At 43.8% G+C, this 72,089-nt stretch overlaps 1 protein-coding gene and 3 long non-coding RNA genes across 5 annotated transcripts; 1 reads left to right on the top strand and 3 right to left on the bottom strand.

Annotated features, from left to right (window-relative positions):
• Nucleotides 1-15,999: 15,999 nt before the first annotated feature.
• On the top strand, nt 16,000-20,391 carry LOC123188676 (uncharacterized). 2 transcript variants are annotated; one of them, XR_006495056.1, is made up of 6 exons: nt 16,000-16,227; nt 17,500-17,643; nt 17,756-17,815; nt 17,950-18,973; nt 19,081-19,156; nt 19,977-20,391. It is a non-coding gene; the product is annotated as an uncharacterized lncRNA (long non-coding RNA). The 2 variants fall into 2 exon arrangements; XR_006495055.1 differs by having other exon boundaries at nt 18,252-18,973; nt 19,977-20,390.
• A 184-nt stretch (nt 20,392-20,575) lies between these two features.
• Nucleotides 20,576-22,935, bottom strand: LOC123188675 (uncharacterized). The gene is made up of 3 exons (XR_006495054.1): nt 22,381-22,935; nt 21,673-21,725; nt 20,576-20,942 (listed from the first exon to the last, which is right to left on the bottom strand). It is a non-coding gene; the product is annotated as an uncharacterized lncRNA (long non-coding RNA).
• Nucleotides 22,936-34,612: 11,677 nt separating this feature from the next.
• On the bottom strand, nt 34,613-35,938 carry LOC123188673 (probable CCR4-associated factor 1 homolog 11). The gene has a single exon (XM_044600884.1). It carries the CDS (start codon nt 35,805-35,807, stop codon nt 34,803-34,805), a length of 1,005 nt encoding a protein of 334 aa, XP_044456819.1. The 5' UTR covers nt 35,808-35,938; the 3' UTR covers nt 34,613-34,802.
• A 562-nt stretch (nt 35,939-36,500) lies between these two features.
• On the bottom strand, nt 36,501-46,236 carry LOC123188674 (uncharacterized). Its single transcript, XR_006495053.1, has 2 exons — nt 44,680-46,236; nt 36,501-44,545 (listed from the first exon to the last, which is right to left on the bottom strand). It is a non-coding gene; the product is annotated as an uncharacterized lncRNA (long non-coding RNA).
• Between the last annotated feature and the right edge of the window lie 25,853 nt (nt 46,237-72,089).

Below are 72,089 nucleotides of genomic sequence, written 5' to 3'. Positions count from 1 at the left end.
CCGTGGGTCTTCCCTGCAGGTGGAGCTTATGCGTCATACTCCGAGACCTTTCATGAGTTTACTAGAGAGAACCCTACTCTCATAGATTGCGACGTTTAACAATCAGACTCATATAGGTGCGTTCTTCAAAAGATGTTCTGCAGGACAACATCTCTGCTTCAAAGAGCCACTTAGAACAAATTAAGATATACATCAACCTGCCATGCAGATTAGGAGAGTATTGCATTTTTATGGAGTGGTATTTTAACAGTAAGGGTACTCTCCTCCCAGTTGACCAACAACTTGTCTTCCACATCTAAATCACGGGATCTCCGATCACAAAGAATAGGTTACCACTGTGAACAACTGATATTGTGTGTCTCATACCCATCTCCCTCGATGCATTATCTATCACATTACGCGATAGACCCTTAGTAAAAGGATCTGCCAGATTTTTAGACGTTTGGATATAATCCAATGCAATAACTCCGGAGCTTCTCATTTTTCTGACAGACTTTAACCTTCTCTGAACGTGTCTTGATGACTTCATATTATCCTTTCAGCTGCTCACTTTCGTGATCACGGTTTGATTGTCGCAGTTCATGAGAATACCCGGTAAAGGTTTCTCAACAACCAGCAAGTCAGTCAAGAGCCGACGAAGCCAATCTGCTTCGACCATAGTTGTATCTAGTGTTGTGAGTTCTGCTTGCACTGTTGACCTCGTTAAGATGGTCTGCTTGCAAGACTTCCAAGAAACAGCGCCACCTCCATGAGTGAATACATATCCGCTCGTGGCCTTTATCTCATCAGCATCTGAGATCTAGTTTGAGTCACTATACCCTTCAAGCACCTTTGGGTGCCCGGTGTAGTGAATTCCATAATTTGCAGTGCCTTTCAAATAACACAAAACTCTCTCTAGAGCTTTCCAATGCACATCTCCTGGTTTTGAAACAAACCGTCAGTTTTCTAGCAGCAAAAGAGATGTCAGGTCTTGTAGCACTGGCTAAGTACATAAGCGAGCCAATAATGTGAGAATACTTCAATTGGTCTCTAGCAATTCTTCGATTCTTTCGAAGCAACACACTAGCATCATATGGTGTTGGAGAGGGCTTGCTATCAGTGTAGCCAAAGCGACTCAAGATCTTTTCCACATAGTGAGATTGAAGCAATGTAATCCCACCATCATCGTCTCTCAACAACTTGATGTTCAGAATGACATTAGCCACTCCTAAATCCTTCATCTCAAAACAACGAGATAGGAAATTTTGACCTCCTTAATAACATTCAGATTTGTTCCGAAAATTAGTATGTCATCAACATACAAGCAAAGGATAACTCCCTCGCCCCCGCCATGGCGATAGTACACACATTTGTCAGCTTCGTTTACAACAAAGCCTGCAGCTGTTAAAGTTCTTTCAAACTTCTCATGCCACTGTTTGGGTGCTTGCTTGAGTCCATACAAAGACTTCAGCAACTTGCACACTTTTCCTTCCTGGCCATCTAGTACAAAACCATCTGGTTGTTCCATATAAATTTCCTCGTCCAACTCTCCATTTAGGAAAGCAGTCTTAACATCCATTTGATGAACGAGAAGACCATGTGAGGCAGCTAGTGAAAGTAGAACTCGAATAGTGGTCAGTCGAGCCACAGGTGAGTAAGTATCAAAGAAGTCTTCACCTTCCTTTTGGGTATAACCCTTAGCCATGAGTCGAGCCTTGTACTTTTCAATAGTACCATCAGGCCTAAGCTTCTTCTTGAATACCCATTTGCATCCTATAGGTTTGCACCCATAAGGACGATCAGTTATCTCCCAAGTTTCATTCGCTAAGATGGAATCCATCTCCCTACGAACCGCTTCCTTCTAGTAGTCAACATCTTCAGATGCATAAGCCTCTGAAATAGAACTGGGAGTGTCATCTATGAGATACACAAGAAAATCATCACCAAAGGACTTTGCAGTCCTCTGTCTCTTGCTCCTAGTAGGAACTTCATTGTTTTCCTCCATAGGACTTTCGAAGTGTTCTATCGAAATAGCAGGTTTGGTAATTGTAACTGGTTCTTGATTCGATGAACTAGGCATCTCGTGATTAGATGAGGTAGCCATATCCTTCATGGGAAAGATATCTTCAAAGAAAGTCGCACCATTCGACTCCATGATCGTACCGACATGCATGTCAGGTACCTCAGATTTTACAACCAAGAATCTATAGCCAATGCTATGAAATGCATATCCCAGGAAAACACAATCCACAGTCTTTGGTCCAAGCTTCCGCTTCTTTGGAATTGGAACATTGACTTTTGCCAAACAACCCCATGTTCGCAAATAAGAGAGTTTTAACCTTTTCTTCTCCCATTCCTCGAATGAAGTTATCACTTTGTTCTTTGTGGGGACTCGGTTCAGGACATGACATGCGGTCAATATCGCCTCCCCCCACCATGCCTTGGAGAGACCCAATGTGTCTAACATGGCGTTAACCAAATCAATTAGAGTACGGTTCTTTCTTTCGGCCACCCCATTTGACAGAGGTGAGTAGGGAGGCGTCCTCTCATGTTTTATACCATGTTCCGCACAAAAGCATCAAATTCATTGGAAAAATACTCTCCACCACGGTCGGACCTAAGCCTCTTGATTTTTCGATCAAGTTGGTTTTCCACTTCAGCTTTATAGATCTTGAAAAAGTTCAAAGCCTCATCCTTAGATTTCAGAAGATACACATGGCAGTATCTAGTGGAGTTGTCAATTAACATCATGAAATATTTCTTTCCACCTTTTGTCAAAACACCATTCATTTCACATAGATCTGAATGTATGAGCTCTAGTGGTGCAAGATTTCTCGTTGCCGCAGTCGTGTGAGACATACGAGGTTGCTTAGCTTGCACACAAACTTGACACTTAGATCCTTGACAGTGGTGAAACTAGGGATTAAGTTCAACTTCTCTAGTCTCGACATGCAACCAAAATTAACATGATAGAGACGTGAATGCCACACATTGGATTCACTATTGTTTCAAATATGATTAACAACTTTATTGCAAACGTCTGATAAGGATAAACGAAACAGACCTCCTGACTCATAGCCTTTACAAACAAAGGTTCCATACTTGGATATTACAAATTTATTCGACTCGAAGACAAGCTTGTAGCCATATCTACACAAAAGAGATCCGCTAACAAGATTTTTATTGATGGAGGGGACATAATGCACGTTCTTCAGCCGCACGATCTTCCCCGAAGTAAACTTCAGATCGACCGTGCCAACACCACGAATAGAAGCACTTGGACCGTTGCCCATCAGCACGGTTGAAGTCCCTGTGGTCTGATAAGACGAAAACATGGACATATCACCGCATACATGCACATTAGCACCCGTGTAAATCAACCAATCAGGAGAATGGCATACTGAAAGAATAGTGGGAAATATACCATACCCATCATCCTTCATGTCAGTGTCTCCAATGACAACATTAGCGGTCTTGCCGCCTTTCCCAGGGTGACGCTTGTCATAGCGATTAGGGCAACTAGGAGCCCAATGATCAGGATCCCCACACACATGACAGACACCTTTCTTCTTGTCATTCTTCTTCTTGAAGTTCGTGTGTTGCACAGCCTTGTTCTTCCCATCAAACTTTGCTTTACCATCAAACTTGCCCTTGTTCTTGAACTTGTGGGGCTGAAAGTTCTTCTTCTGTACCAGATTGGCACTAGATCCTCCCTCAATACCTCGAGCGCGTGTGTCCTTTGCTCTCACCTTTTCTTCCACATCAAGAGTGCCAATGAGATCCGAGACGGAAAACTCTTGTCTCTTATGCTTCAGCAAGGTAGCAAAGTTCCTCCATGAAGGAGGAAACTTAGTGATGATACCTCCGGCAACAAACTTGTCCGGTAGCATACAACCGAAGTGCTCAAGTTCTCTAGCAAATGAGTGTATCTCATGAGCTTGCTCAACCACGAAGCGCTCTTCAGTCATCCTGTAGTCATAGAATTGCTCCATGATGTACAGCTCAGTGCCAGCATCCGAGACCCCAAACTTGGCCTCAAGTGCATCCCACATATCTTTTCCATTATCAATTGACGCATAAGCATCAACTATGTTCTCACCAAGAACACTCAAGAGAGCAGCCTTAAACAGAGTATCCATTTTCTGAAAGGCTTGTGCCTGTTGAGCATCAAGCTCCCCTTCAAGTTTGCCGAGAGTGGCGTCATAGCAACTCATGGTTTGAAACCATAAGACTGCTCTCACACGCCACCTCTTATAGTGGATACCCTCAAACATAGGAGGTCTCATGGAAGCAGCAAAACCACTTGGGGTAAATTGCCTATAATAAGGTTTTTGGATTGTTGGAAATATGAGCAATTTACCAAATGATTTTATTAATAGAAATACTAGATAAAGCATGACTAATATAGTAGAGATAAAACAAGTCATGTGTTCTGACAGAGAGAAGGTAAATAGCTTCTGCATATATGAACCATAGCATATGATATCTATAGCGTGTATGAACCATAGCATATCATATCTATAGCAGACAGTAGAACTAGTTGCATATATGAGGTAGAACCTAACATATTTAGGGCAAGTACTAGTACGAGAAACTGTGGCAAGATATCTAACAGAAAGAATAACACATACGGGATAGCAGCAGCAGTAGCACTGGACTTGGGATCGGTGTCCTCGCCAGCCATGTCATCGAGGAGGTTGTCGACGTCGGGGAAGAAGTCGTCGTCGGGGAAGTAGTCGTCGGAGTCCGGGGCGTCCGTGACGAAGGAGTCAGTTAGTAGTCGCGCAGAGCGCTCCCCAAAAACCTTATCACCCTTCTCCCGTACAGGACTCAAAGAGGTGCGGTTTCGGAGGCCTACTGTCCCGACCTGTGGTGCACGCCGCAAGCCGTGATGAGGAAGACAGCAGCAGCTCAGAGATTGGAACCGGTGGCGAGAGGAAGGAGAAGTTATGGTGCGTCTCTCTGAGAGGAGCGACCTCCCTTTTATAGGTGCAAGAGAAGGAGGCGAGAGGCTGCGCCGGGAGCTGAAGGGAACGCGGGAGACGAAACGAACAAACAGCTGCCGAAGGGTGCAGCGTTCGTATTCAATATCCACTACAGCAAAAACTTTCCAGCTCCCGAGTGACCTTTCGTATACCCGTAGTGTGTGGCAAAAATTTAGACATCAGCTCGGCTCATTCCTCCAACCCGCGGCGCGGCGCGGCGCAGCGTGACGAGGCGTGGCATGGCGTGGCGAGGCGGGCGGCGGAGGAGGAGCGCGCGTGGATGTCCCTCTTGTTCTCATGCTCATATAAGTGGGGAAAGAACCTCCCTTATAAGGAGGTCCAACTCCCACTAAACTAGCAATGTGGGACTAAACTTTAGTAGTATCCCTTGCTTTGCATAAATGGGCTAAGTGGGCCTCTAGGATTTATTAGGAATTTCTGAAATAGTTGTTGGGCTGCCCCCAATATAGAATAAATTCCAGCAATCCCCCACCAGATCCCAGAGGCACAGAGAGATTTGCCTTTGGTTCCAAAATACTGTTTTATATACCGGTACTGCAGTGGAGACTGTTAAGTTGAACTTCCACCTAGAACTCTATGCTACACTAGTAAGCAACTTGAACAGTGGACTGGGCCTTGAACTGCAAGTTTTCTGCGAATCTAGCTTCACATAAAGCCTTGACTGATATGTGGCTACCGTGGGTCTTCCCCGCGGGTGGAGCTTATGAGTCATACTCCGAGACCTTTCATGAGTTTACGAGAGAGAACCCCACTCTCATAGATTGCGACGTTTAACAATCAGACTCATATAGGTGCGTTCTTCAAAAGATGTTCTACAGGACAACATCTCTGCTTCAAAGAGCCACTTAGAACACATTAAGATATACATCAACATGCTATGCAGATTAGGAGAGTATTGCATCTTTATGGAGTGGTATTTTAACAGTAAGGGTACTCTCCTCTCAGTTGACCAACAACTTGTCTTCCACATCTAATTCACGGGATCACCGATCACAAAGAATAGGTTACCACTGTGAACAACTCATATTGTGGGTCTCATACCCATCTTCCTCGATGCATTATCTATCACATTACGCGATAGACCCTTAGTAAAAGGATCTGCCAGATTTTTAGACGTTTCGGATATAATCCAATGCAATAACTCCGGAGCTTCTCATTTTTCTGACAGACTTTAACCTTCTCTGAATGTGTCTTGATGACTTCATGTTATCCTTTGAGCTGCTCACTTTCGTGATCACGGTTTGATTGTCGCAATTCATGAGAATACCTGGTACAGGTTTCTCAACAACCGGCAAGTCATTCAAGAGCCGACGAAGCCAATCTGCTTCGACCGTAGCTGTATCTAGTGATGTGAGTTCTGCTTTCATTGTTGACCTCATTAAGATGGTCTGCTTGCAAGACTTCCAAGAAACAGTGCCACCTCCATGAGTAAATACATATCCGCTCATGGCCTTTATCTCATCAGCATCTGAGATCCAGTTTGAGTCAGTATACCCTTCAAGCACCTTTGGGTGCCCGGTGTAGTGAATTCCATAATTTGTAGTGCCTTTCAAATAACGGAAACTCTCTCTAGAGCTTTCCAATGCACATCTCCTAGTTTTGACACAAACCGACTCAGTTTGCTAACAGCAAAAGAGATGTCAGGTCTTGTAGCACTGGCTAAGTACATAAGCGAGCCAATAATCTGAGAATACTTCAATTGGTCTCTAGCAATTCTTCGATTCTTTTGAAGCAACACACTAGCATCATATGGTGTTGGAGAGGGTTTGCTGTCACTATAGCCAAAGCGACTCAAGATCTTTTCCACAAAGTGAGATTGAAGCAATGTAATCCCACCATCATCGTCTCTCAACAACTTGATGTTCAGAATGACATCAGACACTCCTAAATCCTTCATCTCAAAACAACGAGATAGGAAATATTGACCTCCTTAATAACATTCAGATTTGTTCTAAAAATCAGTATATCATCAACATACAAGCAAAGGATAACTCCCTCGCCCCCACCATGGCGATATTACTCACATTTGTCAGCTTCCCTTAATACAAAGCCTGGAGCTGTTAAAGTTCTTTCAAACTTCTCATGCCACTGTTTGGGTGCTTGCTTGAGTCCATACAAAGACTTCAGCAACTTGCACAATTTTTCTTCCTGACCATCTAGTACAAAACCATCTGGTTGTTCCATATAAATTTCCTCGTCCAACTCTCCATTTAGGAAAACAGTCTTAACATCCATTTGATGAACGAGAAGACCATGTGAAGACGTTAGTGAAAGTAGAACTCGAATAGTGGTCAGTCGAGCCACAAGTGAGTAAGTATCAAAGAAGTCTTCACCTTCCTTTTGGGTATAACCCTTAGCCACGAGCCGAGCCTTGTACTTTTCAATAGTACCATCAGGCCTAAGCTTCTTCTTGAATACCCATTTGCATCCTATAGGTTTGCACCCATAAGGACGATCAGTTATCGCCCAAGTTTCATTCGCTAAGATGGAATCCATCTCCCTATGAACCGCTTCCTTCTAGTAGTCAACATATTCAGATGCATAAGCCTCTGAAATAGAACTGGGAGTGTCATCTATGAGATACACAAGAAAATCATCACAAAAGGACTTTGCAGTCCTCTGTCTCTTGCTCCTAGTAGGAACTTCATTGTTTTCCTCCACGGGACTTTCAAAGTGTTCTATCGAAATAGCAGGTTTGGTAATTGTAACTGGTTCCTGATTCGATGAACTAGGCATCTCCTGATTAGATGAGGTAGCCATATCCTTCATGGGAAAGATATCTTCAAAGAAAGTCACATCATTCGACTCCATGATCGTACCGACATGCATGTCAGGTACCTCAGATTTTACAACCAAGAATCTATAGCCAATGCTATGAAAAGCATATCCCAGGAAAACACAATCCACAGTCTTTGGTTCAAGCTTCCGCTTCTTTGTAATTGGAACATTGACTTTCGCCAAACAACCCCATGTTCGTAGATAAGAGAGTTTTAACCTTTTTTTCTCCCATTCGTCGAATGGAGTTATCTCTTTGTTCTTTGTGGGGACTCGGTTCAGGACATGACATGCGGTCAATATCACCTCCCCCCACCATGCCTTGGAGAGACCCGATGTGTCTAACATGGCATTAACCAAATCAGTTAGAGTACGGTTCTTTCTTTCGGCCACCCCATTTGACTGAGGTGAGTAGGGAGGCGTCCTCTCATGTTTTATACCATGTTCCGCACAAAAAGCATCAAATTCATTGGAAAAATACTCTCCACCACGGTCAGACCTAAGCCTCTTGATTTTTCGATCAAGTTGGTTTTCCACTTCTGCTTTATAGATCTTGAAAAAGTTCAAAGCCTCATCCTTAGATTTCAGAAGATACACATGGCAGTATCTAGTGGAGTTGTCAATTAACGTCATGAAATATTTCTTTCCACCTTTTGTCAAAACACCATTCATTTCACATAGATCTGAATGTATGAGCTCTAGTGGTGCAAGATTTCTCGTTGCCGCAGTCGTGTGAGACATACGAGGTTTCTTAGCTTGCACACAAACTTGACACTTAGATCCTTGACAGTGGTGAGACTAGGGATTAAGTTCAACTTCGCTAGTCTCGACATGCAACCAAAATTAACATGATAGAGACGTGAATGCCACACATTGGATTCACTATTGTTGCAAATATGATTAACAACTTTATTGCAAATGTCTGATAAGGATAAACGAAACAGACCTCCTGACTCATAGCCTTTACAAACAAAGGTTCCATACTTGGATATTACAAATTTATTCGACTCGAAGACAAGCTTGTAGCCATATCTACACAAAAGAGATCTGCTAACAAGATTTTTATTGATGGAGGGGACACAATGCACGTTCTTTAGCCGCACGATCTTCCCCGAAGTAAACTTCAGATCGACCGTGCCAACACAACGAACAAAAGCACTTGAACCGTTGCCCATCAGCACGGTTGAAGTCCCTGTGGTCTGATAAGATGAAAACATGGACATATCACCGCATACATGCACATTAGCACCCGTGTCAATCAACCAATTAGGAGAATGACATACTGGAAGAATAGTGGGAAATATACCATACCCATCATCCTTCATGTCAGTGTCTCCAATGACAACATTAGCGGTCTTGCCGCCTTTCCCAGGGTGACGCTTGTCATAGCGATTAGGGCAACTAGGAGCCCAATGATCAGGATCCCCACACACATGACAGACACCTTTCTTCTTGTCATTCTTCTTCTTGAAGTTCGTGTGTTGCACAGCCTTGTTCTTCCCATCAAACTTTGCTTTACCATCAAACTTGCCCTTGTTCTTGAACTTATGGGGCTGGAAGTTCTTCTTCTGTACCAAATTGGCACTAGATCCTCCCTCAATACCTCGAGCATGTGTGTCCTTTGCTCTCGCCTTTTCTTCCACATCAAGAGTGCCAATGAGATCCGGGACGGAAAACTCTTGTCTCTTATGCTTCAGCAAGGTAGCAAAGTTCCTCCATAAAGGAGGAAGCTTAGTGATGATACCTCCGGCAAAATACTTGTCCGGTAGCATATAACCGAAGTGCTCAAGTTCTCTAGCAAATGACTGTATCTCATGAGCTTGCTCAACCACGGAGCGCTCTTCAGTCATCATGTAGTCATAGAATTGCTCCATGATGTACAGCTCAGTGCCGGCATCCGAGACCCCAAACTTGGCCTCAAGTGCATCCCACATATCTTTTCCATTATCAATTGACGCATAAGCAGCAACTATGTTCTCACCAAGAACACTCAAGAGAGCAGCCTTAAACAGAGTATCCACTTTCTGAAAGGCTTGTGCCTGTTGAGCATCAAGCTCCCCGTCAGGTTTGCCGAGAGTGGCGTCATAGCAACTCATGGTTTGAAACCATAAGACTGCTCTCATGTGCCACCTCTTATAGTGGATACCCTCAAACATAGGAGGTCTCATGGAAATAGCAAAACCACTTGGGTTAGTAGTCGTCGGAGTCCGGGGCGTCCGTGACGAAGGAGTCAGTCAGTAGTCGTGCAGAGCGCTCCCCAAAAACCTTATCACCCTTCTCCCGTACAGGACTCAAAGAGGTGCGGTTTCGGAGGCCTGCTGTCCCGACCTGCGGTGCATGCCGCAAGCCGGGATGAGGAAGACAGTAGTAGCTCGCAGATTGGAACCGGTGGCGAGAGGAAGGAGAAGTTCTGGTGCGTCTCTCTGAGAGGAGCGACCTCCCTTTTATTGGCGCAAGAGAAGGAGGCGAGAGGCTACGCCGGGAGCTGAAGGGAACGCGGGAGATGAAACGAATAGGCAGTAGCCGAAGGGTGCAGCGTTCGTATTCAATATCCACTACAGCAAAAACTTTCCAGCTCCCGAGTGACCTTTCGTATACCCGTAGTGCATGGCAAAAATTTTGACATCGGGTCGGCTCGTTCCCGCAACCCGCGGCGTGTCGTGATGAGGCATGGCGAGGCGGGCGGCGAAGGAGGAGCGCGTGTGGATATCCCTCTTGTTCTCATGCTCATATAAGTGGGGAAAGAACCTCCCGTATAAGGAGGTCCAACTTCCACTAAACTAGCAATGTGGGACTAAACTTTAGTAGTATCCCTTGCTTTGCATAAATGGGCTAAGTGGGCCTCTAGGATTTATTAGGAATTTCTGAAATAGTTGTTGGGCTGCCCCCAATATAGAATAAATTCCAGCAATCCCCCACCAGATCCCAGAGGCACACAGAGATTTGCCTTTGGTTCCAAAACACTGTTTTATATACCGGTACTGCAGTGGAGACTGTTAAGTTGAACTTCCACCTAGAACTCTATGCTACACTAGTAAGCAACTTGAACTATGGACTGGGCCTTGAACTGCAAGTTTTCTGCGAATCTAGCTTCACATAAAGCCTTGACTGATATGTGGCTACCGTGGGTCTTCCCCGCGGGTGGAGCTTATGCGTCATACTCCGAGACCTTTCATGAGTTTACGAGAGAGAACCCTACTCTCATAGATTGCGACGTTTAACAATCAGACTCATATAGGTGTGTTCTTCAAAAGATGTTCTATAGGACAACATCTCTGCTTCAAAGAGCCACTTAGAACACATTAAGATATACATCAACCTGCCATGCAGATTAGGAGAGTATTGCATCTTTATGGAGTGGTATTTTAACAGTAAGGGTACTCTCCTCCCAGTTGACCAACAACTTGTCTTCCACATCTAAATCACGGGATCTCCGATCACAAAGAATAGGTTACCACTGTGAACAACTGATATTGTGTGTCTCATACCCATCTCCCTCGATGCATTATCTATCACATTACGCGATAGACCCTTAGTAAAAGGATCTGCCAGATTTTTAGACGTTTGGATATAATCCAATGCAATAACTCCGGAGCTTCTCATTTTTCTGACAGACTTTAACCTTCTCTGAACGTGTCTTGATGACTTCATGTTATCCTTTGAGCTGCTCACTTTCGTGATCACGGTTTGATTGTCGCAATTCATGAGAATACCTGGTACAGGTTTCTCAACAACCGGCAAGTCATTCAAGAGCCGACGAAGCCAATCTGTTTCGACCGTAGCTGTATCTAGTGCTGTGAGTTCTGCTTTCATTGTTGACCTCGTTAAGATGGTCTGCTTGCAAGACTTCCAAGAAACAATGCCACCTCCATGAGTGAATACATATCCGCTCGTGGCCTTTATCTCATCAGCATATGAGATCCAGTTTGAGTCACTATACCCTTCAAGCACCTTTGGGTGCCCGGTGTAGTGAATTCCATAATTTGCAGTGCATTTCAAATAACGCAAAACTCTCTCTAAAGCTTTCCAATGCACATCTCCTGGTTTTGAAACAAACCGACTCAGTTTGCTAACAGCAAAAGAGATGTCAGGTCTTGTAGCACTGGCTAAGTACATAAGCGAGCCAATAATCTGAGAATACTTCAATTGGTCTCTAGCAATTCTTCTATTCTTTTGAAGCAACACACTAGCATCATATGGTGTTGGAGAGGGCTTGCTGTCACTATAGCCAAAGCGACTCAAGATCTTTTCTACATAGTGAGATTGAAGTAATGTAATCCCACCATCATCGTCTCTCAACAACTTGATGTTCAGAATGACATCAGCCACTCCTAAATCCTTTATCTCAAAACAAGAAGATAGGAAATTTTGACCTCCTTAATAACATTCAGATTTGTTCCGAAAATCAGTATGTCATCAACATACAAGCAAATGATAACTCCCTCGCCACCACCATGGCGATAGTACACACATTTGTCAACTTCGCTTACAATAAAGCCTGCAGCTGTTAAAGTTCTTTCAAACTTCGCATGCCACTGTTTGGGTGCTTGCTTGAGTCCATACGAAGACTTCAGCAACTTGCACACTTTTCCTTCCTGACCATCTAGTACAAAACCATCTGGTTGTTCCATATAAATTTCCTCGTCCAACTCTCCATTTAGGAAAGCAGTCTTAACATCCATTTGATGAACGAGAAGACCATGTGAGGCAGCTAGTGAAAGTAGAACTCGAATAGTGGTCAGTCGAGCCACAGGTGAGTAAGTATCGAAGAAGTCTTCACCTTCCTTTTGGGTATAACCCTTAGCCACGAGCCGAGCCTTGTACTTTTCAATAGTACCATCAGGCCTAAGCTTTTTCTTGAATACCCATTTGCATCCTATAGGTTTACACCCATAAGGACGATCAATTATCTCCCAAGTTTCATTCGCTAAGATGGAATCCATCTCGCTACGAACCGCTTCCTTCCAGTAGTCAGCATCTTCAGATGCATAAGCCTCTGAAATAGAAGTGGGAGTGTCATCTATGAGATACACAAGAAAATCATCACCAAAGGACTTTGCAGTCCTCTGTCTCTTGCTCCTAGTAGGAACTTCATTGTTTTCCTCCACAGGACTTTCAAAGTGTTCTATCGAAATAGCAGGTTTGGTAATTGTAACTGGTTCCTGATTCGATGAACTAGGCATCTCCTGATTAGATGAGGTAGCCATATCCTTCATGGAAAAGATATCTTCAAAGAAAGTCGCATCATTCAACTCCATGATCGTACCGACATGCATGTCAGGTACCTCAAATTTTACAACCAAGAATCTATAACCAATGCTATGAAAAGCATATCCCAGGAAAACACAATCCACAGTCTTTGGTCCAAGCTTCCGCTTCTTTGGAATTGGAACATTGACTTTCGCCAAACAACCCCATGTTCGCAGATAAGAGAGTTTTAACCTTTTCTTCTGTCATTCCTCGAATGGAGTTATCTCTTTGTTCTTTGTGGGGACTTTGTTCAGGACATGACATGCGGTCAATATCGCCTCCCCCCACCATGCCTTGGAGAGACGCGATGTGTCTAACATGGTGTTAACCAAATCAGTTAGAGTACGGTTCTTTCTTTCGGCCACCCCATTTGACTAAGGTGAGTAGGGAGACGTCCTCTCATGGATTATACCATGTTCCGCACAAAAAGCATCAAATTCATTGGGAAAATACTCTCCACCACGGTCGGACCTAAGCCTCTTGATTTTTTGATCAAGTTGGTTTTCCACTTCAGCTTTATAGATCTTGAAAAAGTTCAAAGCCTCATCCTTAGATTTCAAAATATACCCCCGGCAGTATCTAGTGGAGTCGTCAATTAACGTCATCAAATATTTCTTTCCACCTTTTGTCAAAACACCATTCATTTCACATAGATCTGAATGTATGAGCTCTAGTGGTGCAAGATTTCTCGTTTCCGCAGTCGTGTGAGACTTACGAGGTTGCTTAGCTTGCACACAAACTTGACACTTAGATCCCTTGACAGTGGTGAAACTAGGGATTAGGTTCAACTTCGCTAGTCTCGACATGCAACCAAAATTAACATGATAGAGATGTGAATGCCACACATTGGATTCACTATTGTTGCAAATATGATTAACAACTTTATTGCAAATGTCTGATAAGGATAAACGAAATAGACCTCCTGACTCATAGCCTTTACCAACAAAGGTTCCATACTTGGATATTACAAATTTATTCGACTCAAAGACAAGCTTGTAGCCATATCTACACAGAAGAGATCCGCTAACAATATTTTTATTGACGGAGGGGACATAATGCACGTTCTTCAGCCGCACGATCTTCCCCGAAGTAAACTTCAGATCGACCGTGCCAACACCACGAACAGAAGCACTTGAACCATTGCCCATCAGCACAGTTGAAGTCCCTGCGGTCTGATAAGACGAAAACATGGAAATATCACCGCATACATGCACATTAGCACCCGTGTCAATCAACCAATCAGGAGAATGACATACTGAAAGAATAGTGGGAAATATACCATACCCATCATCCTTCATGTCAGTGTCTCCAATGACAACATTAGCGGTCTTGCCGCCTTTCCCAGGGTGATGCTTGTCATAGATACTAGGACAACTAGGAGCCCAATGATCAGGATCCCCACACACATGACAGACACATTTCTTCTTGTCATTCTTCTTCTTGAAGTTCGTGTGTTGCACAACCTTGTTCTTCCCATCAAACTTTGCTTTACCATCAAACTTGCCCTTGTTCTTGAACTTGTGGGGCTGGAAGTTCTTCTTCTGTACCAGATTGGTACTAGAGTCTCCCTCAATACCTCGAGCACGTGTGTCCTTTGCTCTCGTCGTTTCTTCCACATCAAGAGTGCCAATGAGATCCGGGACGGAAAACTCTTGTCTCTTATGCTTCAGCAAGGTAGCAAAGTTCCTCCATGAAGGAGGAAGCTTAGTGATGATACCTCCGGCAACAAACTTGTCCGGTAGCATACAACCGTAGTGCTCAAGTTCTCTAGCAAATGACTGTATCTCATGAGCTTGCTCAACCATGGAGCGCTCTTCAGTCATCCTGTAGTTATAGAATTGCTCCATGATGTACAACTCAGTGCCAGCATCCGAGACCCCAAACTTGGCCTCGAGTGCATCCCACATATCTTTTACAATATCAATTGACGCATAAGCAGCAACTATGTTCTCACCAAGAACACTCAAAGAGAGCAGCCTTAAACAGAGTATCCATTTTCTGAAAGGCTTGTGCCTGTTGAGCATCAAGCTCCCCTTCAGGTTTGTCGAGAGTGGCGTCATAGCAACTCATGGTTTGAAACCATAAGACTGCTCTCACGCGCCACCTCTTATAGTGGATACCCTCAAACATAGGAGGTCTCATGGAAGCAGCAAAACCACTTGGGGTAAATTGCCTATAATAAGGTTTTTGGATTGTTGGAAATATGAGCAATTTACCAAATGATTTTATTAACAGAAATACTAGATAAAGCATGACTAATATAGTAGAGATAAAATAAGTCATGCATTCTGACAGAGAGAAGGTAAATAGCTTCTGCATATATGAACCGTAGCTATTTAAGACAAGTACTAGTACGAGAAACTATGACAGGATATCTAACAGAAATAAGAACACATACGGAACAGCAGCAGCAATAGCACTGGACTTAGGATCGGTGTCCTCGCCAGCCATATCGTCGAGGAGGTTGTCGACATAGTCCGGGGCGTCCGTGACGAAGGAATCAGTCAGTAGTCACGCAGAGCGCTCCCCAAAAACCTTATCACCCTTCTCCGCGCGCGTGGATATCCCTCTTATTCTCATTCTCATACAAGTGGGGAAAGAACCTCCCTTATAAGGAGGTCCAACTCCCACTAAACTAGCAATGTGGGACTAAACTTTAGTAGTATCCCTTGCTTTGCACAAATGGGCTAAGTGGGCCTCTAGGATTTATTAGAAATTTCTGAAATAGTTGTTGGGCTGCCCCCAATATAGAATAAATTCCAGCAAACAATTCGCTTTTCATTCGTTTTCTGTGCCATGTGATCTGTGCGCGAAGATTCGTGTGTTTGACCCGTTATTTGTCTCGTTTCTCTTATCGGGCCTGTGTGGTTGAACCGTTATTTGTCTTGTTTCTCTTATCGGGCCCGTGTGGTTGACCCGTTATTTTTCCCATCGCAACCCGTGTGTCTATGTCGGCCTCCTCCTCCCATCCCCTTTGTCATTTCAAACACGCAAACCTGAACAGAGTCAAGCGAGAGAGAGAGAGAGTGAGAGAAAGATAGCCATCGTGATTTGGAGCTCCGCCTCGCCGCTCGATCTAGTGTTTTGGTGGTGACTCGTCCGCGCTCTTCCTCGTGCTGCCCTGCTTCCTCCGCCTCCCTTCTGTTCCTGCCGGCGGGATCTGCGACATCTCTCGGCCCCGCACCGACCCGTCCCCATTTCCGGCGCTAGCGATTTGGTTCGTCGGATTCGGCTTTGCCCCCCTCCCTTTTTGTTATTCCTGTGATCTGTTAGGTAGGGAGTTGGTTTTGTCTGTCAGATCTGATGATTGTATCCATCCCCCACAGCTTTTTTCCATGTAGATTTGTTAGGTTCCGCCATTTCAGGGATGTGTTTGATTGTTCTACTAAGCACGGTAGCTGCGGTAGCTCGGATGTGCGTCAGTTTGATCTGCTTATCTGTAATTGATTGGTTGTTGGAATTCGAGCTGTTCATGTGAGGCTGGCTTGCTTAGTTGTAATAGTCTGATGTATTCAGTCAATTCGAACAGATGCATTCTGTTCCCCGGCCTTTAATCCCTAGACCATTTCTCTTCACTGGTATCGTTTAGTGGGTATGTGGCTTACTCTGTAATTCCTATTTTTGGATTTACAGTGGTTCACAGTGCAACCCCCATTGTTTTTTAGAGTGATTTTCAGTGTATTCATACTGGATTTTCATTGATTTTCACTGTAATCTGTAGTTGATTTCCAGTGTAATTTTCCAGTGGATAGGTAGTATATTTGTAGTGTAAATCCAAAGCAATTTGTAGTGTAATCCCCGGTTATTTTACAGTGTAATTTCAGTGTATTTTGTCAGCGGATTTGCATTGTATTTGCTACTGGAATGACAATGTATATGTCCTAATAGCAGTGTATTTTTGTCGGTGGGGTTGCACTGTATTTGTTAGTAGAATTACAATGTATTTGTCAGGGATGTACAGTGTAATTTGATAGCTGATTTACAGTGTAATTGCCATGGATTTGCACTGTATTCGCTCGTGGAATTACTGTGTAATTCACTTGAATTTTTATAATGGAATTGCGTTTTGGATTTATAGTGTTTTTGTCAGTGAATTTACACTGTAATTGAGTAGCAGAGGAATTGTGACTGTTCTTCTGATGCATCGCTAGTTTGTGTGTTCTTGTGATGCATCTGATTCCAGTGTATTTTGTTAGAGGATTTAGACTGTAATTATATTTGGATTTACACTGTAATCTTCATCGGAATTCCAGTGTATTTTTCTTAGTGGGTGATTACAGTGTATTTACAATGTAACTCAGTTGGTTTCCACTGTAATTCGCAGGGGATTTCTTCACTGTAATTCTCAGTGGGTTATGTAGTGAAATAAAAGAGATGTAGATTGTAAATGCTATCAATGCATTTCTTCTTTATATTTTCGTTATGTTTTATCCCTTCTGCCATTTCATCTCACACTTTTTGTCCTTTTCTTTGTTTTGTACATATTTAGGTTATAGATTGAAGTATGGGGAGACTCGTGAAGGATTTTGGTAAGGGTACTTCTGCTGCTTGTGTTGAAGATTGTGATGATTCAGATGGGGGTCCTTTTGTCCCTAATGATTTTGCGGAGGATGATCCTTTTCAAGCTTCGGAGGTTATATTTCTAATTTGATTTTTTATTCATTTTATTTTCTTTTATTTCTTGTTTGGTAGCTTATTTGTTCCTGTTTTTTAGTTCATTCACTTGTTTCATCTGTTAACTGCAGGAAGGACAAATGGATGATCCTGATTTCGACAAAGCTTTGTATGAGTTCTACGTGTCTCATGTAAGTGTGGTGCTTTAGTTGATGCTTTTGTACCAGTTTCTTCTATTAATGCTTTTTTGTACCGGTTTCATTTTTGTATCAGTTAATGCACATTTGTAGTTAATGGATAATTCCTCTTTTTTATGTTTTTGCAGAAAGTGAATTGCTTAAAACGGAAGATTAGAAATGTTGGAGCTCGCAATGTGGTATTTTATTTTGTTGTTGTTTATATTTCCTTTTTTGCATGCAACTTCTCTATGATAGATATGGATATAAGTTTTAGATAACTCCTTTTGTAATCTTCATCATATCTATTCTTTTGTGGAATGGCTATTAATGGACAAGAACCTAGTTCCATATAGTTCTAGTTGTTGTTGCTAGATGTCTTTCTTTTGTTTATTTTTAGTGTAATTTATCTTGATTTTTTCTTTTGTTTGTGTTTCTTGTTGTGTTGTAGAAGTGCAAGAGGTCTTCTGATTTTCCTGTAGCCAATACATTCACTAGATACTCAAGTTGTTCTCCACTGTTATTGGTGGCTTGTCTCCTAGGCAAGTCCGTGTTCTTCAGAGTTATAGGGCAGATTGCCTTCTCAAATATGTGAGGACAGAGGTACCTCTTAGGTTTGTCAAATGATTAGCGTCCAAATTTGATGTTCTTGCTTCAGAGATTCAGATTAGGAAGAAGTTTATTCTGATTTCCAAATATGTCATCCATGACATCTTAGATCTTCCTGTTGATGGTGAGCCCATTGTGTCTGATGCTGAGGCTGGGCGTGAGTTTATCTTGTCCCATTTCAATGTGACTAGCATCCCACCGGTTTCTTTCTTCTGCAATAAACTCAAATCTGAATAATTGCATGATGTAGACCTTTTCATCTGCTTCATGTGTATTGCCTTGTCCACTTTCTTGTGTCCAAATTCAAGCCTTTCTCCTTGTCCCAAATATCTCCACATTTTCAGAGATTGTAGTTCTGTGATGAACTATGATTTATGTACATTGGTACTCCCTCTGTCCCATAATATAAGAACGTTTTTTACTCTACACTAGTGTAAAAAACACTCTTATATTATGGGACGGAGGGAGTATATGAGAGTCTCCTTGGCAGTAAAGTTTAAGGATACTACGAAGGTTGCTTCTAAGAGATAAGTGGCATTTGGCGGTTGTCACTACGCATTCGCTGTGAGTCTTGTTTTTTTAGAATTATTTGCTTTATTTTTTGCATCCTTTTAATGCTGTTTTTTTGTGTGTAATGATGTTGAACTAGCCTCCCCTTCTTTTTCTGCTAGGTCTCATATCCTGACCATGTGCATTTTGGGCTGAATTCTCTACATGATACCAAGCCTAGGGTACTTGTCTGGAGAGGTAATACAGTTAAGCATTTCTCGGAACTAGATAAGAACAAGTGGATTTATTTCTGGTCATGTCCTCTTCCAGTTTTTTTACTAGTCCCTGATAAAATGGATTTATTTCCGCTTGCAGTGTAATTCTAGGTAGATTTACAGTGAAATTCTAAGTGGATTTACACTGTAATTCTAGGTCGATTTTTACGGTGTAAATCTAGGTAGAATTATAGTGTAATTGTAGGTACATTTACACTGTAATTCCTACTATATTTACACTGCAATTGTAGGTCGATTTTACAGTGTTAGGTCGATTTCACAGTGTAAATATAGGTAAAATTACACTGTAATTTTACCTAGATTTACACTGTAATTGTAGGTCGATTTTACAGATTAATTCTAGATACATTTACACTGTAATTCCTACTATATTTACACTGTGATTCTAGGTCGATTTTGCAGTGTAATTCTAGGTACATTTACACTGTAATTCCTACAATATTTTACACTGTAATTCTAGGTCGATTTCACAGTGTAAATCTAGATAGAATTACAGTGTAATTCCTACTGGATCTACACTGTAATTCCTACCAGATTTTCAGTGTTTTTCTTAGTGTAGTAGATTTTACAGTGGATTCAAACTGGATTTATAGTGTTTTTAGTGGATTTACAGCGGTATTTATAGTGTAAATCTTAGTGTAATTTTAATTGATTTTATAGTGTAATTTTAATGGTTTTTGTCATTTCCATTTTAATTGTGTGTTGTTAGTTTTAGATTAGAGATCAGAAATTTTTGCCTTGTAACGTTGGGTTCTTTTTTGCCTTTCTCGCTGCTTTGCCAGTGTGGGTTGTAAAGAAGGCTAGGGGAGCGGAAAATGCGAGTGGAGGCCGAGCATCAGGCAAGCCGGAATCCAGGCCGCCCGTCCGCGCTTGGGATCCGAGCTGGCCCTGTATTCACGCATGCTGCCTCCCCGTAGAGTCTTTCCAGCGCGTGTATTCCGGGCTGGCGATAGGGACAGAATCTAGCTTCTAGTACATGTCCAACAGTTGTTCTATGGTGGTGATCCCAATGCACCAAACTAGCATGTGCTGCACAACTGACCAAGCTGACGTAATGTCAGTCTGTCACCCTGCTCCAAGTGGCCCTGGCCCCTGGAGGACATTGAGGCCGCGCTTGGATTGGCGTTTCCCAGTGATTTACAGATGTAAAATATACCCTTGTAATAGAATACGGGCGGCCCACTTGGATGATCGTTTTTGCGTTGTAAACTTTACACGTGGTTACAAATTACACTTGAGCATGCACGTGACTACTCCAAAGACTAAATTTTGTTAGAGCATCGCCAGAGATGGAGTAATTATAGTCATAATTAACGTAATTGCATGCCCGATAACAAGGAACTAGGTAATTCGTTCCATCAGGACAAGTAACACGGTATGGTGACCAGAAAATACACCTCCATTAAAATATACATTTTTACATAATACATTATTAGGACCTAGTTAATTTAATCTCACAGGGAACGTACCACTTCTGCAGATAAGTGAAAACAAGTAAACATCTAGTACATACAGGCATGCGCCTGGACAAATCCAAATGTTTACAAAATGTATCTAGGAATTCAGCATCAATCACCAAACATGACCAGTAAGCAACTGCCAAATTCCAAAAGCAGCAACGTACATACAAGCATGGAGAACCTTGCCTTGCAAATTATCCATTGCATAAAGCTTATTTGTTATTCTCCTTGATCTCTTGCGCGACCATGTAATCCTTCTTCATATCTTCAATTATTGCATCATCCGTACTGCCAACAAAGAAAAGCACATGGTGAATATCAGAATATTTACATGAATGTGGTTCTATCAACCCAATGTCATCTACTCAACAATGAAACAAGCAGCTTGCGCACTAGAGAACAAAATGTAGTACAAAAATAACCCAGGCTCTTTCAATCATGATTATCAAAAAGAAAAAGAAATTTTAGCAGCAATAATAGCATCAATACTCTTTTCAAGATTTCTGAAGTGTATTAATCACCAAACATGTTTCAACGAGGTCATAATTATTAGTTTGGATTATAAGGCGAAACCTACAATGGAGTTGGCTCCATAAAATTCCAACAAATGTGCAGACCAGAAAAAGACTGGCCATTTCAAAATCTACATGAATCAGGTTCCTACTGTCAAGAGAGTATCATATGAAACAGCAACAGTTGTCAATAGGACAGCTTCAATAGCCAGAACTGTGTCGTATGAATTACTAAGAATAAAAGTAAGCTCTTGATAACAATGAAAATTTTCAGCCACTAAATAGTATAGGAGGAATTGTTGTATTAAATCACGAAGAACTACAGAGGCATCATTAATAATTTGACAAAAATACATGGTCCATCCACTGGTAGCTTCAGAGCAAACTTGGAACACACCGGCTTCAGTGGGGAATCCACCACTTTGCCCACCGCTTCCAAGCTCAGCAGCGTTGCAAATTTCAGCTTCGACGATACCAAGACTGGAAGATTTGGAGCACTTCATTACCTGTATGGTCCACCTTGCCGCGCTTCGGCAAACTCATCCATGGAGGACAGCCGCTGATGGATTGGGAGGACGAAGATGAGTCAGTGGTAACATATATTTGTTTGCCCATTTACAATATGCCTTGACAGTTCAGTAAACATCATACGATATTTTCTTCGCAAAAAGAACAACATAGCATATTTATGATAGAAAAATAGAAAAGAATATAATTGTTTCAAAACCATAACACGTAATGCATCCTATTTTTTCTCAATGTTGGCACTAAATGGCAGAATCAGTGTCATTTAACCAATTTGCATCTAAAAACAGGATATGAAAAAAAATTGCACGGCAGGGCCTAATATTTCAGTAATTGTCAAGTATAGGATGACTGATTTAATGGAGAAATATGAGATGCCCCTCGATTTTTCCAGATTGATTACAGATCCCAAAATCACCAGCAGCAACTAGAAATCAGACACAAATAATAATGATGCCAACAAATCCTATAACTGAATACCAACCAAAACAAAAATCTCCAGCTCTCACCACGGGATTTCCATACTGAAAATCAATCTATACACAACAATAGTAGCTTTCTTCACACTGAAACTAGACGTGATGGTCCGTTCTGGCTAAGAAATTTGTATCTCAAACAGGCGCATCTTCTTATCCGAGAAATCAAACGACTTAAAATGGTACATGAGAGATTTTTAGATCCGTAATTACCTCATGGTTCAGCCGCTGGTGGCTTCTGAGAAAACCTAAGCCGGCGTCCCCGCACAGAGGGTGCCCTCGCCGCCGCGGCCCAGCTGGGTATCGGCGATGCTCATGAAATCCCGCGACTCCACGGGAAATGCATCAGGGATCGGCTCTAACGTCTGAAACATGGATCCTGCAGAAAGGTTCGTGGTGAGGCAAATGAACTCAAATCCAAAGAATAAGATGCGAATCTAAACACGGCCATGACCTCCGGGCCATAAGAAGAGAAGATGCACCCGTGGCATCTCAAGATCAAAGGAGCACATCTCGTCGGAGAGCAAACCCTGGCGCCGTCGAGGTTGGGGAAAAGAGACCCAACGGAAGAGCCGGCGTGTGGCGAAGAATTTCCCACGACCACGGGGTACATGGGTAGGGCCAAGGGGCAGGGAGATGCTCGCCGGAGAGAAACCAGTGCCGCCGTCGGGTTTGAGGGAGAGAGACAGAGACGGAGAGGCAGAGCAGGTGTGCGGCGACGGCTTGTTCACGAGTTAGGGATAAAGGTCACGGACATGGGCCAGCCTTTCTAGTGCATGACATGTCGTCTTTCCAGGCGCGCGAACAAGTAAAGGAAATGGGCCGAACAGAATACGCATGTGTAGTAGATAGGCGTACACGGACCGTATTCCCTCCACTAGCCCTGCCACAGCACTGCCACGAACTGACGGGTTCCGAATCCCCAGGCCCAAGCAGACGCGCAGGATAGCGGCCTGCCTGTAGCGCGGCCACCAAAAGCCCGCACTCGCTAGGGGAGCTGTTTCTCACAAAAGGAATCACCCCTTTTTCATGCAGATGTTGAGAAGGTGAGGGGAGCTGTTTCTCACAGGAGGTAGAAGTGCTATGTTCTTCAGCTTGGTATTTTTGGGTCTTCAACTGGGGATCCGATTAGTTTATTTTCAGGGTCTCTTTTTGATTCTCGCGGACCAGTTTAAAGGAAGAGAGTGGGGACAAGGACAGCGACATTCAGAGGACAGGAGAGAAGCGGAGGACAGATGACAGTTGTCAAATTTTGGATGGCTGAAAATATGACTGAAAGCCAATTGAATTTCAGTCGGATGTAATAGAGAGTCCCTATATATATATATATATATATATATATATATATATATATATATCCGTTCCCTCTTGTTGGAAAGAATAAGAAAATAGAAGCTGACCCTGGCAGAATAAAACCCAACATACAAAGTAAAAAAAAATGTCTTTTCCAGCCCATCGCTCAAAGCCTGCCCCAACACATAAAAAAACAGAACAAAAACGCAGCCCATCCAATTCGTCCCCTACGTGGGCTCGTTTACAAGTCAATAGAACCGCACACATCATAAAGCAACAAAAAAAATCTAATGATAAAGAGATTCGACTGAGACTTCATAAAAACTAGTAGAATGGCCGTGCGTTGCCACGGGTCATGGAACTCTTTTTTGCCCATTGCATATATAAACATAATGCAAGCCAATTTTGTATGTATATAAATGATAGCCCGTAACAATCAATCAAAAAGTAATTAAAATTCACTTCACTTGCGATGTAAAATAATATAGAAAATCTAACTCAACGATATGTACATAGAGCAAAGAAATGATCCAACTAATATCTCTTACAAACTAAGATTTACTTGATGCACTCCGTACAATGTTAGAATTGCTGTCTTTTGCTTAATTTGCATGGTACAATGTAAGTTGCATCTTGTTAATATAATAGAATGTCCGTGCGTTAGAGTTATATAAAGATAATGCATGTTAAATTTCACACGTACAGACAACATAACACGAACACAATTAATTAATAATTGAAGTCCACTTCACTTGCAATGTAAATTGATAACAAAAAGAAAAATAACGACATGTCCGTGGAACAAATTGAGCGATGTTCCAACTAAACATCTATTACAAAATTATTAAGATCTACTTGATGTGCTTAAGAAATTCTTGCACGATATCAGAAAAGCTGCCTTTAGCTTCATTCTCACGATCTTTTAGCAAGTATTATAAAAAGTGTTTCCTCAACTCATACACATCCTGCACAAACAATATATATAGTTAGTATGAATATTTCATGTTGAAGGTCTTAAAACGTGTAACAGACAATACTCACCACGCAAACTAGTTTGACCAGTTCTTTACCGTTTCACCAAAGTATAAAATGAAAAACAAAATAGCCAGAGACATCCCTGCAATTTTTTAAATTAATAATATAAAAAATATAGTTATAAAAAAATAAATGTTTTATTATGAATTCATTATCCGTCGGTGCTCGTTGGAATACCAAATGGAAATAAACGTTGCCATTTAGATATATCAGAATTCCAACCGGGCTGCTTTATTTCGAGTGCTTCTTTGAATTCCCTCGCAAAACTTTTTATTTTCACTACATGCCTCACACTTTTATCCTCTGATGACTGTGATGTACGAATAAGGTCCATAATATATACACGACGTGCCTCTTTGTCGATGATAAGATGTATCGACCGATGAATGCATACGGAAGATAAATTTACAAGTGTAGCTATTAGAAACAACAATAGACAAAATACCTTACTTACTGTGTTGCACGATGAGATGTTGTTGTCCATCCAAGGCCAGCTCTCAAATATTGTTCCCAACATGTGAATACTTTTCTTCTCGCGGGACTTTTGACCTCGTGTTGACTCTAGCATCATGGACTAAGTAAAAAAAGAAATATTGTTTCAACATGTTGATACTAACGTCACGCAGAATGAAGAGTTATGATAACTTTCATAAAATCTTAGATCCATGTAATGTATAGGAGGGTCTTAGAACAATACTCCCTCGTCACATGCCAGTATACGCACGGCGGTGTTGAAGCAATCATTGTCCATAGGCTGCTCCATGTTAAGTATGCCTTGAAGTTTCTTAAGACTTAAGCCCATTGAACGGGTTTTCGCCCTCCGGACACATTCCTTCCTAAAAATTGGATAGTAAGAATAATAATAATGTATATGCGCACATTAAATATTGATAGATGATACTTACTCCAAACACATGGCATCATCGATCGACATGATATAGTTGCAGAGCCGGCACGTTGATCTGTGGGTATGATGGGGATTGGGGCATGGCATTTGTCTTTGACTCCATCTGGAGGCCCCAGCCAAGCTGAGTCTGGGCCACACACCGGTCTGGCGCACTCTCAGAGGCCGCCGCCACGGTCTTCACCGATCCATCTTCAGAGCAGGTACTGGCGCATCAACCTTTTCAGGCCTGTCTTCGACGCCACCATGGCACCAGACAACGCCACCTCCCTACATGTGTCCAACATCACACATCCGTCGCCTAGACCCTGCTTCGCCATGCCGTCGAGTCTCCACATCGTCGATGTGTGACATGAAACGCCGCTCGATTGCTAAAACCGTCCACTGGTCCCTCGAGCCAATGCACACCTATAACGCCCCGAGACCGACGCTCCAGAAGACTTCCAGTTTTTCTGAGCTTCGTCATGTGATTTGTTTTTTCTTGTTGCATTCATCATTGCATCATGTGCATTGCATCATGTCATCTTGCACCCTTTTTTTAAAACTTAACTAAATAGATGGCATGGATCTTTGATCCATTTAAATTTAGGGATTTCACATGATGAAATTCTCTTTATAACATATAAAAGTCTCCTACTATTATTAGGGAGCTATATTATAATTATTCCATTAATTTGGAATCACCAAAACATACTTGCAATTTAATTCCCATGCCCATTCTATCTCAAGTTCTTCCTCAAACTTTCCCAACAATTCTTGTTACTTCTTGTCGAGGCTCCTCTAAAATCTCAGCCCATTTAGAGTCCTTTTGAATGGGTTTCAAAATTCAAGCATGTTGAATTAAATTCAACATGTGCGAATCTATTTTCTCCAAAAAATCCTCTTGCCATTTTATTTAAATTCCTCACATTTTTGTGAGTCCAGAAAAATAACCCCCATGCCCAAAATCCTTCCCCAACCCTCTCTTTCTTTTCCTCTTTCTAATTTCTTTTCTGTTAAATATTTAAGTTTTTAAAGAGAGAGAGAGAAGAGGTCCAGCGAGGCCCATCCAGCCAGCAGGCCTCGGGCCACTTCCCCCTCCCTGGGCCGGCCTCCAAGGCCCAGTTTCTCCCCAGCTCTAACCCTAGGCGCAGCCGTTCCTCTGCTCGATCCCGCTCCCTCTCGTCCTCCCGCAACCGCCGCCACCCATGCACACACGCAGTCTCATCCCCATCGCCATCCGCTCAACCCCTCTTCCCTCTCGATCTCCCATGCCCGCAACCCCTGCGGCCGCGCCCGCTCTCCCTCCAGCCCTCTCACCTCGCGCAGCAGCAGCAGCACAGATTGACAAGCCCTGTCGCCTCCCGGCGCTCCAGCCCCGCCGCAAGCCCCTGCACCACGTCGCTGGACTGCCGCCAGCCGTTCGCCTGCTTCCCCGGCACCCGCGTCCGACCTCTCCGGTCGCCTCCTCCGCGCCTCCAGTGTGCCATGGCCTCTTCTACCTCAGCGCCACCCATGGCTGCCTCGCTGGCAAGCCCCGCCGCCGCTCCAACCGGCGAGTCCAGGCCGCCAAGCTCGCCTCCGCCTCCCCTCCTGCTGATACTCAGCTCCCTCTGACGCCTTGCCTCGCCTCCTACATCCCGTGTGCCCCGCTGGGCGTGTAGGTTCCCATGTCCAGCGCCTCTTGCTCGCTCCGCCACGGCCTCCTCGACGTGGTTGAGCACGACCACGACCCTCTCCATGTGCCACTGAGGTCTCGCCTCCTCCCTGTCGCATCGCGCGCCCGAAGTCCAGGACCTCCTCCGCTTGCTGTTGCCATTGCTGTCAAGTTAGACGACTACCGAACAAGGATTATCGCCAAGTTCCATTGTTGAAGATTTCGTCAAGTTCCCCTGGTTTCGGCAAACACCACCCCACAAGTGCCAAGTACCACGATGGTCCTCGAAGAGTTCGGATTTGACAAGTCCGATGGCGCGCTTGTACAACTACATTGTCGAGACCGAGACCGGCAAGACCGACTACACAAAACCGCCAAGTGCCTCGACACCGCATAAATTTCTTCTTGAACGTGTATGACTACGTGGATTCGTCAAGACCCTCGTGTATGACTACACCCATGATGCGTCTAGTACCTCTACCGATGACCCAAACACTATGACTAAGTGTACCACTACCGTCGCAAGAATCGAGACGGCAAGTCCGAAGATGCAAGTACCACTCCGAACCATGTACGACTACCGTCGCCGAAGACCCATGTACGCCTATCGTCGCCCCGAAGTCGTTGGATTCCACAAGTACCTCTTTGAAACGACCGAGTACCACTACCATCAACCCTCTAAGATCCCGTGGACATCAAGTTCCTCGTTGTAACCCCGAACACCTACGGAGTGTGTAAAACTACCGTCGCGAGAACAACTACTTCCTCTACTTTGCGCCGAACTTGTTCCGCCCGAAACGCATGCTTCGAAGGTATACCACCGAGACAACACCCGTGGACGAATGCTTGAGATGTATGAGTTGAACCGTGTGTTGCTCCTTGTCCGAGTTGTTCGTTGCACGAAGCCCCTCTTTTGCCTTGCCACCATCATGCGGGACACCCGGTAGTCGGGAGCACCCCACCATCCTTGCATCACATGCTCCCGCCACACTTCCTTTGCACCGGTATCTCCATGAGCTACCGGAACCGACATGTTGCCGTGGCATCATTTTTAGATTCGTTGTCGTGGCACCCCTTTCGTTTCCACCACGATGACAAATGCTTTATATCATGCTCTTATCAACATTTTTATAAAATTGCTTAAAACTTGCACATGTCATCCGCATCATGATAACAACATCAAGAATGTTTAAATTGTTGTTTGCATTAATTTTCTAAATGCATATGGGGATTTACCGGATTTGTTGTTTGTTATATGCAGCCCCATTTAAATTGTTTAGATGGTTTAGTTTTGTTATGCTTCACCTCTTGCCATGTTAACCAACATTTAATATTGTTGAGTACCTAACCGGGCGTGAACTAAATAATTGATTTGGTATTCCGTCAATATGCATATTGGGCTCCACTTAACTTGTAGTTTTGTTTGTGCACTTTGCCATGCCATGCATATTTAAACCGGACATGCATCATACTTGATTGTGCATCATGGCATGTTTATGTGATGGTTGTTTACTATGTTGCTTGCTTCTTTCCGGGTTGCTTCTCTCGTTAGCTTCGGTTTCGTTCCGGAGTTGTGAGGATCCGTTCGACTACGTCCGTTTGTCTTCTTCATGGACTCGTTCTTCTTCCTTGCGGGATCTCAGGCAAGATGACCATACCCTTGAAATCACTTCTATCTTTGCTTGCTAGTTGCTCGTTCTATTGCTATGCTGCGTTACCTACCACTTGCTATATCATGCCTCCCATATTGCCATGTCAAGCCTCTAACCAACCTTTTCTAGCAAACCGTTGTTTGGCTATGTTACCGCTTTTGCTCAGCCCCTCTTATAGCGTTGCTAGTTGCAGGTGAAGATGAAGTTTGTTCCATGTTGGAACATGGATATGTTTGGGATATCACAATATCTTTCTTATTTAATTAATGCATCTATATACTTGGTAAAGGGTGGAAGGCTCGGCCTTATGCCTGGTGTTTTGTTGCACTCTTGCCGCCCTAGTTTCCGTCATACTGGTGTTATGTTCCTTGATTTCGCGTTCTTACACGGTTGGGTGTTATGGGGACCCCTTGACAGTTTGCTTTGAATAAAACTCCTCCAGCAAGGCCCAACCTTGGTTGTACCATTTGCCTAACAACCTATCACCTTCCCTTGGGTTCTGCAGACTCAAGGATCATCTTTATTTTAACCCCCCGAGCCAGTGCTTGTCTAAGTGTTGGTCCGAACCTGTCAGCCGCCGGTGGCCTCCAAGGGTAACTCTGGGCTGGCCTACCGGAAGTCTGGACAATCCGGTGTTGCCCTGAGAACGAGATATGTGCAGCTCCTATCGGGATGCCGGCACATCGGGTGGCTTTGCTGGTCTTGTTTTACCATTGTTGAAATGTCTTGTAACCGGGATTCCGAGTCTGATCGGGTCTTCCTGAGAGAAGGAATATCCTTCATTGACCGTGAGAGCTTGTGATGGGCTAAGTTGGGACACCCCTGCAGGGTTTTGAACTTTCGAAAGTCATGCCCGCGGTTATGGGCAGATGGGAATTTGTTAATGTCCGGTTGTAGAGAACTTGACACATAACTTAATTAAAATGAATCAACCGCGTGTGTAACCGTGATGGTCTCTTCTCGGCGGAGTCCGAGAAGTGAACACAGTTCTGGTGTTATGCTTGTGCGTAAGTAGCTTTCAGGATCACTTCTTGATCACTTCTAGTTCACGACCGTTGCATTGCTTCTCTTCTCGCTCTTATTTGCGTATGTTAGCTACCATATATGCTAGTGCTTGCTGCAGCTCCACCTCACTACCCCTTTCCTACCCATAAGCTTAAATAGTCTTGATCTCGCGGGTGTGAGATTGCTGAGTCCCTGTGGCTCACAGATACTTCCAAACACTTGCAGGTGCCGATGATACCAATGCAGGTGACACAACCGAGCTCAAGTGGGAGCTTGATGAAGATCTTATTCGTTGTGTTGTTTTCGTTTCCTGTTGATCAGTAGTGGAGCCCAGTTGGGGCGATCGGGGATCTAGCATTTGGGGTTGTCTTCTTTTATTTTGGTTCTATAGTCGGACCTTGATTGTATTCTGGATGTTGTATGTTTAACTTGTATTGTGTGAAGTGGCGATTGTAAGCCAACTCTTTATCCCCTTCTTATTCAATACATGGGATGTGTAAAGATTACCCCTCTTGCGACATGCCTATCATGCGGTTATGCCTCTAAGTCGTGCCCCGACATGTGGGAGATATAGCCGCATCGTGGGTGTTACAGCACCTCCAAGAATGGCGCTCCCAAGGGGGGAATGACACGCCCAAGGGGGTGGAACACCTGAGTGTCGCCATCATCTTATCGACTGATCAAGGGTTTCCCTCGGAGATAGCGGAAGGAGATGGGAGCTTCACCTCGATGATGCCTCCAAGAAGGAAACCGCCAAGGGTGTCACAATCACCGGCTCTGGCTTGTGCATATGAGGTGACATTGTCTATTTTTGTAACCTTAAATCACTCGTCTTCCTGTTATTCCTCCACCCACTTCTTCTGCCTTATGCAAGCTCGTAACAACTGTTTATGACGCATCCGCTTGTAGTTAATCCCCATTTCACCTCCATTCACACACACCAACCTCGGCTAAACATTATCCTTCCACCAGCTATGGTATAGTCTATAAGCTTAAAAACTAAAACAAAATCTAGACATTTACATGGGCTAAGATAACCTCTTGAACATCGTCCTATATCGTTTGCTCCACCGCTCTGGCGTGCACAAACCAATGACGCTACTATGTACTCCAGCCTCTATAGGGTGGCCCAGAGGTTGTCTGAAAAAAGAACCAAAAAGAAAGAAAAATGAGTCTACGTGATAAACTTTTTGATCCACTGCTACGTTATTGTTTCAACTGTGCGAAGGTCACGTAACAGCGTGGCTCATTGTGTCGCTCAGCTAGGGCACCACACTATGCGAACTGCCGTGTGACTTAGATCAGGTCCAAATGAGATTGATTTGCTATGCATGAACGACTGTATTCCCTTGGATTGAACAATGAAATCTCTTTTTCTTGCAAAAAGAAAAAGATTAGACATGGGCACTATGCCGTTGGTTCTGCTACTTAATCTTGCATGTATTGTGACAATTTCCTTAGAAAGCATGTAAATTGGAATGATATGAGTACGAAAGGATGTATGTCAGACTTCGCATCCATAAATCGCCAAACGACTTTTTTGCACACACACAATCATATTTTCCCCTCTCTCTATTTCTCAAATCCATGATGTGAGTGTGTTTGTACAACACATGTGTAGTCACTGATGTATTGTCGCCGGTAGTGGACTCATGACACGCCTCACCGCCTTAAATTCTTGCCGCCGGATTTAGTACACATGCAATAGTCCCTGACTTGCCTAATGTGCATGTGGCCTATCAAGAAGATGAATTACATATGGTTTTCATTTTCAATACGGCAAGTTTTAGAAAAAATCCAAAATTAGCTATGAAGGATTTGTATTAGTGATGACCATAAACCCAAGCTTGCCTAAAGGTATATTGTGTTGTCTTCACCGTGGAAATAAACCAAACTCGTGTGTTGTACATATGTATGCCTCCATAAACCATTTATTGCGGGAAATCCAAGTTGCCTATCAAAAAATGTATTAGTGTTGGTTCTCTACTAATGTAGAACAAGTCGTTTTCAGTTTCACGCCTTAGGTATCAACATAGCGCGGGCCTACTTCCGATCCAGGCAAAGGCTTAACAATGAACACATATACTTCCTCCGTTCCTAAATATAAGTCTTTGTAGTGATTTCACTATGGACTACATACAAAGTAAAATGAGTAAATCTACACTCAAAAATGCATCTACATATATTTGTATGTGGTCCATAGAAAAATCTCTACAAAGACTTATATTTAGGAACGGAGGGAGTACTATACATGTACATCCATCCCAACTTAGAAGCACCATGGCACACAATTTCTTCCATCTACACTGCTAGTGCATCTATCTGAATATTCTCACACAAAGTCAATCATATGCAGTAACACACGAAGATGGGATAGTGCACCATGGGTTGCAGCAGGCGAGAGTTTCTTGGGAACGTTCCGGCAGTTCCGGCAAGGGGTGCACGAAGGGTTGCCAAGAATATCCCACGGGCGATGGCGGTTCAAGGAAGTAGGCCTTGCCAGCATGTGATGTACATGCAGTCGGCAGTCCCACGGCTCAAGCGTATCTGCCAGCATGCATTCATGCATTACCTCTGAAGTATCTTGCAAGGCCAAACATTCATTCAACAAACAAACCATACAAACCATCTAAACGACAAGTTACCAGCTTCAAAGAATTTCCGACAAAAATCAAGACGATGAACAATGGGTGACTTCAGTTCCAAAACACTTTTGACAGTCAGAGTTCCTTCAGTCGCCAATGATCCTTATAATCAGCAGAGGACTAACTGCACAAGTACATATTTTGATACAGTAGAACGCAAACATCTCATTCAACAAAATATGGACAAAATTTTATAGAACAAAGAGAAGGGAACAGTGCAGTTGGCAGAATTCAGCAGGAATAGGACAATTTGAAATGCACCTGAGTGTTTCTGGCATTCTTCATTTGATTTGTTCACACTTTGATGGCACCTAATAGCATACATACCTGAACTCTGATGAAACACCAGTCCTCGGTTAGGTGTTCTTGATTAAATCTGATCAATAGCCTTAAGCTGAGTTTAGATTCATTGTGTTTCATATAGAGTATTATCATAGCGAGAGTTTGACATACCACCTTCCTTGAAGGAATCTAAACTAACTATGTCACAGAAATGCTCGCAGAATGAAGTGAGATAATCACAATTGAAAAATACCACAAGAATTAGCTTGTACTAAGTGCTTATGTAGCCATCGAGGAATATATCACCATCGATTCACCATATAGAATTAGTCATTGTCGCCATCACCAAAATAGTAGTTGCAGAAGTCGGTCGAAACTCATGTGATGAAGCCATACTAATTTGAATGTACATGTCGATTGCATGAAAGTAAATTCATTAGCTTGTCATATGGAAAATAATAAAATATACAATGAAATGAAATTGTGCCCCTAACTGCCCATATGATATGGACTGCATCAATGTACAATATAATGCTTGAATAGACAAGTGATAATTCTCTAGAAAAGGACAACTGAAATAGTACTAATAATCAGTTTAAGACAGACATGCATAAAGATAGAAGAATCAACCTATTAAACATGGTCCGGAGTAAAAAGACGAGGGGAAGAAACATGGTCCAAGTAACCTTTATGTACAGAATATCCACGTACGAAGCACATTCGAATCGACAGTTCAAGAAGCTACAGTTTCACCAATAATATTATCACATTGCTTTTCTCTACATAATTAATCTATTAATATGATAAAATGCTAACTGCAGCTATTTCTTACAATAAACTCTAACAACAAATTCTCTATGATTGCAAACATTATTGAAATTGCAGTGGCTAAACTAAGTGTGATGCATTTTTCTTATTTCTTGCTGGTAGCTACCAAGTACATGAAGAAAGAGGAAAGTACAAAGGACTTCCCCTTTGGCAATCCAATCAGGAGAAAGTAAGAGCTGGCCTTGTTTGCTGCATGCGTTTGCAAATCAGGGAGATGCAAATCACCATGTTAATCACAACTGACCGAGAAGCACGCACCTGCGATGACGACCGAGAGATGGATGGAGTCGATGCTGGCGGCAAGATCCTCGACAACAGTTGTGCAGTTGAAGCCTGACAATCTTCATGGCCTCCAAGGCTAGGCCCAGATCTCCGTCACCATTGCTACTGCTACAAGACACCCGACCCTCCAACGCGTCCACCTCAGAGCGCTCCCCTCCCCACCCGAATGCCTTGCCTCCCAGCGCCCTCCTCCATCTCTCCGGCATGGCACTGCACCTCTCGACCTCCTTCTACGACGACCTTGTGTGAGGAGGCGGTGAGGGGGAAGGTAGGAAATAGAAGAGAAGACAATAAAGATTCGGAGATTGGACGAGAAGAAAAGATTAATTAATTTAGATTTGATCTTTAGAGATTGATCATAATTGATTCTTTGATGTATGGAAATATTAATTAATATGATTGAGCGATTTATGGTAAGGTTAATTAATTTATATTTGATCTTTAAAGATTGACCATGATTGATTCTTTCACATAAAGATATTACTAAATAATAACTTGCGCCAGCATGGAAAATTCTGATCCGTTCATATTTTTTTCGTTGTGTGGGAGATGATGCAAAAATAAACCGGTGGGACGGTGAGAGAGGAGACGAAAAAAATCGACGAAAATAAACCGTGGATACTATTCACCAACTGCTCCATTAGAAGTAGAGATTCGATCGACTGAGTTTTAGCGCAATTGTTTTTCATTATACCCTATTTCTTTTTCTTAAAAGAATTAACTAGTCAATTATCTCGAAAGTCATGAACGATTCAAACATTTTGTTCACAAGAGACTCCTAATCGATTCGGGTGTGTCTAGGGCACATCTAGATATGTTCTAGTCATTGCACATCTAAGTGGGTAAATCAAGCATAAAGAGGAAAAAAAATATCCGCATGAATCTCAATGTATGATCAATGACATAGGATTTAGATGTGTAATACTTATGACGCACATAGGATCTAGATGTACTTTAGTAAAACTGAATCGATTCCTAACAAAAAAAAAGGACGACAAAAGTTAGTCGTAAGCAAAGATCCAAATCTACGTAGTTGATTATATTTACACACGGGTGCATGTTGGCGTGAGCAGTCAGCACACGGTGACGCCGGCCACCACGCCAGCGAGGGTCGTCAGCTCGTGATCGTCGACGAAGTAGCGCTCCCGTATCTTCATGAACGCCTGGCACGTGAGCAGGCTATCGGAACCGGCCTGGTGCGCCTCACCGACGGCCCGCCTCACGTCCAGTTTCCCGGCCACGCGGTCCAGCCCGCCGCGGAGGTCGACGTCGCCAGGGCAGCGACGCGCCATCTCTTTAACGTCGTACAGCCTCTTGCGGACCATGGCCTTCACGACGCTCTCGAACTGCGCCGGCGTGACGGGCAGCTTGTACCCGCGGCCTAGCATCAGCTTGACGAGGTACGCCAGGTCGTAGGTGCCGCTGAACGTGATCACCCCGGCATCGCCAAGGCCACCGCGCAGCAGCTTGCGCAGCCGCGGGCCCAACGCCGCCCCGTCGATTCCCTCCCGGCGTGTCCGGTCGAAGTCCACGCCCTTGACCCGCAGCAGCTCAATTGATTCGGGTGCATAGCGGTGGCGCCGGACGTCGAATTCGCGAAAGTTGAACTCCCACACGTACTGCACGGCGCCGCCGGTGCCAAGGTCCGGGAGCCGGCCCGCCGCGTCGAACAGAGTGAGGCCTAGTTGGATCAGGTGCAGCCCGTCGACGTTCGCCTTGAGCAGGGCGTACTTCTTCTCCTCCGTGAGTGCGTACGCCGGCACCTTGGGCCGGTACACCGTCCCCGGGAATTCCGTGTCGACTGCGGCGTACCGGAAGCGTGGCAGGAGCGACTCGATTAGCTCCACCTCGTCCTGCAGATTGTGCGCCCACACTGGCCGCACCACCACGTTACCCGGCAGCGACATCAATGCCGGCAACATCCACCGCCCGTTCGCCACCAGCGCCGGTATGGTTGTCGAGACCTCCGGCAAGAAGGCGAAGGGCGTCGCCAGTGACCCAATCATCACGGGTGCCGATTCTTTCCCGCCAACAACGTCGAGGGTCATCGCCCGCGGTGAGTTCGGGATGAAGCACATCTTTACCGGAGCGCGCGTACGTCGTGGAGCGCCGACTTCTCGGTTTGGTCGTTGGGTTCCGGAGATATTTTTGGAGGGGTGAGTATCATGTATGTATACGCCTTGCCGCGTGACGTGACGGCACGGTAAGACTCGAGGGGGTTGCAATTTAAAGCTGCGTACATATCTTGATTTGCGTCGGCGTCGTTCGACGTGTTTGTGTCGGCGTCGTTGATCATGTGTAAGTACAGTTGGGTATTTCGCCCAATTCTGTGAGTGTCGTGTTCTCCTCATGGATTAGACGACGACTACTATGTTCGACTAAAGCTAGGTGACAGAATGCAGATGATAATTACAAGGAAATAAACCTAAACTAAACAAGGTTGTTCCCGAAGATCTTTCACAAAGAAAATGCAAATAGCACATGGATATTAAGATTTTCTTCGCTTACTTTTTGGTACTTTCCTATTACTTGAGAAACTAAAATGCTAACAACAGGGCATGAAAGATTATATAATAAACAAGATTATATGACAGGGACAAAAATATAACAATGGGAAGAATCACAGTTATATGGGCTGAATAAAAATGTTTCACATCACAAACTCACACACATATTTTTGTATCACAAGTATTTGAGTAAACACATAAACTAAAAACTGGAACTAGTTCACAGGGTTAGGTACACATATATGGTGATAGATAGACCACAGATACACAGCAAGAACAATTCAACTAATGAGAACACATAATATGTGATACAATATTTATAAGTACGAAACTGAACCATTCACGGATTGCAAGCATTCATAGAATCTGAACATTACAAGGCATTATACATCTCCTATTACAGAAATTCAGAGAAGATAGAGAGGAAAAAAGAGAGATAGCAGCAGTTTATGGTTCAGACTAGGAGCAGCAGGGGCGTTTGAGAGAAGGTGCGGCAAGAAAGAGGAGCAACGGCAGTTTTGGGGAGAGGTAATAGCAGCCAGCAGTTAGTTCAGAGAAGGAGCAGCAACTTAGGATTTTGAGAAGAAGAAGAACAACAGCAAATGGGGAATTGGAAGAGAAGCAGCAGCGAGCAACAAGTTAGGAGCAGCAGGGGCGCAAAAGAAGAAGAGCAACAACAAAGGGGGTCGGAGAAGAGAAGCAGCAGCAAGACGTGGGAGAAGGATGTTGAGTATGTGTTTTGTATTGCACCTGTATTGGAGTTGTGGCCCACCTTCTAGTCTTGTATAATTGAGATAGAGATCTTTCCTTGTATTATATATACGTGCACTAGCACCCCATCAATACAACGTTCATTGTATTGCAAATCTCTCCTTTCACATGGTATCAGTTTTTTAGGTTATTTTCCTTGCTTCCGCTCCGCCGCCGCCGCGCCTCTCCTCGCGCCGCCGCCGCCACCGTCCGACCCAAGCCGCGCACTCCTCCCGCGCCGCCGCCGCGACCTAGCGCCGCCGCCGCTGCCGCGCGACTCCCGCGCTGCCGCCGCCTCTAACCGCCGCCGCACGACTCCTCCGCGCCGCCGCTACCCCGATGCCGCGCAACTCCTCCGCGCCGCCGCCGCCGCGCGGCTCCTCCGCGCCGCCACCGATGGCGTTTCACCGGCCTGTCCGCCGCCGCCTCTGCCGTCCCGCCACCAGCGCCCTCCGGTGCGGCCCCGGCGCCATACGGCGCGGTCGACGCCTACGGCGCATCCGGCGTCACCCACATGCAGCCGTCCCCGCCAATGGCCGGCGGCCCTGCTCCGCCGGCCCCGACGATGGCCTCTCCAAGATGGTGTTACCCGTCGACCGGCACCGGCTACGGCACCCTCCCTGTGTCGCCGCCGGCCCAGGGCGCCGGCTGGGCCCCGCACCACCCGCAGGCTCTCCCCGCGGGCCATCGGGGGTTCATCGGCGCGCCTTACCAGTCGACCGACACCGGCTACGGCACCCTCCTTGTGCCATCGCCCCTCGGTGGTTATGGCCCGCCCGCTTCGGTGCCGCCCTACGAGGGCCTCTCACCGCCGCCGGTACCTGCACCATGGGACCCCGCCCTCCTCGCCGCCCAGCACTCCGCGCCATCGCCGAGTAGCTCTATCGGCGGAGGCGACTGGTACATGGACTCAGGTGCTACCGCGCACATGACAGCTCATCCCAGTAACCTAACCTCCTCCACTCCTGTTCACACACCCACTCGTATCACCGTCGGTAACGGCTCCTCCTTACCTATTACTCATATCGGTAGCGCTAGTTTTCCCTCCACTTCCACACCCATCAATATGTCTAATGTTCTTTTTTCACCAGACTTAGTCACGAACCTAGTTTCCGTTCGTCGTCTTACTCGTGAGAACCCACTTACTGTTGAATTTGACGGCGTTGGCTTTTCTGTGAAAGACGCCCGTACCCGGATGGTTCTTCACCGTTGTGAAAGTCCCGATGAGCTCTACCCCGTGCACGCCGGCGCCTCCACTTCCACACCTGTCGCCTTTGCCACCGGCGTCGACCTTTGGCACGCTCGCTTGGGTCACCCCAACCACACCGTGTTACGTCAAATTCTCAGGAGTTTCTCATTCTCATGTAATAAGCTCGACGAGCACTCTTGTGAGGCATGCCGCTTAGGCAAGCATGTTCGTCTTCCCTTTAGTGCGTCCTCCTCAATTTCCACTTTTCCGTTTCAATTACTTCATAGTGATATTTGGACATCTCCCGTTGCGAGTAACACGGGCTATCTCTACTACTTGGTGATTTTAGATGATTATTCTCATTATGTGTGGACTTTTCCTCTTCGTCGCAAATCCGATGCCTTAGCCACACTCACCGCCTTTTATTCCTATGTCACCACCTAGTTCGGTCGTCCCATACTTGCACTCCAAACTGATAACGGAAAAGAGTTTGACAACATTGGTCTTCGCACACTTCTCGCCTCTCATGGCACCATCTTCCGTCTGACTTGCCCCTACACTTCACAGCAGAACGGCCGCGCCGAGCGCATTCTTCGCACTCTTAATGACTGCGTTCGCATGTTACTTTTTCACTCAAACGTGCCTGCTCGGTTTTGGCCTGATGCCCTCGCCACCGCCACCCTCTTAGTTAACATTCGTCCGTGTCGTCCTCGGTGGAACTACGCTTCTCACCACCTTCTCTTCGGTACACCACCGTCCTATGATGGTCTCCGCATCTTTGGGTGTCTCTGTTATCCCAGCACTGCGTCCACCACGCCACACAAGCTCGCACCCCGAACCGTTCCATGCATCTTCCTTGGCTACCCTCCCAACACCAAAGGTTACCGGTGCTATGATCCTGTCACTCATCGCGTGTACACCTCGAGGCACGTGTATTTTGTCGAGACGGTGTTCCCTTTTTTCAGGTCCCTCCGGCTGCGGATTCTTCGGCACTAGCCCCCGCGCCCCCTAACTGGAGCGATGCGCAGCGGCACCCCCCGGCCCGGCGCCTTCTGCCGCCACCTCCCGGGTTCTCGACTCCCTCTTACGAGGTCGAGTCGGTGGGCACACCGCCCGCCACCCTGGCTGGCGCCGCCACCCCTGCGACGGGCTCGACCTCGACCTCGCCCGCCGCCGCGGGATGGGCCGACGCTGCGGCCCCTGCTGGCGCGGCCCCCGCCGCCGCTACCGCTGCGGCCTCTGCTGCTGCGGCTGCTGCGGTGCCCGCCGCCGCACCAGGAGCCCCGGCCCCCGCCGCCGCACCGGGTGCCACCGCCGCCGTGCCCCCTGCCGCCGCGGCACCCGACGGCCCTGCTGCCCCGCCACTTGGCGTGACTACCCGTGCCCGAGCAGGAGTGCTCCAGCCCAATACGCGCTACTCCGCCGACGAGTATGTGTGCACCGCCTCGACGTCGACGCCATCACCCGTCCCCACCTCCGCTCGTGCTGCCCTTCGGGATCCCCACTGGCTAGCAGCGATGTAGGAGGAGTTCGATGCCTTACACCGCAACCGCACGTGGCAGCTTGTTCCGCGACCCCCTCGTGCCAACATCATCTCTGGCAAGTGGGTGTTTCGCCACAAGACTCGCCCAGACGGTTCTCTCGAGCGCTACAAGGCTCGATGGGTGGTTCGTGGTTTTCGGCAGCGCGCGGGCGTGGACTTCACCGACACCTTCGCCCCGGTTGTGAAACAGGGCACGGTCCGTGCCATCCTTCAGCTGGCCGTCTCACGCGCCTGGCCTGTGCATCAGTTGAACGTTTCCAATGCCTTCTTGCACGGTCATCTCGCCGAGCAGGTGTTCTGTGAGCATCCTACTGGTTTCATCGACACCGAGCACCCCGATTTCGTGTGCTTGCTCTCCCGCTCTCTGTACGGGTTGAAGCAGGCGCCTCGGGCTTGGTACCAACGTATCGCCGCCTTCCTACAGTCTCTAGGCTTTCGGTCCACTCGCTCCGATGCCTCACTTTTTTGTGTATCATCAGGGAGCTGACATTGCATATCTGCTGCTCTACGTCGACGACATCATCCTCACGGCGTCCACCCCCGATCTCCTTCAGCGGCTGACTGCTCGTCTTCGTGATGAGTTCGCCCTCAAGGACTTGGGCCCCTGCACTACTTTCTCAGCATCGAGGTGATCCGCCGGGCTGATGGTTTCTTTCTGCATTAGCAGAAGTATGCCCACGAGCTCCTTAAGTGTGCCGTATGCTTAACTGCAAGCCAGCGCCCACTCCCGTCGACACAAAGGCGAAGGTCTCTTCTCGGGAGGGGTCTCTCGCGTTTGATGGAGCATTTTATCGCTCTATTATCGATGCTTTACAGTACTTGACACTGACTCGCCCCGACTTGCAGTACGTTGTTCAGCAGGTGTGCCTCCATATGCACGCCCCGCGTGACTCTCACTGGACTCTGGTGAAGCATATTCTTCATTACATACGCGGCACCATGTCTTTGGGACTCACCCTGACGGCCTCCGCCTCCATCGACCTCGTGGCCTACTCGGATGCTGACTGGGCTGGCTGCCCCGACACGCGACGCTCTACGTCAGGCTACTGCGTCTACCTTGGGCCCTCGTTGATCTCTTGGTCATCGAAGCGGCAGCCCACGGTCTCTCGCTCCAGCGCCGAGGCAGAGTATCGCGCCGTGGCCAACGCCATGGCCGAGTGCTCTTGGATACGTCAGCTGCTCCAAGAGTTGCTTTGTGATGTTCACACGGCCACTCTTGTCTATTGCGATAACGTCAGCGCGGTCTACCTCTCTGCCAACCCGGTACACCATCGATGGACGAAGCATATTGAGCTCGACATTCACTTCGTGCGCGAGCAGGTTGCCCTTGGCCGTGTTCGAGTTCTCCACGTGCTGACGTCGCAATAGTTTGCTGATGTGATGACTAAGGGATTGCCTACTCCCGTCTTCGAGGAGTTTCGGTCCAGTCTCTGTGTCTCCGGCGACGCTTCAACTGCGGGGGGGTGTTGAGTATGTGTTTTGTATTGCACGTGTATTGGAGTTGTGGCCCACCTCCTAGTCTTGTATAGTTGGGGTAGAGGCCTTCCCTTGTATTATATATACGTGCACCAGCACCCCATCAATACAACGTTCATTGTATTGCAAATCTCTCCTTCCACAAAGGAGAAGAAGGAAGAGAAGCAGAGGAAGTGGAGACGGGGGGAGGAGCAGCGAAGAGAGGGAGAGAGCAACAGCAGGTGGCGCGGGGATCCAGACGCCCGTCTGGTCGGGCGCGCTAGGCGTGGTAACGAAGTGGAGCGTGCAAGGTGATGGTGGCGAAGACGGAGTGGTGGTTGGATGGTATGGTGCTGATTGGGTAGCGCGGTGGTGCGAGATGATGGTGGATGGATGGGTGATGTGGAGCAGCGAGGTCGCGGAGGCGCGCCGCCACGATGGCCTGGCCGCGGCGGCAGCCGGAGGTGAGAGAAGAAGTGGTGAGGGGGAGAGAGATGGAGATGCTAGGCTCCCAAAGGGGATCAGTGATGAGCTAGGGATTTTGATCCCCTCACGGCTGATCTGGACATTTTCACATTGACCCTCATGCTTTCTTGTTTCTTCACAATAAGGTCCCTCCTCTTCTTCAGCTTGCCCTTGGTAACTTCTTTTCTTCTCGCCCGGGTCCCTCGTCTTTCTTTCATGCCCTTGTCTCTTGTCACAAGCCTCACAGTCTAAATCTCGAAGTTTATAGTGCCTTTGCGCACTTTTCTGCAAAAGAAACAAATGACCAGTCACTAGCTCTTTTATGAATATCATTCGAATATTCGATAATACTAAGCAAAAATGGATGGACATATCTCAATAGATGATGAATTTGTGTGTCAAAATATGTATATGAAATGTGCTTATCAAGTTCCCCCACACTTAAATCTTTGTCTGTCCTCAAGCGAAGGAATATGACAAGAACTAGATAGTGAATAGTGAACTGACTACAGAATGTCAAGTGAAGTAGATCTCTAAACAATGCATGCTTCAGACTTAGTGAAAATTAATGGTTAGAGTGCTACAAAGCAGTAGGATACTAGTAGACTTGACCATTTTAAACTTTTAAAATGATAAAAGAAGATTAGCAAGTTCAAATGCTGATTGTGCCAAAAGGTTCCTAGAGAGAGCATGATCCCCAAAACAAAAAGAACTTAAACTTGTGATCAGGTCACTTATTACGAGGAACAAAACATTGCAGTTGAAAGCACTTATTGTATTTGAAGAAAGTAATGATAATATTTTATCGGTCTCACCAAAGGAACATACCACCGATCCCGAGAACATGGTATACACCTGGCTCGACCAATTATTAGTTAGTTTCTTTTGTTTGTCTCCCCAAAGGAACATACCACCGATCTAGAGAACATGGTATACACCTGGTTCGAGAATTACATTTTTTTATTGCCGTCCAAGCTTCCACATTTCACATGCCACCGATCCAGGGAACATGACATGCTACTGTAGGTAGACCAGACTAACATACATTATACGATATACTTTTCTACTTTTCAAATCAACAAAAACAAGAATCATCACTCATCCATGTCTGGTTCACATACTACCGATCCAGGGAACATAGCATGCTAATCCATAGTGGCAAGTGATTGCTCTGAATGTGAACACAATAGGCACAAACTCAGCATATGACACTTAATGATCTAGGTGTATCAAGGTAAAAGCAGAAAATGATTAAGTTTTCTAGTGTACTAGGGATTTGAGCACTCAAAACTAATAGTTCTCACTGATTTCAGCAAAGCATGCAGTATGTAGATCACTAGTTTACATGGCATTCAACAATCAGTTCGCATATTCTCATCAAGCACCATATGTCAAATGAAATTCAGTGGGGCAACATTTAAGAAATGGCTTAAGCAACCCAAATAACATTTGATTTCATCATGTATCGGATGATATACTCGGAATGGGCCATGAAACAGCTCACCGGGCACTATGAAGTAGCACTCGCTTGATCACTCTCTAAGCTGCTGCTCTTTTGCTTTTTCTTCTCCATCCTCATGCCTGCTCCATCTTCTCCCTTCCTCGCGTGTGTGCCCATTGCTTCTCCTCATCTCCGTGCTCAGTTTCCACCGAGGTCCCAAGGAATGTCACCTCGAACCTGGTCAGCATGTAGTGACTCGTGCACAAGGAAGAACCTGAAAGAGCACTCAACAAAAGAGACAATGCAAGTGGTAGGGATAATACCCTCCAAGTCATCAATCGAATATCCAATTACATAAGCATAGCTATAAAGCACATGTTTAGGATGGTAGAAATCGGCAAGGTCAACACTAACATGAGGATGATATTTATTATTAAGCTCAGGACTAGCATGGGAATGATATGTTTCATTTAGCATAGGACTAGCACGAGGAAAGCAACTATGATCATCACAAATGAGAGTAATGCCACTAACAGGGTATATATCATCATATCCAAGCAAATACTTCCTCAAATCTACTTTAACAGATGGCATCATGCAATGCAAGGTAGTAGGAAAGAAATCATAAGGATGCATGTCATGGAGAGGATTGGATAAACCTGACACATCATGCTCATGTATGATAATAGGCAAATGAATCTCAGGTTCTTCATCTTCAGCTACAGTAGCTTCTTTTACTTCTTCGGGAGAGATAGACATTGGATCTTCAACTTGATCACTTGGGCATTTAAGCTCTGGATCATCTTGTTCCTTGGCTTCAAGTATTTCTTCTTGGATATGAAGTATCTCTTCCTCTGGACTCTCGCTATCTTGCTCAGCTGAATGTGAAGGTTTTGAAACCTCACATGTATCAAGGGATATCCCAGCAACACTCAGCTCAAGCTGTGATGAAATAGTACTGCCAGCGTTGATGTTCTTCTTAATCTTCCTTACTTCTTCCACTAGCGCTTTTCCACTCTTGATCTTCTTCATTTCCTCTAGTATCACCGGCCTAATTGGATCATCTTCGGCACTCCAAGTGAACTCGAGACTAAGCAATGTGAGCTTGTCTATATCATCAAAATCATCTTGTGTGGGCACTTGTGTTGAAGGTGTTGGTTAACCAAATGGAGGACCATTTAACTCCATTGGCAATATCTCGTGGTGTTGAGGTATATGAGTAGGAGGTGAATAAAATTGTTGTGGTGCATAGTTGTTGCTCTCCTCTTCATACATAAATCCCTGGATATGATTACTAGAAGCAAATGGTGAGATCTCAGGGTTGTTGCTCCTATATGAGATATTCTGGTTTTCAGGCCACCCATGTGTGTATTGTTTTGGTATGAGCTATGCTCTTGAGCAAAGCTCATGCCAAAACAATCTGGAGGGTGAGAGTAACCACGCTGACATTCAGCGGGTGAATGGCCCTGAAATCCACAAATATGGCAGGTAGGAGCAACATAAGGATGGCCTCTAGAATAAGGATCATAAGAGGTAGGCATATCCTCAAAAACTACTTCTCGCTGCCGAGCTAAATCATCTAATCGATGGGAAATCTTACTTATCAGTTCTTGAATACGTTCAGTGTTGTTTGTACTGTTGCTCGCATAAGCATGATGATCTGAGTAGAATGCCATTTCCAAGAAGACAATTCAAGCTACAAAATGAATAATAAAAGAAAGAGAAGATAACTATAATAGTGGTTAGGGGTAAGAGATATATCACAAATATATGGCACTAAATAGAAACAGAAGCAAAACCTAGTCTATCGCCTAACACGGTCGCACGATGCTAGTCCCGGCAACGGCGCCAAAATGATCATGTGTAAGTACAGTTGGGTATTTCGCCCAATTCTGCGAGTGTCGTGTTCTCCTCAGGTACTAGTCGATGACGACTATGCTCGGCTAAAGCTAGGTGACATAATACAGATGATGATTACAAGGAAATAAACCTAAACTAAACAAGGTTGTTCCCGAAGATCTTTCACAAAGAAAATGCAAATAGCACAGGGATATTAAGATTTTCTTCGCTTACTTTTTGGTACTTTCCTATTACTTGAGAAACTAAAATGCTAACACAATAGGGAAACAGCATGGCATGAAAGATTATATAGTAAACAAGATTATATGACAGGGACAAAAATATAACAGTGGGAAGAATCACGGTTATATGGCTGGAAAAAATTGTTTCACATCACAAACTCACACACATATTTTTGTAGCACAAGTACTTGAGTAAACACAAAAACTAGAAACTGGAACAAGTTCACAGGGTTAGGTACACATATATGGTGATAGATAGAACACAGATACACAGCAAGAACAATTCAACTAGTGAGAACACACAATATGTGATACAATATTTATAAGTACGAAATTGAACCATTCACGGATTGCAAGCATTCATAGAATCTAAACATTACAAGGCATTACACATCTCCTATTATAGAAATTCAAAGAATATAGAGGGAAAAAGAGAGATAACAACAGTTTATGGTTCAGATTATGAGCACCAGGGGCGTTTGAGAGAAGGTGCCGCAAGAAAGAGGAGCAACGACAGTTTTGGGGAGAGGTCATAGCAGCCAGCGGTTGGTTCAGAGAAGGAGCAGCAGATTGGGATTTTGAGAAGAAGAAGAATAGCAGTAGGTGGGGAATTGGAAGAGAAGCAGCAGCGAGCAACAAGGTAGGATCAGCAGGGGCGCAAGAGAAGAAGAGCAACAACAAAGGGGGTCGGAGAAGAGAAGCAGTAGCAAGACGTGGGAGAAGGAGAATAAGGAAGAGAAGCAGAGGAAGTGGAGACAAGGGGAGGAGCAGCGGAGAGAGGGAGAGAGCAACAGTAGGTGGCGCGGGGAACCAGACGCCCGTCTGGTCGGGCGCGCCAGGCGCGGTGACAAAGTGGAGCGCGCAAGTTGATGGCGGCGAAGACGGAGTGGTGGCTGGATGGTGTGGTGCTGATTGGGTGGCGCGGTGGCACGAGATGATGGTGGATGGATGGGTGATGTGGAGCAGCAAGGTCGCAGAGGTGCGCCGCTACGATGGCTTAGCCGTGGCGGCAGCCGGAGGTGAGAGAAGAAGTGGTGAGGGGGAGAGAGATGGAGATGCCAGGCTCCCAAAGGGGATCAATGATGAGCTAGGGATTTTGATCCCCTCACGGCTGATCTGGACATTTTCTCATTGACCCTCCTGCTTTCTTCTTTCTCCACAAGAAGATCCCTCCTCTTCTTTAGCTTGCCCTGGTAACTTCTTTTCTTCTCGCCCGGGTCCCTCGTCTTTCTTTCATGCCCTTGTCTCTTGTCACAAGCCTCACAGTCCAAATCTGGAAGTTTATAGTGCCTTTGCACACTTTTCTGCAAAAGAAACAAATGACTAGTCACTAGCTCTTTTATGAATATCATTCGAATATTCGATAATAGTAAGCAAAAATGGATGGACATATCTCAATAGATGATGAATTTCTGTGTCAAAATATGTATATGAATTGTTCTTATCAGTCGTCCGACCCATTTAATTCGGTCTAGCTGCACGTCCATGACTCCGACTCGTACACTTCCCGTGGCGGGGTGTGCGGGCTGTTTGATTCATGCTCGTGTCTTTTTCTATACTTCTATATACTCCTTTGTTTCTAAATATCCATCTTTCTAGAGATTTCAACAAGTGACTACATATCTCGTAAAAAACAAGTTACTACATACGGAGCAAAATGAGTGAATCTACACTCTAAAATATATCTATATACATCTATATGTGGTAGTTCATTTGAAATCTCTAAAAATACAAATATTTAGGAACGGAGAAAGTATATCTATATCCTATTCCCTCTATCATAAAATAAGTATCTTAACTTTGTACTAAACTAACTAAGCCATGCCATCCAAGAATCAAGTTATCCTCGCCGTCATAAGAGAGAGTCGTGTATGAAAACAAGCGGGACCATTAAAGGGATACACAAACAGCTTCTTCGCCGATGTGGAAGGGTGTGCTACACTGGGAAGTTAGCATTAGATCACAAGGGTGGATGGTGTTGTTGGTGTTCATGTATATATGTAACATGTGCACTAATGTGAAGGGGCTTTTTACCCCACTCCCTTCTTTATAATATAGCACACACACTCGTGTGTATTTGAATTTTTTTTAAAGCCACATGACAGATGTGCACAGTTTGATTACTGCTTGGCCTAAGCGCTCACCTGGGAGTCCAAGAAAGAAGGCAGCACGATTAGGCCCACAAAACTTAATATAACAGCTACCTTTAACTTTAACTTAATCTATTCTCTGATGTGCACATAATAATTACGTGCTTCACCGCAAAGAAATATACGAAGCTTCGCCCTGCATATTCGCAATCCCTACAATTATGCAAGGGCAGGGAAAAAAAGGAAAGCCATCGCAATCTGATCCCCTTGCTTGCTAACTCCCCCGCGAGGTCACGACCCACACCGCCTGCCTTCGGCCACCGGACATGGATCGGACACCCACGCCACATGCTCCGCCGCCTGAACCTCCTCACACCGCAGTCACCGCAGAACCGACCAGTGTGCGACGCCTCTCCCATAGTGACCCGCGACACCAGCAACACCTCCCATCCCCTCCTGTCATCTTCCTTATCCCTACCCAGCGGACGACTAGAGGAGGTGGAGCTGACGTCTCCCTCCTTCACCTACACCGACGATGAGATAAGACGGCGCCCTCTCACCGTGCACGCCCTTGATCTGGACGGCACTGCCGAGCCCGTGGTCCTCCTCCCCAGGTCACCGGATCCAGCAAGACCTGTCCCATCCTCCCACATCGGCCACCATCCTCCTCTGCACCCAAGCTTTGCCCATAAGCTCCACGTGCATTAGCAGGTTTCATCTGACAATTTGGATCAAGCAAGTCATAAGAGTTTGCCGGCAACCCCCAGTCTTTTGACCTGGTTTGTTATTCATCTCAGGTGGTTTTTTCTCTGGAAAATAATTTGGAACATTAAAAACTGATTTTGAAATGGCTCATGCAAGATGAATTTTATCCGTCCTGCATTCATTAAAATTTATGAAGAGGACAATCGTGTGAAAGTACATGTAGTCCCCATGTGTGGTTTTGGTAATTAAATGACAATCCTAATGGACTAATGCTTGCACTGAGATATACATTTGAAGGAAAGTTCCATTTGCAATGCATGAAGAATATTGGATGAATTGGTGGATGAAATCCATCAACATCTATATATGCATTGAGATTTGATAATGAATGACAATTCCTATGAAGAAACAATGACATCAAGTTATATAGGAAGGTTTGTTCCATGGGTGATGCAAGAAGGATATTGAATGGATTCAGAATGAATGTCATATACATGTAGTTGTGCATCAAGATTAATCATGGAGCAAAGATTAAGGTTGACCAAGATGAAGATCGAAGATTGAATTCAAAGATGGTCAACACACAAGCGCAAATCATGTGCCACGTGAGATCTTGTGGTATGGTAAGAATTTGTCAATTGCGCTTTGTGTACTAACCCATACTATGTGTTGCCTATGTTTTTGAGAGGAGATTCTCATGGGCTCGCATCGAGAGAGAGATTTCAAGTGTCTATGAGAGGATGACATCAAGTGTTGATGATCATGGTTGACAAGGGCAAGTTCAAGATAACTATCCCGAAGGATTACATGCTTGAAGCTTGTGGATGATCACATGATGGACACATGAAGATAAATACAAAGCAAAGCTTCCCACATTGTGTATGGGGGAGATACTTGAAGACTTCACCAATGTCTTGCCATTCAACTTGATCCAAGAAGAAACTTCAACTTCAAGCTCAAGTGAAAGGCTCGAGTCAAAGGTATTAGTTCCTTCGACGTTAGTGTTGTGGAGTGATGAACACCGAAGGAACACATACACTCAAGAATGGATTCTTGATAGCTATGTAGTGTAGACCTTTTATGATTCTTGAGTTATAGGGATCCCGCACTATTAAGAGGGGATCAAAGGGGTTCGTGATAGATTTGCTCAAGTCAACATCTTCTCTACACAATTCCACTCATATCCTATATACCAAAGAAAATCCAAAGCCAAATAGGTTACCCAAATACATGATAAAACCTTTGCATATTTTGCATCCTCCATTTTGGTTCATCTTGGGTGGTTCTCTATGTGAGGACCTGGGTTTTTTTCATAGCTTCAAAACGAGCCCAAGATCATCAAAATCGGAGTCCGGATGTAAAAGTTGTGCCTGTTTCAGTTTCTAGGCTGCAGCAGTTTGGTTTGGCCGGATCATCCGGGTCCTCTCCCATATCATCCGGGCTTTGCCCGGATCATCCGGGTTCCTGCCCGGATCATCCGGGTTATTCGTAAAATTCATCACAGAAGCTTATTCCGCTAGCCGGATCATCCGGCTACCCACCCGGATCATCCGGGAATTGCCCGGATCATCCGGCTATGTCCCCGGACATCCGGGTATCTACTTCACCACATTGTATATTGACCTTCCCGGATCATCCGGGCATTGCCCGGATCATCCGGGTATGCGTCCAGATCATCCGGGCAGGTCAACAACTGCGGGAAACGGCTCTATTTTCTTTGGGGGTATAAATATCCCTCTCCCACTCCGGGGGAGGGTTGAGCACTTCATCCCAAATCGTCCCAAGAACACAAGTGGCTCCCTCTCACTTCTCCTACACCAAATCTTAGATCCCGGAGAGATTAGTGAGTGTTCTTGAGAGTTGTTCCAATCAAAAGATAGATCCTCTCCCTCTCCCTCTTGTGACCAAAGCAATTCGTGATTTGAGCAAGTCTTGAGCATTTCCCCCTTGATCTTGTTACTCTTGGAGGTTGGAGACTCCTAGGCGGTAGGAGTGCTCCGGTGAGGAATCAACTTGTGATTTGTCCCCGGAAAGTTTGTGAAGGTTTGGAGGCCGCCTCAAGGTCTACCACTAGTGGTTGAGAATTGCCTTCGTGGTGATATCTCAAGGAGAATAGGGTGAGCCTTCGTGGCGTTGGTGTGCCTTCGTGGTAACATCCACCTCTCTAACGGTGACTAGCTTCCCTCCAAGGAAGTGAACATCGGGATACATCCTCGTCTCCGTGACTTTGGTTATCCCTAACCCTAACTCCTTACTTGTGGTTTACTTTGGTCATTTGACCGTGCATTCACTATATCTTGTTGTCCTCATTATATTGTGGTGGTTGATTATATTGTGTTGGCCATTTCCTTGTAGAGATTATTTAGGCCTACACTTCATATTCCGCAATTCATACTTGCTACTATTGATATACATTGTGATTAGTGTGAATTGCTAACTTGTGTTATAAACTTCCATATATTGTGATATTGCTCAAGTAAGTTTGTGTAACTTACTTGAGTTTGCTTGTATCATTAAATTCCATATATTGTGATACAATTTGTGTAAGCTTGTATTGCTTACTTGTGGTTGTGTGTATTATTCATTTCCATACCTCGTGATATACACTGAGTAAGTTTGTGTGACTTACTTGTGCTTACTCATATCCTGTTGTTCTCATCTTGTTTATGCTAAGTTGTTGGTGCACTTAGTGAGCCTAGTATATTTAGGATTTGTGCTTGAAAAGTATCCACTTAGTTTATTTCCGCATTAGGATATAGCCAAATCCGTAAAAGATTTTAAAATGCCTATTCACCCCCCCCCTCTAGGCGACATCATGGTCCTTTCAATTGGTATCAGAGCTAGGTCTCTCCTTATTAGGCTTAACCGCCTAGAGAGTAACGATGTCGACTAGTGAACTAGTGCACGATGACACATTTTGTTTTAATGGCACAAATTACATTATGTGGAGATTACGCATGCTTTGTCACTTTCGGGCCATGGGTCCAAATGCTTTGCGGATTGTGGTTGTAGGGAATTCAAATCTAAAGGATGGACAATCTCCATCACTTGATGATATGCATCTTGATTGTGAAGCTTTAAGTTTCATTCACCAAGCTATAACCTTCGAGGTGTTCAAGTCAATCTCGTCTTGTTCGTTGGCTCATGATGCTTGGACCAAAATTGAAGATATATATGGTGGGTCCAATCTTCATGAAGACAATATTCTTTTTGGGGAGTTAATGGAGGAGTTCTCCACATTTTTAAATCATGAAGAGCTCTCTATTGCTTCCACCTCCGATTACTTGCATACCCCAACATCTTTCACTTCACCAACATGTGGCATACCACAAGGTAATGACATGGTGAGTGAAGAAATATCCTGTAATGATGGTGTTAAGCTCATTTGTGATGATATGCTTGATCTCCCATGTTGCCATGATAGAAATATCGTGATTCCCTCTAGTTCTATTTGTGAAACTAACCATGTAGAGGAAATCAAGAAAAATGAGGCATGCTTGGTTGATGAAGAACCCTCTTCTCCAAAAGAATCATCATCAACCCCTTGTGTTCACATGTGCCTCATGGCAAGAGGTAATGACGAGGTATCATCTTCTCTTAGTGACAATGATGATAGTTGTAATGAGGAAGATGATGAAGTCTTGACTCAAAATCTCTATGAGATTGGGAAAACTCTTCGTAGAGCTAAAAATAACACTTATAAAAGGTTCCAAGATGTTCTTGCTTGCTTTCAAAAACGTAATGACTTATTTCTTTACGAGCAAGCAAAAAGTGAACAACTTGAACATGAACTTGCTATGGCTCATCAATGTCTTAGTGACTTGAGGTCTTTAAAAGAAGAGATTGAAGTTACGCATTGTAAACTTAAAGAGGATTTTGAGCCCCTTGACCTTGACTACAAGAAGGTCAAAGGAGAGCTCATCAAACTCTCTAAGTCTCATGAGGAACTTCAAGCTACTCATGCGGAGTCTCTAGCTTCTACATGCTCCTCTCATATTGATAATGATGCTTGTGCTACTAACTCTATCTTGTGTGAAGCATCGATATTAAAAGAAAATGTTGACCTAAGGACTCAACTTGATTTGCTAACTAGCAACTATGGGAAATTGGAAGAAAGTTATGAAAAGCTCTCGGGCACTCATGAGGATCTTATAATCTCTCATGATGGGCTAAAGTTAGCTCATAAGGCTATGTGGACCAAGGTAAAATCGTGTGAGTCTCATGTGGATATTAGCACATCTTCTACTCGAAATGCCTTATTGCCATGTGCTAGTCCTTGCAATTCCTCTCTACATGATATTGGTACATCTTGTGATGAATTGCTCACCATGCCTTGTTGCTCTAACAATGAAGTTTCTACTTCCTCTAGTTCTTTTGTTAATACTAACCTTGTAGAGGAAAATAAAGAGCTCAAGGCCCAAGTCACCAGTTTGAAGAAAGACTTGGAAAAATATTGTGATAATATCTTGAGTGTGCAAAAGGACCCTCAAGACAAAATTGGACTTGATTTCATCTCCAACAAGAAGAAGTCCAAGAACAAGAAGAAGGGACGAGATCAAGTCAAGAATTCGGCCAACATTATTTGCTTCAAGTGCAAGAATGTTGGACACCATGTGAGATCTTGTCCATTGAAGAAGAAGGCTTCAAGTGTGAAGCATCAAGGGAAGTGGCCTCAAGTTCAATATCAAGATAATGAAAGGCCTCTTCCCATGCCTAACCAAGATAATGCTCTCCAAGTTGAAAAGGTAAAGAAGAAGAGAAAGGGGAGCACATGTTGCTATATTTGCCGTAAGAAGGGACACATAGCTTCATCTTGTTCCAACGGTAACATATCTAAGCCTCCTATAGTCAATAATCATTATTCGCTAAAGAAGGATATTGTTGGCAATGTGTTTGCCAAGTTTGTGGGTTCCCAGAGAAGTTTGAAAGTGGACAAGACCATTTGGGTTGCCAAGCCTATTGTTACTAACTTCTTAGGACCCAACTTGGTTGGGGACCATCAAGCACAAACTTGATCAATAGGTGTGTGGAGGGCATTGGAGACTTGGCTACTTCATGAAGAAAAACTATTTTCACCATATGTTATGGTTAATGCCAAGTCAAGTGGATTATCATCATATCTATCAATCCAATGCTCCTCTTTGCGGTAACTTGTACTTGCATTGTTTACATTGAAAGTTACTGTGTCCCTTGCATGTTTAGGTTTTGTACCTAGCATGTGCTTTTAGAGTTGTGCTTCCTAGTATGCTTGATTTGTGTTATCTAGCATGTGTAGGTCACAATGCACTTCATATATTTGTGCGTGTGTGGTTTCAAGCCTTTATTGCTTCATTAGTTGAATCTTCATTGGTGTTTTTGAGATATTAATGGATCATCACATTATGGGGGAGTGCTATGATTTACGCATATCACAAACCTTAAATATGTATATATGTAGGATACCACCTAGTATTGTTAGTGCAATATTATCTAGTTACTATGTGGTATGTAAAGTTCATTTGAAACTCAAATCCTCATCCATTAATTATCCTTAGTTGGGTTTCATTTGCCTCTTATGGATAATACATGGATTATCACATTATGGGGGAGTGATATACTTTGTACATATCACTTCTCGTGTGAACATTAACAATAGAGGTTTGCCAGTTTGCCACTTAGAATTTATATTTGAGATTATCTTATATCTCTGTGGCATGCAATGCTTTGTTTGAGTATGGTATTCTTGTGCGGTTTTGCCCATGGTTATCTTAAAAAAATCGTATTTGGAAAATCATTTGAATAGATCCATTCTAATTGTTGCTTTGCATGATGATCTATCTAATTGGAATGTTAATAATATGCTATCCAAGCATTGTGTTTATTTCTAAACTCTCATGTTATGCTTGTGTTAGTATAGATGATCATGTACTTATTTGGTTTCTACACCAAATGTCAAATTGAAACACCATTTTGTTCGAGTTCATCTTATTAGTTTGTATGGAGTTATGGTAGTTTGTTATCTCATTGTTTATAGTGTCCTATATCTACTTGAGTGAGATATTCCCATGAGTATGTGTGCAATGCATATCTTATATGCTCATTGTTTTTTCCTTGGTTCATATGTTGAACTTTGTGTGCTATCATATGTTGATTTGTCACTTTGAGCCATTTTGGACAACATGAATGACTAGTGATGTTATTGGAAGTATTAACGGTTATGTGTTCATTTGTCCAATTTGTATCTCCCTGGATTTTGGGAGGCTTGTGCATGTGTATTTACTATGTGTAAATTCGCATGCCTTGTTTGCTTTATTTGATCCAATATATATATGGTAAATCCATCAAATTCTTAATAGCTAAGATGTGCATGATATTCAAATTCATATCGATATGCACATATTTAAGTGATGATACCCTATGTTTTGTAGTTATGCTAACTACTTTGGACCCAATAAGTTTGGGGACCATATTGTACTTAAATTGTTTTAGGTACATTTGAGAAGCATTGGGTGCTTGGCTTATTCATGAAAGTGGTGGCACTATGAGGAAATTAGAGCCAAGCTCGAACCATTACCTACTACATCATTCGAATGCTATCACGGTAACAAGTATCTACTTCATGCATACACTTCTTGCATTCAACCTTGTGTAGGTTGCATCATGGCATGAATTTCTTGACTCGTTCTTGTCATACTTGTTTCCTTTCTCAAAGAATCGCAACAATGATCTCTTGTTGCTAGTTGTGATGTCTTTGATGATTGTGTGTTTAGAGTTCATTAATATACGATAAGATTACATTAAGCCATGTGGTATACTTTCAAGCAAAGATCTCATTGTTATATTTTCTGTCTCCCGTTTGGATATCTTATTCTTTCCTTTTGTAACTATTTCATGTGTACATCCTTCTTTGTGGATGCATATCATCATGATTGTCATCTACCTAGAATCTTATACACGTGAGCCAAGTTACATCCCTAGTTGATATCCCTATTCTTTCATGTCCACCGTTTCATTCTCTTTTATATCTTTGGTGGCTCCGTGGAAGCATTTGTTGTATGAGTGCGTGTCTTACCTCTTTGCATCTTAGTGCACTCATGTTTGGTGAAGATTGTTGTCCTCGTGCTTGTCTTGACAAGCCTATTATTTCCTATCTTCATCATGGGTTGTCACAAGCTTTGATTTTTAATTTGCTACTAGTGAGCTTGTGAATCCATTTGCTTGATGTGTGTGTGACCTTCTTAATTTCGTGTGTGTGGGAAGGACATGTCTTGCACCTTGTATCTCATTTACTCAAGACTATGTTGATGCTTAATTCTCATCCTTATACTGGTCTTCTCAAGTGCTTTGACGTGACTCACACATATCATTTTGGTTGTGCCTATTCTTAGGTTGCCTCATTTATATGTTGCTCAACCATATGTTTGTTGCAAATGCTAGGCTTCTTTTCTTATCTATGCTTGCTTGCAATTGTTTTGTGTTCCTATTGATTTGGGGGAGTGATGATCCTATTTTGTGCACTTGTATCCAAATACAAAAATTCTAAATAGTGCACAAATCATGGGGAGCTTCTCTATTTTCCTTAGAACACTCCTCTTCCCAAATCGTAGTATTCATTTATCCTTTTGGCTCATCGGATCTTTTGATTGCTTGCTTCACTTTGTGTTATGCAAATGAGATCAATTTGTGCCATGTGCTTTGTGCCATGTGCCTTGCTATTATGACTAGGCTCAAGTTGTATAATAGTGGATTCACTTGTGGATATCATGTTCTTATCAATTGCAACCTTTCTTTTTGTGTATACGAGTTTCTTTGTGGATACATATCATGATTATTATAGGCCACTTAGAAATTTTTATACATGAAAAAGTTCATATCTTCGTATCTGATTGCATTCTATAGATTTCGAGCTCCTTTAATTGTTCATCATTGAATATGTGCATTTGTTTTCACTCACATTTTGTTATATGCACACATCAAGGAGGAACTCATACTATATTGGTCTGCTAGATGTTTTGTCTTCCATTTTGGCATTTGTTGCCAATGGGGGAGAAGTTTAGAGGGTTTAAGATAAATATCTTTTCTAGTTCTTGTTGTCACTCATGCATATCTACCCTTGTTATATATTCTTATTGCATGGATGAGTCTTGTATATAGAGAAATCTTCTCCTAGTTTATGTCAACCAATATATGCAATGACATTCAAAGTTCATTCACAAATTCATATATTATGGGGGAGTTTGCTCTATATACTATGGGTGTACTATCATCAAATGCTTGTGTAGTGTATTGATGATACTACAACCATCCCAAGTATACAATTTATCTTTGGATAAATTTCATGCTTGTCGAAAAATTCATTATATAAACCCTCTTGTTGAGATTGTCATCAATTACCAAAATGGGGGAGATTGAAAGTACATGTAGTCCCCATGTGTGGTTTTGGTAATTAAATGACAATCCTAATGGACTAATGCTTTGCACTGAGATATACATTTGAAGGAAAGTTCCATTTGCAATGCATGAAGAATATTGGATGAATTGGTGGATGAAATCCATCAACATCTATATATGCATTGAGATTTGATAATGAATGACAATTCCTATGAAGAAACAATGACATCAAGTTATATAGGAAGGTTTGTTCCATGGGTGATGCAAGAAGGATATTGAATGGATTCGGAATGAATGCCATATACATGTAGTTGTGCATCAAGATTAATCATGGAGCAAAGATTAAGGTTGACCAAGATGAAGATCGAAGATTGAATTCAAAGATGGTCAACACACAAGCGCAAATCATGTGCCACGTGAGATCTTGTGGTATGGTAAGAATTTGTCAATTGCGCTTTGTGTACTAACCCATACTATGTGTTGCCTATGTTTTTGAGAGGAGATTCTCATGGGCTCGCATCGAGAGAGAGATTTCAAGTGTCTATGAGAGGATGACATCAAGTGTTGATGATCATGGTTGACAAGGGCAAGTTCAAGATAACTATCCCGAAGGATTACATGCTTGAAGCTTGTGGATGATCACATGATGGACACATGAAGATAAATACAAAGCAAAGCTTCCCACATTGTGTATGGGGGAGATACTTGAAGACTTCACCAATGTCTTGCCATTCAACTTGATCCAAGAAGAAACTTCAACTTCAAGCTCAAGTGAAAGGCTCGAGTCAAAGGTATTAGTTCCTTCGACGTTAGTGTTGTGGAGTGATGAACACCGAAGGAACACATACACTCAAGAATGGATTCTTGATAGCTATGTAGTGTAGACCTTTTATGATTCTTGAGTTATAGGGATCCCGCACTATTAAGAGGGGATCAAAGGGGTTCGTGATAGATTTGCTCAAGTCAACATCTTCTCTACACAATTCCACTCATATCCTATATACCAAAGAAAATCCAAAGCCAAATAGGTTACCCAAATACATGATAAAACCTTTGCATATTTTGCATCCTCCATTTTGGTTCATCTTGGGTGGTTCTCTATGTGAGGACCTGGGTTTTTTTCATAGCTTCAAAACGAGCCCAAGATCATCAAAATCGGAGTCCGGATGTAAAAGTTGTGCCTGTTTCAGTTTCTAGGCTGCAGCAGTTTGGTTTGGCCGGATCATCCGGGTCCTCTCCCATATCATCCGGGCTTTGCCCGGATCATCCGGGTTCCTGCCCGGATCATCCGGGTTATTCGTAAAATTCATCACAGAAGCTTATTCCGCTAGCCGGATCATCCGGCTACCCACCCGGATCATCCGGGAATTGCCCGGATCATCCGGCTATGTCCCCGGACATCCGGGTATCTACTTCACCACATTGTATATTGACCTTCCCGGATCATCCGGGCATTGCCCGGATCATCCGGTATGCGTCCAGATCATCCGGGCAGGTCAACAACTGCGGGAAACGGCTCTATTTTCTTTGGGGGTATAAATATCCCTCTCCCACTCCGGGGGAGGGTTGAGCACTTCATCCCAAATCGTCCCAAGAACACAAGTGGCTCCCTCTCACTTCTCCTACACCAAATCTTAGATCCCGGAGAGATTAGTGAGTGTTCTTGAGAGTTGTTCCAATCAAAAGATAGATCCTCTCCCTCTCCCTCTTGTGACCAAAGCAATTCGTGATTTGAGCAAGTCTTGAGCATTTCCCCCTTGATCTTGTTACTCTTGGAGGTTGGAGACTCCTAGGCGGTAGGAGTGCTCCGGTGAGGAATCAACTTGTGATTTGTCCCCCGGAAAGTTTGTGAAGGTTTGGAGGCCGCCTCAAGGTCTACCACTAGTGGTTGAGAATTGCCTTCGTGGTGATATCTCAAGGAGAATAGGGTGAGCCTTCGTGGCGTTGGTGTGCCTTCGTGGTAACATCCACCTCTCTAACGGTGACTAGCTTCCCTCCAAGGAAGTGAACATCGGGATACATCCTCGTCTCCGTGACTTTGGTTATCCCTAACCCTAACTCCTTACTTGTGGTTTACTTTGGTCATTTGACCGTGCATTCACTATATCTTGTTGTCCTCATTATATTGTGGTGGTTGATTATATTGTGTTGGCCATTTCCTTGTAGAGATTATTTAGGCCTACACTTCATATTCCGCAATTCATACTTGCTACTATTGATATACATTGTGATTAATGTGAATTGCTAACTTGTGTTATAAACTTCCATATATTGTGATATTGCTCAAGTAAGTTTGTGTAACTTACTTGAGTTTTCTTGTATCATTAAATTCCATATATTGTGATACAATTTGTGTAAGCTTGTATTGCTTACTTGTGGTTGTGTGTATTATTCATTTCCATACCTCGTGATATACACTGAGTAAGTTTGTGTGACTTACTTGTGCTTACTCATATCCTGTTGTTCTCATCTTGTTTATGCTAAGTTGTTGGTGCACTTAGTGAGCCTAGTATATTTAGGATTTGTGCTTGAAAAGTATCCACTTAGTTTATTTCCGCATTAGGATATAACCAAATCCGTAAAAGATTTTAAAACGCCTATTCACCCCCCCCTCTAGGCGACATCGTGGTCCTTTCATCGTGTTTACTTTCAGACGTTCTGGTGTTCAAATCCCTTTGCACTGCATACATTGGGATTGAAACGATGCCATGATAGTTAGCATTCATGCTTCAGGTATGAGATCAACTCAATCATCTCCAATTAGGTTCATTCTTGTTATCTAGGTCTTAGAACAACAGACAGTCTTTGAACAAGGGGTGTATGGGAGTACGCGGTTTGGACCCCTCTGCAGATTGAAACATTTTCCTGATACACACTTCACAATTTTTGCAACTTTCCAGTTGTATTTGATTGAATAATATCATGAGCTTACAATTTGCAAAGTATAAGATTTGATTTGACATATTTATTTCACAAGTCTAATCGTATTTGGTAACCTATTTTTAATTTTCAGTTTCTTTTAGGGGAGCAGGCTATTGTTTAGTATGCCTGATATCCCAGGGAATTTGTGTTGGGGAACGCAGCATTTCAAAAAATTTGCCTACGATCACGCAAAATCTATCTAGGATATGCATATCAACAAGAGGGGAGAGTGTGTCCACGTACTCTCATAGACCAAAAGCGGAAGAGTTTAGTAACGCGATTGATGTAATCGAACGTCTTCACGACCCAACCGATCCAAGCACCGAACATACGGCACCTCCGCGTTCATCACACGTTCAACTCGATGACGTCCCTCGAACTCTTGATCCAGTTGAGGACATGGAAGACTTCCATCAGCACAATGGCGTGGCGACGATGATGATGCAGTTACCGGCGCATGGCTTCACCTCAGCACTACGACGATATGACAGAGGTGTGTAACTGTGGAGGAGGGCACCACACACGGCTAAGACAAATCTTGGAGTGCCTTTGGGGTGCCCCCTGCCCACGTGTATATAAAGGAGGGAGGGAGAGAGGCCGGCCCTCCTAGGGGCGCGCCAAGTGTAGGGAGTCCTACTAGGACTCCCAAGTCCTAGTAGGATTCCCTTTCCTTTTCAGAGTAGGAAAGAAGGAAAGCAGAGAGAAGGAGAAGGAAAGGGGGGCCGCGCCCCCACCCCTTGTCCAATTCGGTTTGGGCAGGGGGGAGGTGCACGCCACCTCGTGGCCCTTCTTCCCTCTCTCCACTAAAGCCCAATAAGGCCCATTAACTTCCCCCGGCAAATTCCCGTAACTCTCTGTTACTCTGAAAAATACCCGAATCACTCGGAACCTTTCCAATGTCCGAATATAGCCTTCCAACATATCGATCTTTACCTCTCGACCATTTCGAGACTCCTTGTCATGTCCGTGATCTCATACGGGACTCCAAACAAACTTCGGTCATCAAATCACATAACTCATAATATAAATCGTCATGAAACGTTAAACGTGCAGATCCTATGGGTTCGAGAACTATGTAGACATGACCGAGACACATCTCCGGTCAATAACCAATAGCGGAACTTGGATGCTCATATGGGCTCCTACATATTCTATGAAGCTCTTTATCGGTTAAACCGCAAAACAACATACGTTATTCCCTTTGTCATCGGTATATTACTTGCCCGAGTTTCGATCATCGGTATCATCATACCTAGTTCAATCTTGTTACCGGCAAGTCTTTTTACTCGTTCCATAATGCATCATCCGATAACTAACTCATTAGTCACATTGCTTGCAAGGCTTATAGTGATGTGCATTACTGAGAGGGCCCAGAGATACCTCTCCGATACACTGAGTGACAAATCCTAATCTTGATCTATGCCAACTCAACAAACACCACTCGGAGACAACTGTAGAGCATCTTTGTAATCACCCAGTTATCTTGTGACGTTTGATAGCACACAAGGTGTTCCTCTGGTATTCGGGAGTTGCATAACCTCATAGTCAGAGGAACATGTATAAGTCATGAAGAAAGCAATAGCAATAAAACTAAATGATCATTATGCTAAGCTAACGGATGGGTCTTTCCCATCACATCATTCTATAATGATGTGACCCCGTTCATCAAATGGCAACACATGTCTATGCTCAGGAAACTTAACCATCTTTAATTAACGAGCTAGTCTAGTAGTGAGATACTAGGGATACTCTGTTTTGTCTATGTATTCACACATGTACTAAGTTTTCGGTTAATACAATTCTAGCATGAATAATAAACATTTATCATGATATAAGGAAATATAAATAATAACTTTATTATTGCCTCTAGGGCATATTTCCTTCAGTCTCCCACTTGCACTAGAGTCAATAATCTAGTTAACATCGTCATGTGATTTAACACCAATAGTTCACATCTCCATGTGACTAACACCCAAAGGGTTTACTACAGTCAATAATCTAGTTCACATCGCTATGTGATTAACACCCAAAGAGTACTAAGGTGTGATCATGTTTTGCTTGTGAGAGAAGTTTAGTCAACGGGTCCACCACATACAGAGCCGTATGTATTTTGCCAATTTTCTATGTCTACAATGCTCTGCACATAGCTACTCTAGCTAATTGCTCCCACTTTCAATATGTATCCAGATTGAGACTCAGAGTCATCCGGATCAGTGTAAAAGCTTGCATCAACGTAACTCTTTACAACGAACCCTTTATCACCTCCATAACCGAGAAGTATCTCCTTAGTATTCTAAGGATAATTTGGACCATTGTCCAGTGATCCACTCCTGGATCAATATCGTACCCCCTTGCCAAACTCATGGCAAGGTACACAATAGGTTTGGTACACGACATAGCATACTTTATATAATATATGGCTGAGGCATAGGGAATGACTTTCATTCTCTTTATATTTTTTTCGTGGTCGTGTTTTGAGTCTTACTCAACTTTACACCTTGCAATACTGGCAAGAACTCCTTCTTTGACTGTTCCATTTTGAACTACTTTAAAATCTTGTCAAGGTATGTACTCATTGAAAAATCTTATCAAGCGTCTTGATCTATCTCTATAGATCTTGATGCCCAATATGTAAGCAGCTTCACCGAGGTCTTTCTTTGAAAAACTCCTTTCAAACACTCCTTTATGCTTTCCAGAAAATTCTACATCATTTCCGATCAACAATATGTTATTCACGTATACTTATCAGAAAGGTTGTAGTGCTCCCACTCACTTTCTTGTAAATACAGGCTTCACCGCAAGTCTGTATAAAACTATGTGCTTTGATCAACTCATCAAAGCATATATTCCAACTTCGAGATGCTTGCACCAGTCCATAGATGGATCGCTGGAGCTTGCACATTTTATTAGCACCTTTAGGATTGACAAAACCTTCTGGTTGCATCATATACAACTCTTCTTTAATAAATCCATTAAGGAATGCAGTTTTGACATCCATTTGTCAGATTTAATAAAATGTGGCAATTGCTAACATGATTCGGACAGACTTTAAGCATCGATACAAGTGAGAAAATCTCATCGTATTCAACACCTTGAACTTGTCGAAAACCTTTTTCGACAATTCAACCTTTGTAGATAGTAACACTACCATCAGCGTCTGTCTTCCTCTTGAAGATCTATTTATTCTCTATGGCTCGCCGATCATCGAGCAAGTCCACCAAAGTCCACACGTTGTTCTTATACATGGATCCCGTCTCAGATTTCATGGCCTCAAGCCATATCACGGAATCTGAGTTCATCATCGCTTCCTCATAGTTTGTAGGTTCGTCATGGTCTAGTAACATGACTTCTAGAACAGGATTACCGTACCACTCTGGGGCGTAACATACTCTGTTTGACCTACGAGGTTAGGTAGTAACTTGATCTGAAGTTTCATGATCATGATCATTAACTTCCTCACTAATTGGTGTAGGCATCACTGGAACTAATTTCTGTGATGGACCATTTTCCAATTAGGGAGAAGGTACAATTACCTCATCAAGTTCTACTTTCCTCCCACTCACTTCTTTCGAGATAAACTCCTTCTCTATAAAGGATCCATTCTTAGCAATCAATATCTTGCCTTTGGATCTGTGATAGAATGTGTACCCAATAGTTTCCTTTGGGTATCCTATGAAGATGCATTTCTCCGATTTGGGTTCGAGCTTATCAGGTTGAAGCTTTTTCACATGAGCATGGCAACCCCAAACTTTAAGAAATGACATCTTAGGTTTCTTGCCAAACCATAGTTCATAAGGTGTCGTCTCAACGGATTTAGATGGTGCCCTATTTAATGTGAATGCAGTTGTCTCTAATGCATAACCCCAAAACGATAGTGGTAAATTGTAAGAGACATCATAGATCGCACCATATCTAATAAAGTACGGTTATGACGTTCGGACACACCATTATGCTGTGGTGTTCCAGGTGGCGTGAGTTGCGAAACTATTCCACATTGTTTCAAATGAAGACCAAACTCGTAACTCAAACATTCGCCTCCATGATCAGATTGTAGTAACTTTATTTTCTTGTTACGGTGATTTTCCACTTCACTCTGAAAATTCTTTGAACTTTTTCAAATGTTTTAGACTTATTTTTCATTAAGTAGATATACCCATATCTGCTCAGATCATCTGCGAAGGTCAGAGAATAACGATACTGGCCGCGAGCCTCAACACTCATCGGACCACATACATTAGTATGTATTGTTTCCAATAAGTCAGTGGCTCGCTCCATTGTTCCGGAGAATGGAGTCTTAGTCATCTTGCCCATGAGGCATGGTTCGCAAGCATCAAGTGATTCCAAAAATCCATCCGCATGGAGTTTCTTCATGTGCTTTACACCAATATGACCTAAACGGAAGTGCCATAAGTATGTTGCACTATCATTATCAACTTTGCATCTTTTGGCATCAATATTATGAATATGTGTATCACTAAGATCGAGATTCAATAAACCATTTACATTAAGTGTATGACCATAGACGGTTTTATTCATGTAAATAGAACAACAATTATTCTTTGACTTAAATGAATAAATGTATTGCAATAAACATGATCCAATCATATTCATGCTCAACGCAAAACACCAAATACCATTTGTTTTAGGTTCAACACTAATCCCGAAGGTAAAAGGAGTGTGCAATGGTGATCTTATCAACCTTGGAATCATTTCCAACACACATCGTCACCTCGCCCTTAACTAGTCTATGTTCATTTTGTAACTCCTGTTTCGAGTTACTAATCTTAGCAACTGAACAGTATCAAATACCCTGGGGTTACTATGAACACTGGCAAAGTACATATCAATAACATGTATATCAAATATACCTTTCACTTTGCCATCCTTCTTATTCACCAAGTATTTGGGGTAGTTCCGCTTCCAGTGACCATTCCCTTTGCAGTAGAAGCACTCAGTTTCAGGCTTAGGTTTAGCTTTGGGTTTCTTCACGGGAGTGGCAACTTGATTGCCATTCTTTCTTGAAGTTCCCTTTATTTTCCTTTGCCACTTTTTCTTGAAACTAGTGGTTTTGTTAATCATCAACACTTGATGCTCTTTCTCGATTTCTACCTTCACCGATTTTAGCATCGCGAAGAGCTCGGGAATCATTTTCGTCATCCCTTGCATATTATAATTCATCACGAAGTTCTAGTAGCTTGGTGATAGTGACTAGAGAACTATGTCAATCACTATCTTGTTGGGAAACATAGTAATTTCAAAAAAATTCCTACGCACACGCAAGATCATGGTGATGCATAACAACGAGAGGGGAGAGTGTTGTCCATGTACCCTCGTAGACCGAGAGCGGAAGCGTTAGCACAACGCGGTTGATGTAGTCGTACGTCTTCACGATCCGGCCGATCAAGTACCGAACGCACGGCACCTCCGAGTTCAGCACACGTTCAGCCCGATGACGTCCCTCTAACTCTGATCCAGCCGAGTGTTGAGGGAGAGTTTTGTCAGCACGACGGCGTGGTGACGATGTTGATGTTCTACCAACGCAGGGCTTCGCCTAAGCACCGCTACAGTATTATCGAGGTGGGCTATGGTGGAGGGGGGCACCACACACGGCTAAGAGACGATCAACTTGATCAACTTGCGTGTCTAGAGGTGCCCCCTACCCCTGTATATAAAGGAGTAAGGGGAGGGGGGCCAAGGGGAGAGGCGCGCCAGAGGAGTCCTACTCCCACCGGGAGTAGGACTCCCCCCTTTTCCTAGTTGGATTAGGACTTGGGAGGGGGAAGAAGGAAAGAGGGGGGCCGACCCCCTTTGCCCTAAACCAATTCGGTTTGGGCCTTGGGGGGGAGCATCCCACACTTCCCTTGCTTCCCTCCTTTTTCACTAAGGCCCATGTAGGCCCATTAAGCCCCCGGGGGGTTCCGGTAACCCCCCGGTACTCCGGTAAAATCCCGATTTCACCTGGAACACTTCCGATATCCAAACATAGGCTTCCAATATATCAATCTTCATGTCTCGACCATTTCGAGACTCCTCGTCATGTCCGTGATCACATCCGGGACTCCGAACAATCTTTGGTACATCAAAACATAAAACTCATAATATAACTGTCATCGTAGCGTTAAGCGTGCGGACCCTACGGGTTCAAGAACTATGTAGACATGACCGAGACACGTCTCCGGTCAATAACCAATAGCGGAACCTAGATGCTCATATTAGCTCCTACATATTCTATGAAGATCTTTATCGGTCAGACCGCATAACAACATACGTTGTTCCCTTTGTCATCGGTATGTTACTTGCCCGAGATTCGATCGTCGGTATCTCAATACCTAGTTCAATCTCGTTACCGACAAGTCTCTTTACTCGGTCCATAATACATCATCCCGCAACTAACTCATTAGTTGCAATGCTTGCAAGGCTTAAGTGATGTGCATTACCGAGAGGGCCCAGCGATACCTCTCCGACAATCGGAGTGACAAATCCTAATCTCGAAATACGCCAACCCAACAAGTACCTTCGGAGACACCTGTAGAGCACCTTTATAATCACCCAGTTACGTTGTGATGTTTGATAGTACACAAAGTGTTCCTCCGGTAAACGGGAGTTGCATAATCTCATAGTCATACGAACATGTATAAGTCATGAAGAAAGCAATAGCAACATACTTAAATGATCGTGTGCTAAGCTAACGGAATGGGTCATGTCAATCACATCATTCTCCTAATGATGTGATCCCGTTAATCAAATGACAACCCATGTCAATGGCTAGGAAACTTAACCATCTTTGATCAACGAGCAAGTTAAGTAGAGGCATACTAGTGACACTCTATTTGTCTATGTATTCACACATGTATTATGTTTCCGGTTAATACAATTCTAGCATGAATAATAAACATTTATCATGATATAAGGAAATAAACAATAACTTTATTATTGCCTCTTGGGCATACATCCTTCAGTCTCCCACTTGCACTAGAGTCAATAATCTAGATTACACAATAATGATTCTAACACCCATGGAGCCTTGGTGCTGATCATGTTTTGCTCGTGGAAGAGGCTTAGTCAATGGGTCTGCAACATTCAGATCCATATGTATCTTGCAAATTTCCATGTCTCCCACCTAGACTAGATCTCGGATGGAATTGAAGCGTCTCTTGATGTGCTTGGTTCTCTTGTGAAATCTGGATTCCTTCCCTAAGGCAATTGCTCCAGTATTGTCACAAAAGATTTTCATTGGACCCGATGCACTAGGTATGACACCTAGATCGGATATGAACTCCTTCATCCAGACTCCTTCATTTGCTGCTTCCGAAGCAGCTATGTACTCCGCTTCACATGTAGATCCTGCCACAACGCTTTGTTTAGAACTGCACCAACTGACAGCTCCACCGTTCAATGTAAACACGTATCCGGTTTGCGATTTCGAATCGTCCGGATCAGTGTCAAAGCTTGCATCAACATAACCGTTTATGATGAGCTCTTCGTCACCTCCATAAATGAGAAACACATCCTTAGTCCTTTTCAGGTATTTCAGGATGTTCTTGACCGCTGTCAAGTGATCCACTCCTGGATTACTTTGGTACCTCCCTGCTAGACTTATAGCAAGGCACACATCAAGTCTGGTACACAACATTGCATACATGATAGAGCCTATGGCTGAAGCATAGGGAACATCTTTCATTTTCTCCCTATCTTATGCAGTGGTCGAGCATTGAGTCTTACTCAACTTCACACCTTGTAATACAGGCAAGAACCCTTTCTTTGCTTGATCCATTTTGAACTTCTTCAAACTTTGTCAAGGTATGTGCTTTGTGAAAGTCCAATTAAGCGTCTTGATCTATCTCTATAGATCTTAATGCCCAATATATAAGTAGCTTCACTGAGGTTTTTCATTGAAAAACTCTTATTCAAGTATCCCTTTATGCTATCCAGAAATTCTATATCATTTCCAATCAGTAATATGTCATCCACATATAATATCAGAAATGTTACAGAGCTCCCACTCACTTTCTTGTAAATACAGGCTTGTCCAAAAGTATGTATAAAACCAAATGCTTTGATCACACTATCAAAGCGTTTATTCCAACTCCGAGAGGCTTGCACCAGTCCATAAATGGATCGCTGGAGATTGCACACTTTGTTAGCTCCCTTTGGATCGACAAAACCTTCCGGTTGCATCATATACAACTCTTCTTCCAGAAATCCATTCAAGAATGCAGTTTTGACATCCATTTGCCATATTTCATAATCATAAAACGCGACAATTGCTAACATGATTCGGATAGACTTAAGCATCGCTACGGGTGAGAAGGTCTCATCGTAGTCAATCCCTTGAACTTGTCGAGTCAGTCTTCTTCTTGAAGATGCATTTATTATCAATTGCTTGCCGGTCAACGGGCAAGTCAACCAAAGTCCACACTTTGTTCTCATACATGGATCCCATCTCAGATTTCATGGCCTCAAGCCATTTTGCGGAATCTGGGCTCACCATCGCTTCTTCATAGTTCATAGGTTCGTCATGGTCTAGTAACATAACTTCCAGAATAGGATTACCGTACCACTCTGGTGCGGATCTTACTTTGGTTGACCTACGAGGTTCAGTAACAACTTGATCTAAAGTTTCATGAACATCATCATTAACTTCCTCACTAATTGGTGTAGGTGTCACAGAAACCATTTTCTGTGATGAACTACTTTCCAATAAGGGAGCAGGTACAGTTACCTCATCAAGTTCTACTTTCCTCCCACTCACTTCTTTCGAGAGAACTCCTTCTCTAGAAAAACTCCGAATTTAGCAACAAAAGTCTTGCCTTCGGATCTGTGATAGAAGGTGTACCCAACAGTCTCCTTTGGGTATCCTATGAAGACACATTTCCCCGATTTGGGTTCGAGCTTATCAGGTTGAAGCTTTTTCGCATAAGCATCGCAGCCCCAAACTTTCAGAAACAACAACTTTGGTTTCTTACCAAACCACAATTCATAAGGTGTCGTCTCAACGGATTTCGATGGTGCCCTATTTAACGTGAATGCGGCCGTCTCTAAAGCATAACCCCAAAACGATAGCTGTAAATCTGTAAGAGACATCATAGATTGCACCATATCTAGTAAAGTACGATTACGACGTTCGGACACACCATTACGCTGTGGTGTTCCGGGTGGCGTGAGTTGCGAAACTATTCTGCATTGTTTCAAATGTAGACCAAACTCGTAACTCAAATATTCTCCTCCACGATCAGATCGTAGAAACTTTATTTTCTTGTTACGATGATTTTCAACTTCACTCTGAAATTCTTTGAACTTTTCAAACGTTTCAGACTTATGTTTCATTAAGTAGATACACCCATATCTGCTTAAATCATCTATGAAGGTGAGAAAATAATGATATCCGCCACGAGCCTCAACATTCATCGAACCACATACATCTGTATGTATGATTTCCAACAAATCTGTTGCTCTCTCCATAGTTCCGGAGAATGGTGTTTTAGTCATCTTGCCCATGAGGCACGGTTTGCAAGTACCAAGTGATTCATAATCAAGTGGTTCCAAAAGTCCATCAGTATGGAGTTTCTTCATGCGCTTTACACCGATATGACCTAAACGGCAGTGCCACAAATAAGTTGCACTATCATTATCAACTCTGCATCTTTTGGCTTCAACATTATGAATATGTGTGTCACTACTATCGAGATTCAATAAGAATAGACCTCTCTTCACGGGTGCATGACCATAAAAGATATTACTCATATAAATAGAACAACCATTATTCTCTAATTTAAATGAATAACCGTCTCGCATCAAACAAGATCCAGATATAATGTTCATGCTCAACGCTGGCACTAAATAACAATTATTTAGGTCTAATACTAATCCCGAAGGTAGATGTAGAGGTAGCGTGCCGACCGCGATCACATCGACTTTGGAACCATTTCCCATGCGCATCGTCACCTCGTCCTTAGCTAATCTTCGCTTAATCCGTAGCACCTGTTTCGAGTTGCAGATATTAGCAACAGAACCAGTATCAAATACCCAGGTGCTACCGCGAGCATTAGTAAGGTACACATCAATAACATGTATATCACATATACCTTTGTTCACCTTGCCATCCTTCTTATCCACCAAATACTTGGGGTAGTTCCGCTTCTAGTGACCAGTCTGCTTGCAGTAGAAGCACTCAGTTTTAGGCTTAGGTCCAGACTTGGGTTTCTTCTCTTGAGCAGCAACTTGCTTGCTGTTCTTCTTAAAGTTCCCCTTCTTCTTCCCTTTGCCCTTTTTCTCGAAACTAGTGGTCTTGTTGACCATCAACACTTGATGCTCCTTCTTGATTTCTACCTCCGCAGCCTTTAGCATTGCGAAGAGCTCGGGAATTGTTTTATTCATCCCTTGCATATTATAGTTCATCATGAAGCTCTTGTAGCTTGGTGGCAGTGATTGAAGAACTCTGTCAATAACACTATCAACGGAAGATTAACTCCCAGCTGAGTCAAGTGATTATGGTACCCAGACATTCTGAGTATATGTTCACTGACAGAACTATTCTCCTCCATCTTGCAGCTATAGAACTTATTGGATACTTCATATCTCTCAATCCGGGAATTTGCTTGAAATATTAACTTCAACTCCTGGAACATCTCATATGCTCCATGACATTCAAAACGTCGTTGAAGTCCCGGTTCTAAGCCGTAAAGCATGGCACACTGAACTATTGAGTAGTCATCAGCTTTGCTCTGCCAGGTGTTCTTAGCGTTGTCAGTTGCATCAGCAGCAGGCCTGGCACTCAGCGGTGCTTCCAGGATGTAATTCTTCTGTGCAACAATGAGGATAATCCTCAAGTTACGGACCCAGTCCGTGTAATTGCTACCATCATCTTTCAACTTTGCTTTCTCAAGGAACACATTAAAATTCAACGGAACAACAACACGGTCCATCTATCTACAATCAACATAGACACGAAAGATACTATCAGGTACTAAGTTCATGATAAATTTAAGTTCAATTAATCATATTACTTAAGAACTCCCACTTAGATAGACATCCCTCTAATATTCTAAGTGATCACGTGATCCAAATCAACTAAACCATGTCCGATCATCACGTGAGATGGAGTAGTTTCAATGGTGAACATCACTATGTTGATCATATCTACTATATGATTCACGCTCGACCTTTCGGTCTCCGTGTTCCGAGGCCATATCTGTTATATGCTAGGCTCGTCAAGTTTAACCTGAGTATTCCGCGTGTGCAACTATTTTGCCCCCGTTGTATTTGAACGTAGAGCCTATCACACCCGATCATCACGTGGTGTCTCAGCACGAAAAACTTTCGCAACGGTGCATACTCAGGGAGAACACTTATACTTTGATAATTTAGTGAGGGATCATCTTATAATGCTACCATCAATCAAAGCAAGATAAGATGCATAAAAGATAAACATCACATGCAATCAATATAAGTGATATAATATGGCCATCATCATCTTGTGCTTGTGATCTCCATCTCCGAAGCACCGTCATGATCACCATCGTTACCGGCGCGACACCTTGATCTCCATCGTAGCATCGTTGTTGTCTCGCCAATCTTATGCTTTCACAACTATCGCTACCGCTTAGTGATAAAGTAAAGCATTACAGGGCGATTGTATTGCATACAATAAAGCGACAACCATATGGCTCATGCCAGTTGCCGATAACTCAGTTACAAAACATGATCATCTCATACAATATAGCATCACGTCTTGACCATATCACATCACAACATGCCTTGCAAAAACAAGTTAGACGTCCTCTACTTTGTTGTTGCAAGTTGTACGTGGCTGCTACGGGCTTAGCAAGAACCAATCTTACCTACGCATCAAAACCACAACAATAGTTTGCCAAGTTGGTGCTGTTCTAACCTTCGCAAGCACCGGGCATAGCCACACTCGGTTCAACTAAAGTTGGAGAAACTGACACCCGCCAGCCACCTATGTGCAAAGCACATCGGTAGAATTAGTCTCGCGTAAGCGTACGCGTAATGTCGGTCCGGGCCGCTTCATCCAACAATACCGTCGAACCAAAGTATGACATGCTGGTAAGCAGTATGACTTATATCGCCCACTACTCACTTGTGTTCTACTCGTGCATATAACATCAACGCATAAAACCTGGCTCAGATGCCACTGTTGGGAAACGTAGTAATTTCAAAAAAATTCCTATGCACACGCAAGATCATGGTGATGCATAGCAACGAGAGGGGAGAGTGTTGTCCACATACCCTCGTAGACCGAGAGCGGAAGCGTTAGCACAACGCAGTTGATGTAGTGTACGTCTTCACGATCCGACCGATCAAGTATCGAACACACGGCACCTCCAAGTTCAGCACACGTTCAGCCCGATGACGTCCCTCTAACTCCGATCCAGACGAGTGTTGAGGGAGAGTTTTGTTAGCACGACGGCGTGGTGACGATGTTGATGTTCTACTGACGCAGGGCTTTGCCTAAGCACTGCTACAATATTATCGAGGTGGACTATGGTGGAGGGGGGCACCGCACACGGCTAAGAGACGATCAACTTGCGTGTCTAGAGGTGCCCCCTACCCCTGTATATAAAGGAGCAGGGGGGCGGCCGTCCAAGGGGAGAGGCGCACCGGAGGAGTCCTACTCCCACCAGGAGTAGGACTCCCCCCTTTTCCTAGTTGGATTAGGACTTGGGAGGGGGATAGAAGGAAAGAGGGGGCCCGACCCCCTTTGCCCTAAACCAATTCGGTTTGGGCCTTGGGGGGGGGGGCGTCCCACACTTCCCTTGCTTCCCTCCTTTTCCACTAAGGCCCATGTTGGCCCAATAATCCCCCGGGGGGTTCCGGTAACC

This window comes from Triticum aestivum, chromosome 2A (genome assembly GCF_018294505.1).
Source record: "Triticum aestivum cultivar Chinese Spring chromosome 2A, IWGSC CS RefSeq v2.1, whole genome shotgun sequence".
In the NCBI taxonomy this organism is placed as follows: domain Eukaryota; kingdom Viridiplantae; phylum Streptophyta; class Magnoliopsida; order Poales; family Poaceae; genus Triticum; species Triticum aestivum.
The sequence above is the reverse complement of the archived record's forward strand: the minus strand, read 5'-3'. Positions and strand labels throughout refer to the sequence as shown.

Bases quoted from the DNA above. Each gene is read 5' to 3' on its own strand.
- LOC123188673 (XM_044600884.1), bottom strand. From the start codon at position 35,807: ATGTGCTTCATCCCGAACTCACCGCGGGCGATGACCCTCGACGTTGTT.